The sequence below is a fragment of the Saccoglossus kowalevskii genome, chromosome 16 (assembly GCF_978046115.1).
Source record: "Saccoglossus kowalevskii chromosome 16, keSacKowa6.1, whole genome shotgun sequence".
Lineage (NCBI taxonomy): Eukaryota > Metazoa > Hemichordata > Enteropneusta > Harrimaniidae > Saccoglossus > Saccoglossus kowalevskii.
The window spans coordinates 13,344,926-13,413,133 of NC_140656.1; the positions used below are offsets into that span (position 1 = coordinate 13,344,926).

At 35.8% G+C, this 68,208-nt stretch overlaps 1 protein-coding gene and 1 long non-coding RNA gene across 2 annotated transcripts; one reads left to right on the top strand and one right to left on the bottom strand.

Annotated features, from left to right (window-relative positions):
* Positions 1-207: 207 nt before the first annotated feature.
* On the bottom strand, positions 208-32,061 carry LOC100372793 (neuronal acetylcholine receptor subunit alpha-2-like). Its single transcript, XM_085490876.1, has 6 exons — positions 32,046-32,061; positions 28,962-29,107; positions 10,531-10,575; positions 4,693-4,802; positions 1,680-2,628; positions 208-735 (listed from the first exon to the last, which is right to left on the bottom strand). The coding sequence occupies exons 1-6, from the start codon at positions 32,059-32,061 to the stop codon at positions 583-585; spliced, it is 1,419 nt and encodes a 472-aa protein (XP_085347002.1). The 3' UTR covers positions 208-582.
* A 12,969-nt stretch (positions 32,062-45,030) lies between these two features.
* LOC146733674 (uncharacterized) lies at positions 45,031-48,835 on the top strand. The gene is made up of 2 exons (XR_014926741.1): positions 45,031-45,137; positions 48,382-48,835. It is a non-coding gene; the product is annotated as an uncharacterized LOC146733674 (long non-coding RNA).
* The last annotated feature ends 19,373 nt before the right edge of the window (positions 48,836-68,208 follow it).

Sequence of the window (68,208 nt, forward strand, 5' to 3'; positions counted from 1 at the left end):
TAGTCAACCCAAGGACAGTAGTTTATCTGTGTTTATTAAATAAACAGTACAGGCTAGATCCTAGCACTATGAATATATGAGGCGTGTCCATATGTATGGATATATACCAGGCAGATTCCTCCCTGACAACGGCAAGGCTTTCACTACTATCAATATTTGTAGACCCGTTGTAGTCATCACGTCAGTGACGATATACTTAAAGTTGTAACCTATTTCAGTTTCAAGTCTCGCATGATATCTAACAGCGTGTATACTGACTAAAAGTGATGCAACTACTGCCGGTTATTTTACACCTACTGCAGGCAGCCATCTTGGTTTGGGTTGTTCTAGGGTTGTTAATTATTTCCTCCAATAGCAATGAAGTATTTTCTTTCAGAAGACATATCGACCAAATACCAGTTGATTAAGCAGACTGTTTTCTGTTCATATGTAGTTATGATGACTACAATTGTGTCACTGATATTTGGCAGCAACTTCACTCGAGTTTATTTTTGTCAGTCAAGGTCATTGAAACTAAGATGAATTATCGTCAGACAAGTTGTGGGACAGTGTAGCAACGCTGTTTTACACAGTTTTCTTTCATCACGGCAGCCACTCCTCGTTTTCAACATCGATTTTTGCATTCAGCGGACCTGGTAGCATAATCGCACACGTACCTACGATAGAGCACGTTATGAATATGGTGAGAAAAAGACGATCCAGTACAACTGCCACGTACTGCCAATCTTCACGGGCCTAAAACAAATAAAAATATATTTTTATGTAATAATAAGTTGTAGCAAAAGTTCAGATATAAAATGAAAATTGAAATACTACTAGAAACGAAGAAATGCGTGTTTGAATTTTGGGTAAATAAACAAATTATGTTACACGCATTGTATACGTCACATTGGCCTCATATCCACCATGATACTGCGAGCAACCGTGACGTTTTAAGCAGGGAGAATGGCGTGTCGTGATTAGCTGATATAATCGTCTCATTAGCATGCATTAATATTCATTAACAATAAAAAAATCGTCGTTTTAGTCAAACTGAGGCAAAATGCATTTCAGTATCTAACATGATAGTTCATAAATTGACTGATTCTTTCGTTACTAGCTGTACAAATGTAAAAAGAAATCAAGTTTGATCAGTCGCCGCATGATTTCTCTTTAATGTGATCATAGCAAGTTACAAAGTTGATTCAAGGTGATAATGAAAGACGCACGTTCGTAATTTACTCTATTACTTTTTGCTGGAATTTGCTCGAAATGTTTTTATTATTATTTACTAGTGACAAGTAACGCGCGCGTGCATGTGCTGTCGGTAAAACATCTATAAACGCAAAAAAATCACGCGTAAAACGTTCTCCATTCAAGGAACTAATGGCGAAAAACAGATCGTTGATTGAATCGGTTTTCAATATACCGTATCCCAATTTTTTGTGTTTACATTTCATAATATAATCCAAGATATACTGTTTCATTATCCACTAGAAATTTTCTATACGAACGGAGCTATGTTTTATTTTCTCTTTACGTAGCTCGACGATGCGCCCGCGACTAATCCGTATCATAAAATAATTTCTCGTTTATCAAAGATATACCATTAAGCGATCTAACGCAAATATAACAGAAAATCTAAAAACCTTCATAATACTGTATTAAGCAATTATAAAAATGTGTTTGAAATTCCTTACCTGTAAGGTTTTCTCCTCATTTCGCATGTAATGTGTTATGTATCTAACTTCCTGTAAGAGGGCGTAGTCTCCACCTCCAGGCATTCGTGGCTTTGAGTTCGGTTTAGAATGTCGGACTCCATTGGACGTGCAGCGCACCTCAGACTCGGGTGCCTGTAAATTCATAAGCTTCATTTGCATATCCACGTCCATTGCCATCTCATGCAAGTGGTACGCCCTGCGTATCGTCTTAAAGTTGCACGGCTTTCTTTTGTAGCTCATATTTAACATTTTCGGTAGAAATTGCATGAACAATTTCTTCACCCATGGCCGCATCCTGTGCGTGCTGGCAGAGCGGTGGTGAAGATTCAGTACGGCGACGGTCACAACAATGGACGAGGACACTAATATCGTTGTAAACAGTAAGAATTTGCCGACTAGGGGAGTCGCTGACGACGTTGGGGGCATGATTTCCGCCATCAGTAGTTGAAACACAGTTAACGCGAGCAGCACGGATATACTAAGCGAGATCTTCTCGCCGCTGTCCGGGGGTAGGCAAAACACACACATTATCAGCATTGCCATGACGATGCAAGGAACGATTAAATTCACAACGTAAAAGAGAGACCTCCTGCGGAGAACCATCGTGTATACCACGTGATAATAGGTATCAGTACAACATGGATACTTCATAGAAACGTTCTTGCCAGGCGCGTTTATAATCTCCCATTCTTCGTTCTCCCAGAAATCCTCCTTCACGGCGTGCCCCTCCATGATTTCCAACCTTATTTGACTCCCGCTGTAAGCCCACGTTCCAAACTTCATTAGGCAACGTTGTACATCGAACGGAAAATACTCAATATCTATTGAGCATGGACTTTTGAAAATAGCAGGCGGTACATGATATATTTTGCCAGTGTAGCTCAATATAGCTTTTGCGGCGAAATCGGCGCAATACGTTCCTTCGGCGCTACAAAAAAATGATGTTAAACGTGTCAGTATTACGTATAATGTGAATGGAAAAATCTTTTCGAAAATACCTGTTTTCGTTATATAAAATATTTCGCAATGTTCTTGTCGTAATAACATTTATAGATATAATACTTATTGACTATAGAGAAATTACAGCGAAAATACAGACATCTACAATAGCGTTGTACATTTCGAATACATTGAAATACATATATTGGTGATACACCTATATACGTATAAGACTTATTGGAGCGCCAACAAGTGGACGTCTCAACCAGTGCCTATTGTTTTTATTTTTATTAGGTCCAATTAATAGCCGGGAAATCTTCTAGTAACGCCTTCAAGGCAGATAACTTGTCCCGAGTGTTTCCATTTACCTGCCACCACAAACGGGTGATACTGAGGTCGTAAGTATACATTTTCTTACGTAAGACCAGACCCGCGGGGTTTAATCATGGAGAACTTTCAAAAAACATTCCTCTGGTAGTGAAGCGAGACAAACGTTCCGGATGTAATTGAAAAAGGTCTGGTAATAGAACATGTGCGCCATTCCATGTATATCGATCCTGCCGTGGACAATGCGAAGACAATCATCGAAATTGGGTTCTAGATATCAATTCGTTTGCAAATAGAAATAGTTCTTAACTGTTTCAATATATCAATGATTCATGTGAACAGCTATAAAAATTAACGTCATGTTGCTATTAAGAATATCAATTCGCTGAACAGTCCCCGTATGCCGGTATATTTTCACCGAGGTGATGTCGTTTATTCGGGTGCAATTTGAATATATATTTTTGCTATCACATTCGTGTGCTTCAAGCCTCATTGTCACTGACTGTGTAATTGAATCTTCATCTCACATTGCGTAAACAACCTGGTTCCTGAAAATAAGGCAACGTGCACGTCTAACGGGCTTTTTATGCCTCTTTGTCGGCACACGTATCCTTGCATTCTTATTTCGCCTGTCAAATGCAATTTGAAGGTACGACGTTTTTGAGCAATTGGCAGTGGCGGCACGAATATAGGGAACAGCAGATTTTGCTTCGAGTAATTTCCTTTGAACATGGTTTATCTTTGGGGTTTGAAGGTTGAAGTTTCTGTTTATTTATGTAACTTGGGGAGGAGGGGGGTCTTAGCAAACCACGTTAAAAAGAATTTATCGTCGACCAAACTTGGTACTGATAGAAATAGTGTTCGTTTGGACAGCCTTGTTTTTACCTACGATAATCTCCAAGACGTAAAGGTCGCGTACTAATATGTTTCGTAATTAACCGTGGAGATATACTTATAATATTATGAATTAGCATTACAGAAAACATTGAATAAACAAAGAAACTACCCCCATAGAACACGGTTAGTTCGGATTCACGTATCACGTGTCATTGTGGGATTTGACTCAGGGGGTATAAAGTCCGTATTTGAAATTGGCAACGTGCGGGGCAGCCACATCTTTGTAACCTTTGCGCCGGCTCTCTATTGGTGTCTGGTCAGTTTGTGGCCATGTCACTGATTGGCTTATAACTATGACAGACCGCTAATCTGAATATGGTAAGTTTAAGAGAGTTGCCATAACATGTGACCGCCCCCATTCCTTGTGACGTTGTAATTAATGTATTATTAGTATTAGTAGTATTATTAGCAAAGTAATGCACAACGTTAACCTTCAATGGCGACCGCCGCATTGTGATTTCGACTTTATTTTTCATTTCCTGCTAACCAACATGTTTTCGTTCAATTTAACCGTAATCCTTATTCAAAGTTTCATGCACAATTCCGCCTTCGATAAAATAAAACTACTGATCACCATGCTGTTGACTCTAGTTTAGCTAAGATTATGTGCTAAAAAATTAAATTAATTCCAATATATATATATATATATATATATATATATATATATATATATATATATATATATATATATATATATATATATATATATATATATATATATATATATATATATATATATATATATATATATATATATATATATATATATATATAGACAAATAAAATCTGATGTGAAATGTTTAGTATTGGTATATTGCTCAGTACATACTAGTTATAGAGAACAGTGTCGGGTCGCCATATAGCGTCTTGTGGCACGGGTATTGTTGTAATCCCACTATAGTTTGCAGGGTTCCACTGTAGTCGGTAATCGTGCCATTCCTGTGGGAGATAAAAATGAAGAGATTAATAATAATTTGGTTGATTGAATAGTGTTGTATTAAAAATAAAAATAGCATGTAAACAAATTCTAATTCAAAGCAGATTGACGCGGGACTAATATTAATAATGCCAGACGGATGACGACCTAATAAACTCGTTCACTAATACTATGAGTGGAGATACGACAAACGTAAGTGATCGTAATCTGGACAGTTTCAATTTCGGTACCAAAAATAGAACATTATTCAAAATTGGCAAATACTGCGTACGTTTATTTACATAGGTCGCCACCGCGACCACCTCAGAGGTCAATTTTTAATTCTTGACACTGTTGATTTTATGCTCGTAATTTTAAAGCAGCTTCGACATTTATTTAGAAATCAACATCACTCGTTTAATTTCAATAATTAGAGTATGACGTCAGCGGAAAGTGAACGATTCGCATTCATGTATAAGCTGGTGTACACATCACTATTAGTAAACGGATTATTTTCATGACGTCAACACTACTAAAACGTTTTACTGTCTGGGTCAACCACAGGCGGTTCCAAGGATATACAACTGTACATTTTCTGGTGTTAAATGACCGACTTATTTTTTTTAATTCATGCATATTCGATAGCACGGTATAGAATAGGTACATCCGGGGTATTTTAGCTGGAGTAAAACGTGTAATGTCACGTGACCATTAATGTACATGATTAATTGAATGAGAGATATGTGGTACAAATATTGCATGCCGATTATGAGCGTCTGTGAACCACGACAAGAACACGTGCCTTTCGAATGTCCGACAAACTTCCCCTGGTCATGATGTAGTCGTGACATGCTGAAAGGTACGCCCTCAACAAACAGTTCCGATGATTGACGACAAATGTTAAAGGTCAAACGAAGGATAGCAGTTTATTCATAAGTCGTCGCACTCTAATACACAGTACAATGCTTGTTTGGTTATAGGATTCTGTAACCAACCTACAATTATATGTTTGATCTTTCAACAAGTCTCAGTCCAATCTGATTAAAATCTGATGTAGTGTACGGGCTTTAATTATTTTGGCTATAAACTTATTTTAATTTTATTTGTTATTACTTTTGTTATTAATGCCCTTTTATTTTATTATTTTACTTTGATTTTGATTTTGTGATTTTTTTTAAATTTTAATTTATTTTAGAATGAGAGCGAAGTTGTGAGTTAAGTACAAATATGCAATTTGGCTAGTAACGGTTAGCCTGCTAAGAGGTCGTGACAAACCGACAGTTGAAAGCATCCACAAACATGGAAAGCGTAAAATTAACCCTCCCCCCAAATAATGACAGTTTTTCACATCTTTTTTTTCCTGTATGTCTTGAAACCCTTCAGGTAAGCTCCTATACAAGTTAAAACTAAATGAACTACTTTAGCAGTCTCTGCGAATGCTCTACGAGGTTTCTGCAAAGAGTCGAGACTTGTGACGTCATGCATTTTAGTCACATTGATAAGCTTAGGGTAGTCGAATTAACAGATCAATTGGATTCTCCATCGGAATAAGTATTTCAACAATTAAAGCGAACATGTCCATCAAGATACTATGTAGAGAATTTAGTGCCTACTTGAAAGTAGTGAACCGTCAACTAACAATCTGTAAATCGGATTTTGGGATTTCAAATTACATAAGTTTTCTGGGTGCAATTAGAATTATTTAAAATTATAGTAAATTAGAATTTTTCTGGCTTGTTTTGGCCCACCATTTTACTTATCGCCGCCTATGTTTGAAAACAGCTCCCGTAAGCTCGTCCCTCCCTCCATTAGTCGATTTTGTCTGTAATGTCCATGAAGGATACGGATTGAAAGTAAGTATATTGATGTCTCAAGAAACTTAAACAGTCTCTCAAATTGTATGTTGACCTGATTGGGCTCACATTTTTTCCCGAACAGATTGGAACTAAACTTGACAAGAGATTTAAGTGAAGGTTGCAATCACTACAGGGTATTTTCACGTTTATGTGAACACTTCATTCTGAATCACTTCACGAGTGAATTAAATCAACCTTGAACTAAAGTCTGAAGCGATGCTTATTGCTTTTTTTAAATAAAAGAAAAAACTCTAAGATGGCACCAGTAAGTGTTTCTGGTCTGGGCAGTTCTAATTTGCCGTGATGTAATACGTTCATGGACCAAATATAACATTACTACAAGGGCGAATATAACCTTCAGTTGCACAAATAATTCGATTTCGATTTCAATAATTCAATGCTTTGTAGAAGCCACCTCGAACGTCATTCATACCACACATAGACAAACTCTAATAGCCTACACGGTAATCGATAATTCAGTATAATTCACAGATATAATTATACAACCTATGTACGCGTTGTAACCAAGACTTACGATCTTGTCAAACATTTTGAATACCTCCGAAAACTTTCTACGTCATCAATATGGATATATATATATGCATATAAGCTAACTACTGATGCGTGTAATCGAGTATTTAATTATTTATTTCAACCACGATGTATTTGGTGTGTTCATAATAAAAACGAGATGGGCAGTATAGTAGTGACATTAAAGTAATCGTTGTCTAGTCTGTTTCACGTTTTTGAGATAAAACTTACTGAAAGAGGACACTATAATTTTGTCTGTAAACGTACTTCTACATATACCGTTTTCCCTGAACTTGTTTGTTTAGTGAAACGCACTGTATTACATTATTAAAACTAGTAAAACTACTACTACACACACACCGCGACCCGTCTTCTCAGTGGAGATGCATCTTTGCTCTTTGTTTTGAATTTAAAAGCGTGAAGCGGGAGTTTTATGTTGTAACCGACTTTTAACAGGACTGCAATGTCAAAGGTGAGTATATCTTTTGGTTTTTTTGTCGATAATACGTTTATTTAACTATCGACCTTGCAACTGGTGTTTTTGTTTTTAGTATCAGTGTTGATTCTGTTAGTGAAATTGGCATAGGATAAACGTGACTAGAAGGGCAGAGGTCGTCGCGCGGCGCGTGTTTGAATTCCATGTAAACAAACAATGTATTTTACACGCGTTGTATTCGTCGCTATGAGTCCCATATTGAACAGGACGCGGCGTGACGACTGCCGCCATTTAAGTTAGTTCCATGCGACGAAGTTCACATCGGGTCATTAGACAGATTCACTGAGCAATTATCCGGAATTCTCAAGCGAGTTCATCCAAACGCCGGAAATGCATAATGCGTCAAATCGGTAAACTAAGCGCACCCTCTACCGACGAAAAATTACGTAGATGTGTGAAATCCTTGATGTATAAGTGAACAACATTGTGCGGATGTGTAGTCGTTCGTCTTTTAGAATATAGCCAACCCCTCGGAGACATTGTCTATGTTAATGATTAACTTCAGATAAGAAAAATATCGACGCTGAAAGTATGGAAGTGTATAACTGAAGATGATCAGTACAGTTTGATGAAGAAGGGTCGGTTCGAATCACACGCGCAGGAGTTCATGGGAATACGTTATATTGTCTATGTATTAACTAACATGCGTCAAACTATTAAAAACCGCCATGCTACGTGGCCCCTTTTTAAATGTAGTACCTAATACATTGTGTCATTATTTAGAGCTTCAAAAACAGTTGAACTTCCCCTGTTTTTTCCTTTCCCTTGTTTAACCTTATTTCAGTTACCGACACATTACATGACATTTTTTGCAACTAGCTGTCGGATACAAACAATAATTAGGACCGAAATTTAACCACATTTGAGAGATTACGCGTTCTAAATCAAAAGAATGCGATAACGACCGAATGTTTGAACACTCGCGCGTCTTGGTGATGTCAGTAGCTCGAAACAATTGCACGTAATATTTAGACCTATAAAGTATATGATAAAACCTTTATGAATCGTAAACCTGTATGAATTGTTATCGGACGAGCCGCAAGAATCGTATCCAGCCCATAAAGATAAATCTGTTCACAAAGTATCAGCAATATGTAAATTCAAGTGTCATTAGATTACATTGTTGCTATAGAAACACGGTGCATTCACAGAATAAACAAACAAATGGGGCAATGGCTTTCTTGTTGATAATCTTTCACGTAGATCCAAGGGAATTGTGTTAATTAATTTTAACTGTTTCCGTATTCCATTTGTCTTTTTTATTTTAATTATGTCCAGTTTGCATATTTTATAATATTTGTTTATTTGTTAGCAAGACAGGCACATGCATAAATAGGAATCGCCAAAAAATAATGAACAATGCTGCGGGTATGAAAATAAAATAAATATTAATATTATATCAAACATATACATACTATGAAATATATATCAAGATAAACCATAAACTATTTAATAATTTATTTGTTTGTTCATTTTTTTTTATTTATTTTACTTGAAGCAAGTACAGAAATCTAGAAAAGTGTGTATAATATACAAAATAAACAAAATTATTATTTAATATTACGTGATTTCAAAAGTATGGGAAGTTAAAGTAGAAAAGGTAAACTAGACTCGGACTTATAAACCAGCTTAGCTGTGATGTAACGCGGTTTAAAGAATCAGCAGTTCTAAACATTCCAACATTCAATTCATTAAGGTTGGTAACACTGTGACATCCTAAATGTGGTAAATCGATGTTGTAAGTTTATGTGATGGTTCCCATTTCACATAAATGAAGATCCTATGGGTTAATGTGTCACATATTAACAACTGTTGATTTTTTTGTCATTGTTGTCACATAAATATATATATTTTCATGTATAACAGTTTTTTAATATGATATCATAGAATACTAATCAATAAGGCAAAACATTGAATTTCATAAGGGGAAACAGATATGCATTTTGTTCCACCGCTATACTGATTATGTTGTTCACCGAAGTGAAAGAAATTAAACACATTTCGCAGACTTCCAATAAAAAAATGTATTGTTCGCTAGATGTATCTGACAATACGAAACACGGGTCTGAAAGGAGTGTAATTTACAACTATTTCCGAACACCTTTCGAATCAAATACAATTACTGAAGTGTGAAATGCATGCTTATCGTGTTCATTGCTTACGGATTACAAACAAATAAAGACTATTAACTAGGGATCTGTTATCGGGTGCGCGGTGATAACACCCTGGAACTGATAAGAGGTTATCTTCTCATCACGTCACGCGTAATATCTATTTTTATTCACTACCAAATAGGAATCGGTTCAGTGATACCAGAAACTCATTACCGGAATACACATGGACTGACACGCACGTAATAATATCGATACGTTGTATAGCCGTCCTGACACGTGACTGCTATAGCAGCGGCTCATCAGGAAATACACTTAGTGAATATATTCGTTTTATATTCCATCGGGTAAATCATACTTTACTATAAATATGTGTATTTGATGATCCCATCTGCATCTAATTGAATTCACACCAATTGTAATACTTTGGTTTACGTTTTTGAAAGCGAGTTATTTTGTATAGAAGACAGACTGCATTTATAGCGATTGGTTTTCAGAATGTACCTTCCAAGTCACTAACGTATACTCGTCAATCGATGGGAGTTCCTCGATGTAAAAGTGATGTAACTGATGAGGCGCTGCTTAAATACATAAGGTTTCAGTTGCCATATCGCTTATAACAAGCTTTTTAAAATATATGTAACAGACATACGATTACCAAAATAGACAGACAAACATACAATCTATGTTACAATTCAAATGAAGCTCATTCAGCCTACAGATGTCTACAAATCAATTACATATTGCGTCTACTTACCTGCTTGATCCAAACACTCGTCGTCATTATTTGATTTCTTTCGTCCTGTGTTGAACAAGAATGTCGAGAATTAGTGATATTTACAACAATACCTTTATAACAATACAACAATACCTTATAGCAAAGACAATCGTATGTTCTATACAAAAATAAACAATTAACCAATGCACGCTTTTTTTATTTTTTTCTGCATCAACACTTGATTTTCACTGTTTATGGCTTTCTTAGAATAATAACATATGGTTGAATGAACAGCGTGTAGATAAAAGAAAAGAATATATCAATGTATAATATAGATAACGTTGTTAACCATGGATTCTAAGATAGGCACTTCGACCTCTTAACATATACAAAACAATCTACTATGTTTTCCCCGAATAATCAGCTATATAACACCGATGTTGTATTTACATAATTGAGAGCCGTAAAACAAGGCAGAATTGCTGTTTAACGAGCCATGTGATGTCCCTTTGCTCTATTACAACATATTAGTTAATCCAATAAACGGCTTGGCGAATTTATCTTGATTAACTTTTAATGTACATTGTAATTAAAATAACGTCCAGTTTGGTAATGTAAATGGCAATTTACCGGTCTCCGAGATAAACGGGTCAAGGTGAAACCTATGATTTATGCGTCTGTCCGTGAGTGTATCAGTCTGTGTGGCGGTTACTGTGCAAGTGTTCCTTAAATCATTTAGAGTGAATTATAATAGGTTTGCTAAATGTCACGGCCAAGATACATTAATACTCCTTAGTTGTATGCTTGTGTTTTGCGTAGTCCCCTTGTTCTAATTTATGCCGATGCGCGAGTACATTTGATCACTGAAGAAAACTAAAATCAGTAAGTATTGTCCATCTGGTTTGTAAACTTTACAAAGGACATTAAAATAAAAGCTGGCAAAATCAAAACGCCAGTACAGGGCAGCTTTTTCTTTAAATATGAAAAAAAAGCATTTTGCTACTTTTGGAATTTACTTATACCGTGTTGACTGGGGTAAAGAAATTTAACCTCACTATATATTTTATAACACTTACATCAAGTTTGTTTTTTCGCCACTGCCAATAACAGTCTCGTGGAAACTGTATGCTTGCATGCACATCAAACAGGTTTTTGTTATAAAGATTAATCTCACTCTTATAAAGATTAATCTTTCCCAGATCGGAAATAATTGTCATCCTGGCTGTAATTTATACTAGCCGAGATGATTAGGAAAACGTATATACAGCCTTGACTGTGTATACTCTATTTCAATTTACCCGATACCGTTAATTCTTTATAGATTTACTTGGTACGCACTCGTTTTCAGAATTATGCCGTTTTTTCACAATACAGTGGTTTTTTTTTTAATTGCTTAAATTTTACTTCGAAGTAAAAAATCGTAATATATCATTGTGTAATGATTTATAGACTCATGGGTAGATGTACATTTCAGAGATTGTGATCAATATTATATATTTTCTTCAAAAAGAAATATTAGACAACCGGTTAAATCTTTGATGTTATAGTTATAAATAAACGTGGGACAAGGCGTGGGCATAAGGTTAATTATGGAAATAGTTCATCTCAGTTCATCTATTGGCAATATAACTTCTCGCACACAAAGTTCACATCGTTTGCGAAGACTCAAAGACGTGTGTATGAAACATACGATAAATCAATCTTGTAAAACTGAATGAGTTAATATAGATATAGTAGCAATTGGTTTGATCGTCAATTTCAAATGCGCTTTTTGCAAATTGCATCTGCTATATCAAATCCAATCTCGTTTATTTTTTATGATGGTAATCATCACACGGGTATATGCGGTACAATGATTTATTAAAATATACTGTGTTAATATACTTGCTATCCAAACATTATATTCGCATAATAGTACATATAACATACAAAACACAAGTGAATTACATTTCATAAATTTCTGTATTAACCCATCCATCCGTTGCCTTGGATACGTTTTCTTATGACGTCACTGATAGAATACATAATGATGTGTAATATTTCAATGTATCTACACCATAATGAAATATTGGACTGTTATAGTGATGATTTTATTATAACAGTTTCGTCTTTTTGCCCCAATCTCACATTTTTAATATACAGTTTGAAATTACCATGGCACGTACAGTGGCGGCATTAATAACTCATTTGTTACCCAACCCCGATGACCTTCAACGAGAGGACATACGCATGCGCATTCTGATATTGCGGAATTTTTCCAATGATGATCGTCCACATGGTCGCATAAAGTATAAAGTACATATTCTGTGATAACTGATTGAAACATGAGAGCTGCTCGCTTTTCTATGAACAGTGAAATGTACATGACCCAATTACATGCAATAACATGCTTCATTCATACAAAGTTCAAACTTAGCAGACAATGTTCTCCGACATGAATATAGAATGTTATGTATATTGGATTTTTAGAACGCATGATTAGATTTACTGATAACATGGTCTGAGTGATAGCAGGGCAGGTAATCGAACATCGAGAAGACAGATGCTCAGAGAAATGTTGTCACTGAAAACCATATGTCAGATACATCTCTCTGTCAATACGATGAGTGTTTGAGTAATAGGAATACTGATTAAAAGCACGTTTTTGAAGAAAAATAAGTTATTTTAGCTTTGCATTTAACTTACAGAGTCTCGCGGGGACGCACACTTAAGACAACAGCGAAGTCTTCAGGTAAATTGACAAAACAAGACAATCCCAACACTGCCTTGGTATGATAAATCGACTTTGAAATGATAAACCGATGTATTCGTTTACAACGACACTGCCAAATATACTGCATTCGGGGGTGATTTAATTGAACGCATTTCTATATATAAACGTGTTCACTGGAACGTATGAGTTGGAATCACGTCAACTGGTGCGTATTAATAGTCTAATAAACTCACCAAGTGCATTTATATTTGTTATTAATTAGATTTGTGTAATACAAGTGCATGGACAAGTCATTGATCACTGCCAATATAATACGATATATTGAATATGTGTGTGAATCAGTGAAGCACGCAAGACTGATATTGCTATCTGGGCTCAAATAATAAAAACAAATCAGAAAAATAGGGAACACCATATTTGTCATACTAAGTTGTAAGTAACACTGAAATAGCGTCATAAAGTGGTCGCTGTCGCGTAAAAATGCAGTATGCATGTATGTGTTGGTTATTGCCAATAACGAAATAACTCTAGTACGTCCTGAACTTCAAAGTTGATTGGCGTAAACTCTCCGTCGTTAGCAATTAATTGACACATCGATTGTTGAGGTACTGACGGTCTAATTCATCATTACTTTGTGTTTCACTCGAAATAACACATAATATATATATATATTATTATACACCTGTCACCGTAACGCCATCAGTTACAGCGTGCCGTAATTTTGCGGTATTTTCATCCTACCATATATAAGGAAATGTGAATTCCAAATATGGAATGATTACGTGCATAAGCGTCCTCTAATAATAAAAACAAACATGGCTGCCACCGGAGTTTGACCGAATTCCATACAAAGAAGTTCGCTGATTCTGTTCTAAACTTTGCCAAATTTAGACAGTACGTCATCGCATCGACCTCCACTGCGCGTCGCTAGGTACTTTCGTTGTACTGTCTTCGTGCATACTTTGAGGTATCCTCGTAATAACCTCATAATATATGAACATAAATCTATAACATAACCATGTTCATGGCACAATAATGCTTCTATGGCTTCTCTGATCCGTTGATTGTTGACAGATTTCGTAGATTTGTAACAAGCAGAATCCCATCAGAAAAATGTATAAAATCAGCCAACTTCATATTCTGAGGGTGTACTTTAATTTAACATTTAATATATAATTGCGCATAATCGTCTTCGTCTGCTCCGTGTCTAACCGACCGTATGACATAAGAGATTACTATTACAGTGTTTAACACCATTACGGATGCAAACTACAAAGACGGCATGTCTACTTACATAAGACCTACAGCATTCCTAAAGGTGGCCGTTTTAAATTTTGGATTATATTATTAGATTATTCGTCACATTTTTGTGAGGTGATAAGAAGAATGGACTAGACATGTCTACAATGAAATCAAACATGGCCGCGTGTTTACCAGGGTCATATCAATTATGTCATATCGCAACATATAGGACTCTCTAACCCTTTGCAATTGTATTGGTCTTCACATATCTCCAAAAATCTAAAATAATTTTAATCTGACATTGATTCCACTAATTATGTGAAAGAAAGACTTTCACAAATACAAATTATCAAGATTGTTTTTCATGATGGTAAACACGGGTAATTCATTATTGGTCACTTTTTTTCAATTGAATATATTTCTTTTCCGGAGAATGATATTAGATTAGATAATTAGATTGAAATGGAAATGTCATTTCTGAGAATGTGATGAGTTGTCATTTCTGAGGTGGAGACCAATTACAACTGCTCAACAAGCCGAAACTTTTAAAATATATAAATCAGATTTATACAAACGTACAGGTATTATGTCATTTATCAGACGGGAATCTTGGCGGTCAATGAACGAAAGCAATATATTTTGTTCATTATTTTTCCCGAATATCACTCAATATTTTGTTCGGAAACGTTAATATTTATCAAACTATATTTGCATTAAATACTAATAATTATCCAGACCTTCAAATTATTATGACAATGGTCACGTGTTGTTCAAATTTGCTTCTCTTAGTATTGATCCCCGAAAAGAAGACCATGGTCGTTTGTTGACATGGGTATCATTAGCAGATTCGCCAAACATTATGTTACATGAATGTTAGTTTTAAAAACGTTATTGCCAAAATCACTCACACGTCAATGAACATTTTGCTGAGAAATGTTTGGCATAGCCATGTTAAAAAACACTTTTAAAAAGAAATTATGAATTTTTCGTGACAAGATAATGGAATATTTTAGTTAGCATATTAAGTATATAAATCAGAGGCGTTTGCCTCGGATGTTTTTTTTTAAATTGTTTTCAGAAGTACCTTCTCCGTTCTGCAGTCAATTTAACTTTCTGCAAAAAACAACAACAATTTTTATCTTTAATGTTCTATATTCGGCTTTTGCATTTCAATTAACCTTCAATAAATTAAAGGCACGAACTTATTATGCATCGTAATGACGAGAGCAAAAGCTCAACTAGCTTCCTGAATAAAAATAAAATGTAACAATACAACAATTTTTTCAAAGGGAAGACGCACCATGATGATGTGTTCACATTGTTAGCTAATAATAGTGTTACCATGAGATCAATTATATTTTCAGAATGCTATCGGATTTTCAGATATTATAATCAGATATATAATATAATTATAATTATAATTATAATTATAATATGTAAATGTAGAAATACGATCGCGTGATTTTCATCAAAATTGTACACATGACATAACTAGTAATTTGATATGAAATATTGCTAGTTATTATCATGTATATTTCTATGTATTGACAACTAAAATATCACCAAGGTAAATCAGCAATCCTTTATGCGGGAGTAGTCGTTCGTAAGCATAATAGTAATTGTATTAGCTGTCAAACGTACATCTACTGGACTCAATAATACTTACAGAATTTGACATCGCAAGGCGCCAGTTAGTCGCAGAAGGCGGCATTGAAAGGCTCTATAGTTGTTATTTATGTCAAATAAATAACAGACAACGTCAGATTCTCTTCATACTTATGTGTTTTCTATTTTACACTTTCTAAATATAAATTAGAAATATGGTCACCGCACCACGAAATTGTCGATTTGAGGACAATTTTTACTTTTTTTTATGGTTTATTTTTTCTTAGAATTATATACGAAGCAATCGGAAAGAAGATTGCTATTTATGGATATTCTCTTTGAGTTATTACTTAACCATCACTATACTAGACTAGACTATACTACACAAGCCTAGACTAGACTATACATGACTAGACCACACCACACCCTCACAATACTACACCACATTGCATCAACCTGCAATTCATTAACATCCCCCTAGTTCACAGGATGATGATGATATGTATTATTATGTAAGTCACTCCAGAGTGTAAATAACGCGGATTATCAAGTCTCAACATATTCTCTACGGGACGTATAACATGTAATGTCACAGTAAATACCGTGTCTTCACAAGGCCCATGACTTGGTTGAGCAAATGTACGATGCCGAATGTAATTGCATTTCTCAGTCGCTGTGGTTGTTTGGCCTACTGAAAGTTCAATATTTTAATGAATAATTCGTGGTAACATCGTGAGTCTATATAAATCTTATCAGTAATATTCGCATTATAATTGAACAATGCGATGAAAACGTAAATGCTGGCACTGCAAGATGCCATAAATATGAGCACGAACACAACGGAAGTGTATAACATCATTTGGTGATAGAATATTTGTTGGTAGACGCAAACGGCCGTCGACAGCTTGCTGAGAGTTTCGTGAGACTCGTTTAATGTTCATTGACATTAAATATTTCCCTTATCTATGCAACCATGGTAGTTGGAACGGTATTTCCTAAACGAAGTCTCGCGGCACTTTCTCTCTCGACGAGATGTCCTATGGCCATTTCGTCTTAGGTCTATTGGCGTGTAACAGACTCATATTTTAAACTGTTGAGGGTAGTGGTGATACAATCAGGATATTTATTCGTGGAGACATCAGATACAGTGATAATACAGTGAAGTGTAAACTTGGTTTCCAGGCGATGGCTTTACAGCCACGCCTAGAGACAGACCTCCCGTATAACCTCCGCTCCCGTATACCCTCCGCTATAACCTCAGCTCCCTCTTTCTCATCAGTCCCCCTATTTATAAGTGAAACCACGTGATATCGTGACGTCACTACGACGCCTAGCACAAGTCAACGTGGTTGGTTAGAACTTACTAACATGCCAAATAAGGAGTGCTAGACAGTCATGGTGACGTTTGACACGGCGTGTATAAAAGTGTTAATATGGTTTAGGCTTTAAACAATACATTAGATATTACATATAGGTGTAGGAATGTGAACATTAAAGTAATAAGCATGGGAAAGTTAACACGTATTGACATAGACAATTGAATGCAATTGTCATGTCATACGTGTATGCGGGTACCACATCAGATTGGTGACAGGCGTGCGTGTGGAATCATTTTATTATTCAACTATTCTTGTCATTGAATACGTGTATTTCAGTCAAAATCGGACATTTACGTCATTGATGTAAACAGTCTTGAATTTCTCCCATGATCAACTATAAAATGATCCACAGATAAGCGCTAAGAATGAACGCAACATTACGCTTAAAGTGCCCACACCTATATTGACAAATACGATGCGATGGGAACTCATAGTTATTCTATAATCAACCTGTGTATTATCCCGACTAGAAATATTGTCCATGAATACGACGCAAAACCACTGTATAATAACTACTAATTACTGTCACCATGTCGCAGTTCATGTAGCACTGACATGATAAATGGATTGTGAGGTCTCTGATTGTATGTTCTCTGTAATCATCTTTGGACTTTCACCGTAACTGAATTAATACATATATGAAGATAATCGTGCTTAACAACTAATATTTATTTAAGTGTCCGACTTTCACCTTTGCTGATCTGTGCATGTTATGCTAGTGATCAGAAATGACAAGCCCTGTCTAATTCGATGTCATCGGCTCATGACCTTTACCACACATGGGGACGTCTGCCAATTAAGTTTGAGTGTGTCTCGACGCATTTGTTGTTGACGATCGCGTCTGACATACAGGAAATAATCCTAGATTGGGATATTCTAGTACAAGGTACAATATACAATATTTGCCATTAATTTCAGCTTGAAGGTATATTGTTATATTGTGATTTTGTGCCAAATTAAAGGAAAGTGGTCACCATTTTGAATGAAATTGCTAAATAAACTGAGGTGCAGCCACGCATTATGAATATTCATATCAGTCATATCTATCCGATAAAAGGTTGAAACGTTGTGTTTTTTAACTACAAGTGGAAAATACTTTGAATTTGAACAACTTAAATCCCATCATTATGCCTTATATGTCTTGAGTGTCTGTAAAATGTGTAAGGACACTTAAACGTCAGGCAATCATTTTGAATCAAAATACGCATCAGAAATAACGTGTACGAGTAAACCACAATGCACGAATGTCACCAGATACGAATAACTGAGGGACAGAATACTAAAAAACATTGGGCTCAATAAATAATGGTGACAAATGCATTGCGATATTAAACTAAACGTTAACATAGTAGGTTGTAAAGAAATCGATTAATGAACCTAAGTATGATGTTGGATATTTTACCTAGTATAAGCAGGCTTGGGAATACACGTTAAATCAAGTGGTTATTTAAATTAGGAAAATTAGCATACATGTTGAACGATGACTACACACAATTTATTTTACGACAGAAAGATTGAGTCGCAAAAACAGAATAAATTTCTGTTGGCTCATCGCAACGCTGGGTTTTAGAAAAAATAATCTGTAAGAGTGGAAAGTGTACAGAGATAAAAACAATATGAATAGTTAATGCATAAATACTATAGCTATGTCAATAATAAAACAAGTAATACTTTTAGTGAAAAAAGAATATTTTATCACGGCTATGTAGCTTTATTATACATTATGTCTCGGTGATACGAAATGCATTTCGTAAAGATATACTGGAGGATATACTCAAATGAACATTAACAAAGAATTCCACCCACAGAAATGTACAGAAAACAAAGAGTTTTAAATCCTTGCCCTAATGCGTCTGTGAAATGACAAATCGGGTTAATACAAAACATGGACTAAGTATACTTTGGGTCGACCGTAAATGATTGCTTGCAGTGGGGATAACATATTTTGAGTAGAGACACGACCTTTGTCACAATACAGATACTCGTCTAGCCGATCAAAAATATTTATCAAATCGCAGACTATAATATATCAGTATTTGTAAATGTAAGAAATGAGCACTCCTTAAAAGAATATCACGTCCCGCCGCAAGCTCTTCCATAAAAACAGCTAATTGGGTTGAGAAATACAACATATTAACAATCAACTTTTAAAATGACCCCGCGAATCGAATACATGCGTACCACAGGTTAATCATATTTTAACAATATATATGTATTTAATATGGATAATTGATGTTTTTAATATAATAATATGTTAAAAAAATAGTTCATATTTCATTGAAAAAATAATAGACAATAACATTATATAGACTATATATTAATATGTATGTGAAACATAACGGTACAGGGGTGCTGTGAGGGCATTGTCAGAAACAACTCCTCGATGTCCTGTGGTGTTAGCTACATCTACACTGGCTGTTGTAATTTAAAGTACTAAGCAAGGTCAACACAAGTTTCCCGTAAACAAATTATTTTATAATTTCAACCACCTGTTGATACTGAACACTCAGAAGCCAGGACCACGACTTCACAGCTTGAAGTAACTCTACCCTCTAAATAACACATTGACACTTTTAGGTCAGCTGCTTTAAAATTTACAGCAGAGAATATTAACCAGTAATACACTTCGTCTCTTCCTAATGCAAGAATTTACCAGCTGTAACGTCATCGATGATTGGCTACTCGCGCTGTCAATCATTGGCTAGTTTATTGCTGAAATCATTTTCAAATTAAATAAAAGCATGGAACCTATGGTACATATATATAGTTCAATGTGCTCATCATAATAGTATTCCCACTTGGAACCTTTTCCCTATAAACAGATATTGTGGTTCATATGACACTGTCGATGAAAAAATGAAAACTTTTCTGAATAAAATAACATTTAAATTAACTCCTAACACAATGCATGTGTGGCGCATACCTTATATGTGACACGTTCCACAGATATAAAATATAAAGATATAAATACCAATAGATTAGCGATACTTGTTTTCATCTTCATATTGTAAATAAATGGCAGCACAAAACTAACAAAATATCATTTTTGTTAAATCGACAGGCATTTTTTTTAAATTTTGTCTGCAAGTCTGTATTTACTTTCTGACGCGTGACATACTCAAATATATAATATTTCTTTTTTGTAAGAAGCTTTTGTTATTATCGCTGTTAGTTAAGTATTTTTTTAGCAGTTACATGCTGACTTTCAAGATTTAATTTTAGTAGCATTGCGCCCAGCTGAACACACTTCAAAAAATATTCTTTGAATTTTCCCCTCACCGTAATTAATTGACTCTTATTGTCATCTTAAAGCTGTGTAAATTTAGTGTTTACCTGGGCAGACGTTCTTCTTTGTATTTTGACAAAAAACTCCTAGAAACGTCCATGAAGTTACGACAGCAATTAGTAGGCAAGATTATCGACGCAATCAACTTGTTTGTAATGTAGAAATATGATGTATACCGTTTGTAGAAGCGTCCGACGATACGTAACTAGAACCAAAAAAAGTCTGATGGGAATGGCTAACTATAATTCAGTAAAATCGGCAGATAAATACCCCCAAACCACGGATTGTCAAAGTGGTAGCGTGAGCTTGTGCCAGTTATATTGATATTCAAATGACTAATCTGTGTAACAGTGGCAGAGACGAATCACTCAAGCGTTTGTAGTAAACACCTATTGCGTGTTAGATAACGTCTGATTACACTGGAGATCGACGACTAAGTCTAAGGAGTGGTTAAACTATTCGAAGAGAAACGGAAATTCTATTTTGATTGGTTGAATTGTGGAGTAAATGAAAAAAACGGCGATTTCAAGAAGAGAATTCAAGTGATGATCATGTGAACGCTACATGTCCCACCAACAAAAACTAGGCATGCCATGTGACAATAATGTATCAGTTCTTTCACATTTCATGCTGGTGTACTGATAAAAAGTTTTACTCATTGAATCTCATACTATTGTTCATGGTACGGTTTATCTTATTTTGGAAGATTTAGTGATCTTGACTTTCCCAAGTCCAATTTATATAAAACGTCATACCTGAAAAAGCATTTTTGTAGCAGCCATTCGAAAACATAGTAGCTCAGTTGCAGACATTGTTGATTGATTTTTTTATTTTGGCTTGTTAAACGGAACGCATTGAATGGGAAATTATTAAAACAGACAAGATAAATGATTGATTACGTGACTGTTCTTACAGTAACATACAAATCAATATTGATCTGCCCCCGTCGTGTGTGATTCGTGGAGCCGAGAAAGCGTGATTGATCGTGTTAATGTCTTGCCTGAAATCGTTTGTGAGTGAGATGATTAGTTTTTTATTCCAGTTTGACCCACAACGATGCATTTGGATCCACACTTTAAACGCACATCCGTATCACATCGTCTGAACAAAATATTTTTAGGAATACTATTGTTTTAATTCATTGCACTACCTCGAACAAAATAAATACGAATATCAACATTAACAGTGGTGGTAAATTAACATTGTATTGTTTTGAGTTAATCTATGGAGCCTATACGCACATACTATTGATTTTGGCAGAAAAACTACATTTTAACCTAATTATTTGACATTCTGCGTTCTTTTGACATCAGCATTTTCAAAATGTTATAATTCTTTTCATCACTTATTAAAAACATTTGGGAATTTGTTCAATTTAAATAAGACTCCCACTGACTTAAACTTACTTAATACACACGAAAAAAAAAAACTTGTGTGAGCTATATTATAGTGGAAATAAAACATTACTATTTGCTTAAGAGATTAAAATATGAGCAATTGAAATAGAATATTGTTAACGACCATTCTGTAATCCTCCTACATTATTACCGTAACTGAAATGTTTATAGGTGAACTAGCGAAGCATGTCTATGATTGTGTATCGTCACATTCAATCATAAACACTCGCCACATTGTATTGTTAACGTATGTATGGCATTTTAAACACATTTTGTGGGTTTTTTGCAACTACATTTCGCATCAATACGCGGAAGCGGAATTACAAGTCCAAGAGCACAAAACGAACGACTTATTAAGAGTAAACACGTTAAACCGGAATCATACAATCATACAAATAACTGACATTCTCTAAATTGTTCATTCTATGACATTGATTTGATAATCGAGTGATTATATTCGTTAGATAAATTTTCCTGCTCAAGTTTTTTTTTTACTTAGAGATGATTTACTGTTATTATTGTACTATTATTCGAATTATTTGAAATCGATAACTTTGATAAATAAGTGTCAAAATTTTAAAGAACAACGATTACGTACAAATGTTGAATTTCACTTGTTCGAAACAATAACAGTACAATGAAGACATTTCGTTGTCAACATTGGGAAATTCCTTTTTTCAAAAAATCTGAATGGAAACAACGAAATGTATTCAGTATGCACAATGACAATTTTCGTATTTTTCGTACCAATTACACAACAAGAAAAGGACAAAATCAATATTTATCGTATTCAATTAGAAATGTACTCTTAACGTGGTACACTACTAGTTCTAAACCCTTTAGATTTTGCATGCATTTTGTGTTTCATGCTTGTGAGGTCAACATTGTTTATTTGTGAATACAACCCCTTCTTGGTTAACGCCTAGACTCGGTAATCTTGAAAATATATATTGACTTTTCCCAGGGTAATGTGCTTCAATATATCAACCCAACATATTGTTTTACTTATGAAAGTGAACTTCTAAGGTTGTGGTTTGTGTGCCAGAGAGATTATAGTATGACAGTATCATATCTGCATTTTGTTTCTATTTCTATTTCTAAACTGAAACTTGTCCACCCTTCCTCGTGTAATAATGTGTTTACACTGGCAATAATGTGAGTTTGGATATACCATTGTTGTAACATTGAGGTTTTTTTTGGCAGATATAATATGTTTGTGGTTGAATATAAAAACATTGCTACACAGATGAACTTAGATAACATCAATGTGATTTGAACCTAAGATTTCGTACAGAAACCATTTCATTAATGACGGGTGGTCCTGCAATCACTTTGAGTATAGATCCATATAGTATATAGTACCAATAAACCATTCTCCAAATATCAGTAGTCTAGAAAAAATATACTGACAAAATCGATGGAAGAGGAACATCACAACCCCCTACAAGAGAGTCAGACCAAATGTTCTTTTCTAACTAATTTGATTATGTAGTTTGATGTAGAAAATAAACAACTCCAGATGAATCCCTAAACAGGTATTTGTTTTTTTTGTACTATGTCCATGACAACAGAGATGTTTTAATATCAGCTATAAATACACAGCAGTAGGCAGTTGTTTAAGCCAAAACATCTCTCTGTTGTTGTGAACTGAGATTGAGTTTATTTGTATGTATAAACGGGAGTGATCATCTTGATTAAAATGATAATAAGGTTTAAGGTCCAAAGATTGAATCATCCCATGCCGATGTCCACTCATTCTTGAATGAAAACTGTCTCTTTTGTTTCATAAGGACAACACAGTTGGCACTCTATAACAAACGTTGTCAGTAGAGATATCAAGAGTTTTCATATATCTATCACGATACACCTGTCCTATCCAACATTAACGTATTATCGCGATTACCCCTTACAATGAAGTAGTCGAAATATTTTAATTTTTAGATGATCGTGATTTTAGATCGAGATAGTTAGTCGCCATACATTGACTAATTATACACTGCAAACATATTTACAGATGAAAATGAATATATGAGATGTTTTGTGGTCAGTGATTTGTATTCATGAGTAGATGCTATATCATAAAATAATAACCTAACTCAGTGGTGCAATTGTGCAAAGTTCCATTATTCTTCTCAAACATGACACTATTTGTGCTTCTAAGCTTGATTAATATACGCTACATGTAAGATATGGTAATACCATAATCATGATAATATGCAAATGAATGTTTTGTAATAGCATAACATATATAAATTCACTAAGACCACTAATTCTCCCAGATTTCGTATATATTTAAAAGCTTCATCGTTCTTACGGGCTTACCTACACATATATAATTCACTACAGATAATGCTATATGTGATGATTCATTGTATATTTTATAACGCGCCTCAAATTTAAGTATTGGGGTGCGAGATTTGCACATGGTGATTAAATAACAACTCCTTCAATGACTTTATACGAGGAGCAAGGGATTTATAGACATCGTCAAGTGAGATGGCTAATTTGCGCTGGATCAATACACAGATCACAGAAAGCTTTGAAAGAATTCCCAGGTGGCGAGAGCTCTATTATAGACAACGATTCGGGTTCGTGACCGAAATTGTACGCGACTGTGATGATACACTGCATTACACCACATTACATCAGTCAAGAATTAAGTGTTGTTATAACCACATTTCGGCCAAATAGTCGAGGGGATAGCAATACACTGAAAATCAATTATATATTTAAAATAGTCCTCTGAGTAAATTAAATATTGCGCTGCGTCCACTCACGACAAAAATAGTTCTGGTAACTAAGAAGTAGTGGGAACACTAAGAATAAATAATGATTCAAAACATATTTTAAAAGATCCATTGTATTTGCTCGTACTGGGACTCGCTTTTTTACAACACATATAAATGAATTAATACATTTTGTAAAAAAAAAACGGTTTTGTCGAAATATGTTTGCAATGATAATAAGTTCAATATGTATTAAATCAATATGTGGTTTCTGTTCAGGTGAGTGTTGTGTAATCCGATACAAAACTATAACATAACTTATGTTAAGCAGGAAACTAATTTCGTCATGGCAACTGTAAAACCGTGCGGATATTGATCTTCTGTAAATTGTATTCTACTACACATTGGGGGAAACTATTAACTGTTTTGCGTTATTGAAACGGGACTTGGGGACACGCTTCACCGATTACGAAAATCGCAACTAAAATCAATAGTCCTCGTGTTGAATAGCGAAAACGATATCTGCATTGTATCTGGGCAACAAAAAATAATTACCTCATCATATTTGTAGACACTGTGGCAATGTATAGAAACCAATTCGGCGATGCGTAAGTTTGATCGACTTTCCGTTCCAATAGTTTTTTTGTTTTGATGTAGAGGAGAATAGGAGATTGAATTATTTCGGATCATAGCATCCACAAATATTCTACTATACTGGCATTATATTAGCTGTGTACGTTCTTCAACGTTTTATATTTATATGTCTCAATAATAAGTTATTATACATGAATTTAAGAATAAAAACAACATTCATCCTTTCATAATTCTGGGGAATACTTGATTCCCGAAAAAGGTAAAGATATCATGATACATTATTATGTATATACTTTTTTAGATATATATAAGATTAAAAACAACCATACGTGTTGAGGTAAAATACCTACTTCTATTTAAATTCACTTTCGATATGAAATGTGAACGAACTGTAAAAGGGCGTTAGTCGTCGCGCCGCGTCGTTTTCGATATGCGACTCATAGCGACGTATGCAACGCGTGTAAAATACATTGTTTATTGACATGAAATTCGAACACGCGCTGCGCGACGACCACCGCGCTTTAATATCTGATGAACATGCTAACATATGTATGTATCACTAACTCATAGAGACGTGTTGATTTCTTCTGCGACTTTTAATAACGTGTGATTTTCGTGTACAAAACACAGAAACACCATTTACGTGTAAAAACATGTTGCAGATCATTGCTGGAAATGTGGCATATAATAAACATCGTGACCACCAGTAATTACTCCCGTCATGACACTACTAGTGAGACATAACATCTTGTACCGACTCGATTTACGCTTTAAGGTTTCACTGGACAAAATCGTTGATATGCGATTGTATATGCTTATATACATTTTATGTAAATTCACGGTATACGTTCAGTATACGCAGATATGATAATTTTAAGTGTCAAAGCTACGGGGTTATATTTCATTTGTCCAAGTGAGTAACCATACATACACACATAGATTTTATGACGACGTTTGTCGACGAGATTTTATATGAAGAGTTATTTAACACAATTATTTAGATAGGAAATAACAATTTACCAGTTAAATAGCAACACGGGTTGTGCATTATTAAAGTATGTACACAGTCATTCTTATTTGGAAACCCACATTCTTCAATTTTCGGAAAGCTGGGTAGTGAAATATATATATATATGTATTTACTCTTTCCAATGCAATTATAATTGAAGATATATGTACTTGTCCGAGTATGGTTTCGATTACACTACAGAACAAACAGTTTCTAGGTATGCGTGAAAACGAAACAACCCAATGAAATATATGTTACGAATTTTCTAATTATAAAGGAACAGAGATATCCTGACTAATCGGGAAAAACACACACTGGATTATAAGAATTGTCGCCAGATGCTAACTTGTTATAATTTCCTGAAGCTATTATATTTGTCATTCCTTCCCTAAAAAGACAGTCACTTCGAAGAGTTGTTTCTGACACATATTATCAGGGGAATTATATTTCTCACTGTATGTGAATTGGTTTTGACTATCCGTGGATTCACATTGTCATTATGTGTGGATTGATACATGAATATATTTCAATTCGTTCTGTGACTATTCGTAGATCTGAATTTTGACTATTCGATGATTCGCATTGTTATTATTTGTGGATTTGTACTTGAATATATATTAATTCGTACTATGACTATTCGTAGATCTGTATTGTGACTATTCGATGATTCGCATTGTTATTATTTGTAGATTTGTACTTGAATATATATTAATTCGTACTATGACTATTCGTAGTTCTGTATTTTGACTATTCGATGATTCGCATTGTTATTATTTGTGGATTTGTACTTGAATATATGTTAATTCGTTCTGTGACTATTCGTAGATCTGTATTTTGACTATTCGATGATTCGCATTGTTATTATTTGTGGATTTGTGTTTGAATATATATTAATTCGTACTATGACTATTCGTAGATCTATATTTTGACTATTCGTGGATTCGCATTGTTATTATTTGTGAATTTGTACTTGAATATATATTAATTCGTACTATGACTATTCGTAGATCTGTATTTTGACTATTCGATGATTCGCATTGTTATTATTTGTGGATTTGTACTTGAATATATGTTAATTCGTTCTGTGACTATTCGTAGATCTGTATTTTGACTATTCGATGATTCGCATTGTTATTATTTGTGGATTTGTACTTGAATATATGTTAATTCGTACTGTCACTATTCGTAGATCTGTATTTTGACTATTCGAGGATTCGCATTGTCATTATTCGTGGATTTATACTGGAATATATGTTAATTCGTGTTTTGACTATTCATAGATCTATGTTGTAACTATTCGTACTGCCACTATTCGTGGTTTAGTATTTGAATACACACCATTTTGTACTTGGACTATTTGTGGGGGCGTACTGTCACTAAGAGTCGGAATCACATTATAAATAATACAGACAGGTCGCGATACTCTGGGGCATGTGCGTGTCTTTTTAATACAACATACAACACCCATACACACTGTGTTAAATCATATACCCAAGATACAGAGAACAAATGGGGTTAACCTCAAAGAAAATCAACGTATGTATTGTACGATGTTACCCAAAATAATTCAAATTTATATCTTGAGGAGAAACAACAACGATCATGAAATGCGTTCTACAGTTGCTATAAGCAAATCATGTTTTCTGATGTCAAATTATGCTAATTCTTCAATTTGCTGCCTGTCACTGTTACAAGCACTTTCCTTTTGCTGTAGAAAAATATAACGTACACATACTATGTCTTTAATATGTGTATATAAGAGTGGACAATATTGTTGTAGATACAGGTCATATTGCAATAATTTTGATTTATTATTTTTATCTATTATCATACAATAGCGTTAATACAAACACGTGCTATAATGCTAGACATATTAATCAATTTGTTTTCAGAAATTTGACAAATTGGTAGCCATATGTTCGTCTCAAAAGAATCACTTTATTTTAGCGTGTCATCTAGCCATTTTCTCGAGCATAATGAGTTGCAGTAAATAGTTTTGTGATTTATTATTCGTTTATCCATCATTATTCATTAACCTTTTTCGAATAATATTGTTACAACAAACAAGGCGTAATGATCTACGGATGACATTTGGATCATAAAACCATGTTGTTTTGAATATGTCATTAACTGTATCTTAGACAAGCCTGGGCCTGATCCTATTTTAATTTTATTTGAATAGTAGACATTGCGAGTTAATTTGTGAATTAGTTAGTTATTTGCCCCAAAATTACTTGTGCATTGAAGACAACTATTCACTAATGATCGGATTGTCCGTAAATGATTTCCCCTATAGACTGTTTGGAATAATAATTAACGAGAGGTATCGGGGTAATATGGACATATATTCAGTCCATGACATATAATGTTACTGTGTTTATTTCACTTGAAACAAGGTCACACATAACAAATAATTTATGCTATACAGAACTGTCACATATATTCAAATTTAGATAAATAAATAATAACTGTCTACAAAACGAGGTAATATATTATGTCTTTTAAATTGCAGTACTTACCACGTCCATTAGCTGAACAATGGAAAGACCAAATTTCACACTGAGAATGTCCCGGGGGTCTTTTACTGGCCGCACTAGGGTGTCGTACTCGCTGTTATATAACATATCGCGAACAAGCTGTCTCTCTGCGTTGGACGCATGGGCACCTGTTGAAATAAAAACCAACGCATGCATCAGTATAAAAAGTGGTTTTATTTTAGACAAGCGCAAACTCACGTCAGAATCTGTGCATTACATATACTACCTAATGTGTAGATAGTTAGCGCTAGCGATACACGTTGTGTTTTTATAGACAGTGTTCGGCGAATATTCATAGACTACATGTTTTGCAGCATTAATACTTAAGATTTAGTGTCCTGGTTTATCCGTGGGTACACACGATCGGCTTGATTCGCTTATCAAGGTGTGCACTGGCATTCTTTTCCAAACGAATCCTCTCAAATGTCTCTACGTATAAAAGTTCTTTCCAGTTACTAGAATTACTACTTACTTTCTAGTTATAATTACGAAAATGGTCGCGTATGACAAAGGATAAGTCTCTTAATTATTTGATTATGCGTCGCTGTTCCATTTCTTTGTCACTACTTGATATCAAGCATTGACCACATACCAAAGAACTCATATATGAATTTGAAGCAAATGATCTGCGTTTTTGTAAACCTTCAATAATTGAATACACAATTCTGAAACTGTTGAACATACATGCGTTTAAACTGCATTACATGGACGTGGAAGTAATTAGGATTCTCGCGTTTAAAATAAACTGCATTTCACTCGAGAAAATAGATGAGAAATAACTACGTAAAGTAATTATGAAGGTTTTGCACGTGGCACTTTTTAACTTCCATGGCAGTAAAGTGATACCGCGTGCACAGTTACTGTAAAAATTTACTGTTGATTAAAGGTAGTATTACACTTTTTACATTGATCTAAAGAAGTGATTAAGAGCACTGTGACCCTAGGCAAATAGATTCAAAAAACAGGTACTTTGTAAATGTATATTGGAGGATCATAATACTGCCTGACTCTTCTACATGACAAGTCAAGTCACCTTTTACAAATTACGTCTATTTGTTCTAAAATTAACAACAAATTGTCGAAAATTATTTTGTGGGCGCTAAAACATGTAGCTACATAGTTAAACTCTCGTTCTCGTGATTTGAAAATATTTACATGAATATAGTAGTGGTGTTTAAATTAGTTTATGTAAATGCGTAGTGTATCATGTTGGTGCATTGTTAACTGAACCAAAATTGTCTCAGAAAACAGTCTTAGAATTAATTGTTTCACATACATTATTGGATATATTTATATGTGTGAAAACAGTTTTCAGTGTAGCGACACAGAAATTTATTTATGCAGTTCGGTTTAATGTGAAACTTACTGGCATGACATTTCTGACAAGAAGACACAGCATTGAAAAAATGGCGTCTTGCATTACATAATCTGAAAACAATTATCGACGAATGCAATACAATAACAAGTCATTGTCAATGACACGTCCCTGTTCCGTTCCGTTCATATTTGAGTGACATATACATTCAAAGCAGATCATGACCGAAATCTCAGACCACTGAAACCGAAATGCACCTGCATATGTACAACACATTGTATGATGTGAGTGAAGTGTGGTCTTGATCTGTCCAGGCATGTCCGAGATATGGAGCGAAAACTAAATTCTTTAAAACAAAATGGTCCACCAGTCTGCCATTTTGAACGAGGAAAATTGGTGTGCATCAAGCTTATATTATGGTTAATATATGCACTAAATCTGAACAAAATCCATCCATGCATGACTGAGATCCGGTTCTGGAATTGTGAAAATACGTGGTTTTGATGCATTTTCTGCCTTAAAATGGCCATCATTCAGCTATTGTTAAGCGGATCATGAAACAAATGCACATATCTATTTGTGACATGATGTACCATGTGTGTGTGAAGTTTGAACTTGATCAATCCAGACATGTCTCGGATACGGATCCAGAACTGAATTCTTTAAAACAAAATGGCCGCCAGTCGGCCATTTCTAACTTGATCCGAAAAAAATGACGTGCATCAAGGTCCTATTAGGTTTAATGTATGTACCAAATTTGAACAAAATAACTGAGATTCGGGTCCGGAATGGTGAAAATGTGCGATTTCAATGCATTTTCGGCCTTAAAGCGGCCGCCATTTTGCTATCGTTAATGAGATCATGGAACAAATGCACATACATATTTGTGACATGATTTACCTTGTGTGTGTGAAGTTTGACCTCGATCAATCCAGGCATGTCTCAGATACAGATCCAGAACTGAATTCTTTAAAACAAAATGGCCGCCATTTCAAACCCGATCCCCCCAAAAAATGACGTGCATCAAGGTCCTATTATGTTTAATGTATGTACCAAATTTGAATGGTGAAAATGTGCGATTTTGATGCATTTTCGGCCTTAAAATGGCCGCTATTCGGCTATCATTAATCAGATCATGAAAAAAATGCATGTGCATATGTCCCATATAATGTGTGATGTATGAGTGAAGTTTGAACGTAATCGGTCCATGCATGTTCGAGATACAGGTGATCACGGACGCACGGACGCACACAGGGCAAACCATAAGTCCCCGTTTTCGGACTACGTTCGAACGGGGACTAATTAATCACTGAAATAAGTGACATCTTATTTATACCACTTTTACTGTGCTCGCTGCCTATTCAATATAGCGAAGTAGTGTTAGTAATATAAGCATACTCGGTGAGTGTCTAAATATGGCGTCGTTACAATATCATTGGGAGGACTCTGTGACACGAATGTTTCCCATCGAGTTACTTACTCAATAACCATGCTTAAAAAATAATCAAACAATTTTATGAAAAACGCGTGATATTACAACTTCGAGGTAGTCAATACACTATTCGACGTTGTCAATACGTTAGAGCGTACTTAAATAGTGACATGTTTCATAGTCATCAGACCTCTCTATCATGCTGAATGATTGCAGCTTTTCATATCTTCACTACTATTTATTAAAAAGACATCTATTTGTTCGCACATATCACCTCGCGTTTGTCGCCTTGTTACCAGAGACCAAACTCATTTCCTACCTTCCACACGAGTCATTGTTATAGATCTTATCAAGTATACAGATACGAATCAACACAACTGCGCATCAACCTTGGCGGTGACCTCTATATGTTATGAATCCACCTTGATAAATGCAACTCGAAACCAAGTCATATTTAGTATTTATCCGCAAGCCTGCAGTACACCCATATTATAAAGGTCAATGTCGTTGGCGATAATTTACTGACAATACCAATATATATATATATTGTCATGGTAACAGTTTCTTTCTTTATCTCATCTTCTTTCACAGTGCATTGGAGAACTAATTACATTTTGGGGATGATACAGTTGTCTTTAAGCTTATACGTACTTTGGAACAGCGATTTAGGCTTGTGTACGTAATTATAGTGAATCTACCAGGTTCGCCTTGTAATCAAATGCGGTAACAGATGCCGTAAACATGTCGGTAACATTTCAATTTGACGTGTATTCCCTCTCTTTAATCCTATTATTTGTTGCCTTGGTGACAAACAGTTATGTAACATTTATTGCAAAAATTACTTTTTGATCACGCTGTTATGACCACGCGTAATTGTTTTAATTCAAATATTTAAAATTTACCAATCATGTATAAATTAGTTTTCAAATTATTTGTATATTTAAAGTATGTTGAATACTGAATGAATTCTGGGATAATATGTACGATGACTAAAATTGAGAAATATTATTGCTCAATTGTAATGTATAGATCAAATGCTAACACTCAGCTGATTGTATGTGTGTGCGTTCTCCGAATACAATTCAACCTTTATATTATTTGATGCTTTCCGATTATAACAATCATATATACAAACATTGTCGTCACATCGGCGATCATACGGATAATCTCCACGAATTTTGATGACAAACACATACGTGGATACGTACAATTTTTACTTGTACATCTTTGTATATCTCTTCGCCCTAAATTCTTAAGATTATTACTATCACAATCTGTTCTCACTTAAACAATGACATCAATATGATCGATCAATAACCAGTTGGTTAATTTGATATTTGGTAATCAGAAAATGGTACATTAAATAATGTGAAATAGTGCATACTACATTTTTTATATTTATATTGGAAAAAAAATGTATTAAAGTATTAAACCTTGATTTCGGAACTCAGTACCAAAATGTTGAACACTTGCGCTTCTGTGCGATATAGTCAAACAATTAACAATCTTGAAGACAAAAACCGTTAACATCACAAGGACACATTTGCACCAAAGTACAACTTTCAGTGTCAAAATAATTCAAAAAAGAAAATTATATGGACGTTGGGCAACGATGTGTTTTCGAAAACTATTTAGGGTTAATTATTTGTGAATCAGGATTTTGGTCCATGGTAACATTTTGTCATATATCTAAATGAGTGTTGTACTCAACAATACACAGTTATTGGTGTAATTCCCACCAAGTTAACCAATGTTACTGAATAATTTATATAGAACTTTCGGCGTGGTTTTCATTATAAAAGAAATACCATCGTCGCCACGTATAAGTGTGTACTTTATCGTGAAAATACCACATATAGCACACGATCCTCGTATAACGTGGTTATTAGTTGATGGCATGCATGAATATACAGCTTGTGTAATTATATTAGTAACACGTAAGGGGGATATTAGCACAGCCAACCTTTCTGGACGTTTCTTTGATCATTGCAGTAGATAGAAACAGCTGCAGTGCAAAGTGTCTGTTTTCTTGAGCGAGCAACATTCGTGCTTGTTTTACGAAATTGTTTAAATTAAGCTAAAGATGAAAGAGATTGTTAATTTCCTATTTTACCATTGGTTGCGGCGTTTTCCCTCAACACGCAACATACAATTTCCTTACTGTACGTTTATACAGGCGGTTAACATTGTTTCGAGAAACGCGACATGGTACTGTTGCAGAACGGTATTTATTGGGTTCACATGTGTCATTCACCAGTACGTCAGTATGGGAATTAAATCCATTTATTGTGAGGTGAGAAAAAATAGGCAATAGGAATATCATATGAGTCAAATGTCATTCAATTTGCATTGTCAGATTGCACGTTCTCAGCTTAGTTATTAAACATCCTTTACAGGGAGGGAGTGTTCGGTGATCGAGTATAAGCCATGACTGGGACGTGCAGCTATACGATTTCACTGTCGCCAATTCATATCACACTGAGTGATTTTTCCTGAAGAATTATTTCCCGTGAATGTATGTATATGTATGCGCAAGTATGCAATCTATTATGTTAATACATGCAATGAAAATGTAATAATATAAGTTTTCGCTTTTCCTTATATTGCCGAGTTTTTATTCACGAGACTTTCTCTGTGACCCTGAACGCAGATGTACACCAATACATGCTGTTAGTACGTGTGCGACGTACTTACTTAATCATTAATAACATTTTAACGTTCAATGCTATATGTTATATTGAATGGCTTCTAAGTCAGCACTCAAAATACAAAATGTACATATAAGTAAATACTCTATAAAGTACTGGGGTCATTTACCATAACCCCAACCAGCATCAGCTCATGACCTCTTTGTGAGGAAAGGCCATCGATGTCTCTGATTTGAATGACTCAGGAGTTGCTCGCAGTCTTCAAGAGCTCTGTCACACTATAGTATGTATAACATCACATATCTTATGTATTTATGAACAAATAAACACAAAATAATGTATGCGAGTGTTCATGTATTTGTACACTGATTGTGATTATACTTATTTGGTATGAGTCAGTTACTGTACTGTGCCGACTGTACGAACTGAATGCTTATTTTTAACGTTTATAGACAAGAAAATAACGTGAACGAGTCATGTCATTATTGTGGCCTTCTACGTGTATTATCGAAATGCGCTGTTAAGTTTGATTATAATGCATTACAGTACTAATAATTAAATTCTTGTCACACAGACAGGTCAGTTAGTCGTGGAAACCATATTATTATTACTGTATATGTATTCATTTCAGTATTGTACGGAACAATGTTTTGTCATATTAGCGTATCTCAGGAGTGTGTACAGGCATATACAAATAAATGATTTTATAGACGAGTGATGTGCGCACATTCGAAGCTAGCTGCCACTCTGTGTGTCAATATATTTTATAGCATCATTACTCAGACTGTCTTTGCAGTAACACTCTTTTTATAATCCCCGCGCGGGTCACATTGACGTAAGTAGTGGTATTTCTTGTTTAATCCTCGGGGTATTGAATGTTTCACAATGTAATACAGCCGAGGACATAATAGTGTGTTAGTTGCACGTACGCTGCGAGACTGGAGAGCGTATATGTTATTTACCACTATGTCTCATTTCGGTGTCATTTTTTTAATTGCACTCGCTTCGTACAGAGTGATGTACAAGGCGTCAATCACAGATGATGCAGATACAAACAAAATGAGGCATCTGTGACGCGCGTGAATAACACTGACGGCAAACGTTCAACACGTACGAGGAATGGTCACGATATTCCGTGCTTCGTTGTATGAGATTATACTTATCACAGGAAAACTGAAATCTGACAATTTAGTTCACACACACACGCTGCTCAGATTCGATCTAGATACAGTTGTTGTCAAATATATTTGAAAGATTGTCCCCTATCTATGTCGATAATTACAGAATAAGAACACCACTGAGTCCCGGAATGACCCCAAAGCAGAAAAGATTAAACTATCTGCAAAACCATTTATCTATATCAGCATGGTGCTGTCTGTTTTGTTTTTTATCGATGTGAAAGGTCGCACGACTGCCAAACATTTATGCCGATAAATTATTCTTACATCACAGACTATGTGACTTAGAATATAAAGGTTATCATATGAATGATCAGATGACATACCTTGGAAAACAGGAAAATAGCTTTTGCCTGAAACAAAATTCCAGCTTACTCTTTGCAACGTGGGAGATAATCCCTTGTACACTTAATCCCATTAATACATCTAACTGGCGAGTTTTGCATTAGCTACAAACAGTTTCAATAGTTATCTTTTTATTATGTTTTTTTTTGAATGTTTGAATGGAATATCCACAGTTTTCTAATGTCTAAGAGCAGGTTTATTAATCAAGAGTTATATTTTTTTTAATTTCCACACGAGTTTTATCCTTCTAATTAGTTTCATCCAGGTGTTTGTCGCTGCTGTTGGACGTGATCTTTCTTATCTCCGAGGATATACCGACATACAGGCAATAAATACTCGGTTGCTATGCATGCGATTAAATGTGACGTGGCTTGGACTCTGTTTGCCTCTTCACTGTAAGTGCGTACCTTGTACGTCATTTTGTTTCGTATGTCGTAGGGTAGTTAATATTGTGGCTTAGTGTGGTATGTGTCTGCTTGAAGTGGCAAGAAGCATTGCCGTGGTCATGAGTTTGTCTTGCGTGTTTATATGTTTGTAATATGATTGGCTAATTTGCATAATTGTTAACCGCTCACGAATACCTCAGTTTACACACAGTGAATTAGGTAATGTGTAATGTGATACATCAATATATTTTTGCGGTGTCAAGAATTCATTGGTGAAATGATAAATGATGATTAAATTTAATCAATGGTTTTTAAATGATTCCTTGACTAATCATAATAATAATATGTTGATTTCATAGCATAAAGAAATCAACAATCATTGCACTGGTTTATTACAATAACAGCCATAGTTAATAACTGACTGCATGTATGTATGTAGAGGGATGTGTGTTTCAAATGCTGTTTATTTCTTTAGCCTAATCTATCAAATTTGGATGTTTATATAAATAGTGGATGTTATCAAAATGAATATTCCGTGTCTCAGAATGCAGAAGTTAGGAAATTGTTGTATTGTGACCATTCATGTGCATAGAAACAATATCAAAATGCCATCATGCCCAGTATGCAACCAATGTCTACTACAAGTTCAATGCTATTCATGTAGATTAACTGCAGATTAACGAGAAACGTTGAATGTCAAGCAAATCATATGAGTTAATTCGAGTTTAATTTGGAAAACGAAAATGTGGTAAAGAGAATTTCTCCCTCTGGGTATGTTATTTGAAATTAAATACGCTTTTTGATTATGTCTTCAACCAAGGGTGCAACTTTGTAATTATACATGTCCGTTAACCATACTTCTTTCTCGCTTGTCTGATTGAACTGACAGTTCTCTCGTTATAAGTTTGTCTGATGAATTAAACATCCGCTGTTTATTAATATGTGGTGTAATATGCTTTAGTCGTTTAACTATGGGACAATACAATATCGTGGACCACGATTACTCGGTGTATTAACTAATTTGAATTTAATTCTCAGTCATGTATAACAACTAAATAACATAAAAATGATAGTTTCAGTTTCAGTTTATGTGTACTATATTATGTTCAATTACTGGTTTTTAATAAACTTACCAGACACAAACAGAAAGTGATAACACATTTAACATGCAACTATTATAAGAAAATAATTTGCATATTATCATAAACCATTCATTTCACTGTCAAAACATGCGTGACGGGAACATGTATTCGTTTCGATCTTTCGATACTTAAACGATGAGAAAAGATATAAGCTGAGGTTTCAGAGAGTTCGACCTCCCATTCCCATTTGTCGCACATTTTAACAGACTTGGCGAATATTACATTCATATTTAAAGAAATGTCTGATCAAATGATGCAATCCTGTTCATCGTCGCTAATATGGCCATCGGGTGTTTTTAACAATTGTTTGGGAATGTATTATAGGTATTCGTGGAGCATTATAAGTCATCATTAATTAAAAGATAACGTTCTATACTCGACCTATCTACCAATCTGTCTCTCAAACATGGTCACACTGATGTCAAGATACATTACATACATTTAATATGTACATTTCATTACAGCTAAAAATGTTAATACTAGTAATACTTGTATGAACGTATTAATGAAGTACTAATTTAGATAGTGTTGTACCATAATAATTTATGTAACTCGGTGTATTGTTATTCGAAAAAAATGAAATGAAATAATACATGTTTGGTACTAATTTGCATTTTCAATTAATATTAAAATATACCAACATTTTTGTTTTTGTCTAATCATGGTTAATCTGTAATTTATTCAAACGTTGTTCCTTTTCTTGAATATAGTTGATATTAAATCATATACTAATAAACTTTCATCTTCTATAAGGATGATCGTATGTTTTTTTTCCTTTGAACCTACCACAATTAATGTAGTAATGTTATTCATCTTATACTGTATAATACTCATCGTAAAGTAAAATATTGTCAATGAATGATATATATTTCAAAGCATGGTGTAAATTAAATACACTCTAGTATACTACAAGTTGAGAGAATGCACAAGCTATGCAAGAAAAGGTAAGATTTATGTGATGAGAAGTTACCCCGTTGTGCGTCGTTATAGCTAGACGAAGACATTGAAAACACACTGACATTCAAATCATGCTTATATATCCCAAAAGTCTGTCACAAATCATCGTACATCGTATTGGCATATTGGAAACATTAGCACTACCGAGGGCACCGGTCAGACAATTTATCTTGACAGCTATAATATCTGGAGAAGCAGATCATGAGAGTGATATCGGACTCTATAAATATATACATGACACAAGAAAACAAGCAAAAAAAGTTGGGCACACATAAAACACACACAGCTTTCTAATATTGCTTGTAACACCAATAGCAATGTGTTCACTAGTAGCTAATTAATTATTTTTCAAGTCAGTTTAAAACAAAACAAAAACAGGTTTTTTTTTGTGCGTACATTTAATATATGCAAAACATATATTCAGTATACGAACATTGTTATTGTACGTCATCCATATATTACAATGTCAGCGTAATTACTAACCATACGTACATTCGATAACATTCGTATAAAAGGCGTAGAATACAATGTGTGAATATGTTATATTCATACATTTATGGAAAAGAATCAAGACCGAAACCGAATCCTTCACCAAATCTTTAGATGAAGTACGGCAAGAAACCCGAGGCATATATGGGTTATTTAAAATCTGATTCACTAAAATACTAAAGGGGTGTAAATTTAGATATGGGTGTATTTTTTTAATATTATCTTTATTTCGTCATTTGATGGGGGTTTCAAACAAAAATTCGCCCTAGAGTTTGGTTCTATGATTTGACATTTACTATATAGAAAAAGAATATAGAATATAGTATAGAAAAAAATACGCCGTCAAAAGAACGAGACGCTCTGGTACAGACATTGACCGAGTACCATAACGCGAGTACCATACCAATTTTCGTGTTTGAAATTCCTCGATTGGAGGAAGAATTATTAATTTGCACCAAGTAAACATTGTACAGTGCTAATAATTACGGTCGCGAAATTGTATTCATAGTGAATTATATTATCATTTTCATATCCGAAATATAAGAAAATTGCATTATTCTTTTAATAATTTATAAAAAAAACTTGCAAATTATGTTATTTGGCTACTGTTTAGCTCCTTGGACACATGTATTGAGCTAATATAATGACATTTGTACTGCAATTACATTTTGTTTGAAATATTTTGAAACATCGTCGTCAGATTATCATAACATTATTGGGCTACAATCAGCGTCAGCAAACTATCCCCCCCAGAAAATATTGATGCATGAATGTAATTATTATCTCTATGGTTGATACAATCATTAAAAACTCCATGATTCAATAAACCCCAAAACAAATATAATGATAAAAAGTAATCGGGAAATTAATATCTCCATTAAATGTTTGTTTTCCCATTATGTATTAATCACCACTCGTGACGTCATGCGATGTTCAGCCATCTCTTAAATTTTAACAAGCCACGTGGACAGAATTCCAAACACGGATATAATTGATAATCACTCGAACTGATTTTACCGACGTCAGAGTGTATAACATTGGGTAATATTATTCACGTACTAGATACCATGAATTATGCATGATAATGCAATCAACTCGTATATATTATATGACTCGGGAACGGATACAATTGCTAAGAAACGCCCCAGCCTATTAATTTTTCACCATAAAGTATTAACAGTAGTAGAATCACAGATTCGTGATTGCATGAAAGACAGACGGTTGCCTTGAAGTATCATGTTAGAATGTATTAATGAATTGCGAATACAGTGTGATTGTCGTTTAATGGGAAAATACGTTATTCGCGTGATAATTAGGAAACACAAACACAAATCGTGCTTGGATGAAAAGATATGCTATCTTCTAATTATAAAACGGTAAATATACCAGGTATCCAATAACAAGTAAGATGAAATAAACACCGGCAGTGAAATCACAGTGATTTGTATACATATACACATGATTCTTCAGAAAAAGATGGTCAATTTACTTCTCTAAATCGTTGACCTTTGCAAATAAAATACATATTTCAGTTATGTTGTTCCCTCTATACTTTTTTTAAATAACAGATATTTGGTGAATATCACCAATTATCAATTTATCAATCTACTAACAAATAATCATACAAACAACGCAATAGTTCCTGTTAGTATATCTAGATGTACAGTTCTTCCGATTCCGATAGCTGGTTTGAAAATCGTGTTGAGGTATGTATGTAAACATGCATGAGTAATCATGTATCGGCTAAATGAATACCCTGAATGATCAAATTGGACAAGATATCGGGGAACTTAATGATCAATTACTTGTGTCGGGAAAAATAAATTTAAGCGAGATCGATAACGAACTGGGAAGTGCTATCTAGTGAATTGTATTTTTTAAATTGTGCCAGACAATTTAAAACATTGACAATGGTTTTTAAATGAGGAAGGTTACATACGTTCTTCGTAGTTTGTGTTGTTCTGGAGTAATTGAATGATGGTCATGATAGATGCATATGTATACTTTGATCATTACCATTATATTATCAGCGCTGTGCTTGGACCAGCACCTCTGTAGCAAAACTAGGACACAATGCATTTGGGCATGACGGATCGTCTCGATAAATTATTCTCTTGTATTCAACACTCCGGCGCGTAGCATGCACATACAGTGTTGGTTGGGTCAGCGATTGATTTCAATTGCTCTAATATAATAAAACCATCTGTGTCATCAAGCACAATTCCATGTCCACTATGACCTTAAAAAGTACGTCCATAGTATTAACTATGTTCCCTATTAGGAAAACAAGCCGAAAGGCATACTTGTGATAGTTCAACCCAACCTCCTGAATTGATTTCTGTTTGTGAAAATTTAATGAAAATCTGCCGAAGGGGAAAAATAATACCAGAAAACGTGATTGCTCTCCTGGGTAAGTACCATCAATATGGGTTTGTAATTTGGATGGAGTACGGTTCGATTTTTTTTTTTAAAAAGCACGAAATGTATTTTAGATTCATGCATAATGCTGGTGTTCTATATATTGTTTGGAATTCGCGACTGTTTCATTTTTAACAATCTCCAACGCTCGGCCCGCAGATAAAAATATATATTTAAACATTAAGAATGTATTTCTCCTAATATTATCATTATTGTTCATTTCCCTAATACCTTGTCCATATAAAACAAGGGTTGAAAGCGTAACTTTGATGTACGGCCAACTATGGTTAAAACTACTAAATTGTTAAGGCGTATTATTATACAACTGTCACCGTAATGCCACAAGTTACAGCATGTCGTAATTTTGCGGTGTTTTACGGTGTATTTTCATCCTACCATGTTAGGAAATGCGAATTCCAAATATGGAATGATTATGCGCGTAAGCGTTCTCTAATAATAAAAACAAACATGGCTGCCACCAGAGTTTGACCGGATTCAACACAAAGAAGTTCGCTGATTCTGTTCTAAATATTTTGGATTTCGGCATTCCCATGGTAAACCCTTGGGCAGAAAAGATGTATAATATGCGCGTTGGTCGAGACTTCCGCTGTACTGTCTGAGTGCATACTTTGAGGTATCCTCGTAATAACCTCATAATACACCGAAGAGCAAGCCAGCAATATTTATAGCCGTATTGTATGGTGGTGAGAGAATAATTTAGGACAATATAAATAACGTTATTATTACATATATAACAAAAACAATGTATATATTTTCAGGAAAGTCGGTGTAGTTTGTACGTGATCTGAACCCGTGATGAGTGTTCAACATGATACTGTCTCAAGACATGTTCTATATTGATTTGGAAATATTCCTCCATGAGTTACGGTGGTATTATCACACATGTGTAGCGGGAATAGGGTCTAGATACTTTAATGGGTTCCGATTTGTGAATGGTATCATATTCGAAACGAAGCTGAACCCCTGTAAAAACGAACATTTCAATAATGCTCATTGTATTCATAGAAGCCCGGAAAAGAATAATGTCAGTCATTTGAATTGTTTTAGATACCCGATGAACAATATAACCTAAAACCAATCCCCAGTTAAATATATTGGGGTAAAATTATGATTTCATACTGAAAACTCGAATGTCAACAGTTGTCCAATAAAATTTGGAAGTCATCCCTCCCCTTCCATTTAACCTAGCCAATCAGAGGTTGTATATCATAAATAGTTTATTTGGGTGCATTTTGGTATGTCAATGTTCAATTGTTGTATCCAAATTGTACAAACAAAGATGTCTCAATATGTTCATGATCTTATTTTGAGAAACAAACTGTAAAACTGTACAGAGGTTTTCACGACAATTTCAACATGACGTCACCTTATCAATCCTTTTTTCTATTATACCAAATGTTTTTTTTAACAAAGTATTTCGGGATTGTGCATGATGTCCATAAAATTGTGATCATTATATGTGCCATATTTCATGCACTTTTTTATATTTCCATTTTCAAATCCAAAATGAGTTCTAACCCGAATATATGTTTATAGTGATGAATCCCAAAAGTGATTCATGCTCTTATTTTGATAAGCACATTAAACGAAACAAATGTATTAAATTATTGTTCATCAATAATCGAATCACTATTTTTACTGATCGGAATCAAATGACTTAGTGAATAATTAACAAATTATGATATGCTTTGAGACGTCATTAAAATACAAAGTTATTCATTTCTCTCGTTAGACACTCAACATTTTAATGAATATATGCGTATTCTGTTGCAAAAAACAAACAAAAACATTTGATATAGAATCACATAATACCCACTAAGATAATAAGTTTCTATAATCCAGTACACGTTGGCGTGCCGCATGCTTGCTAATCTTATAAATAAACGTATTCCATAGTGTCTACTAATAAGCTTACAGTAAGCACATCTCAACTGGTGACGTGCGTGGCTTGCCACTATCCCGGTCATTGGCTTTTGCTAGTTTGTAACGTGACTTAAAGTGTTTGTGATCCACGGGGTGAAACGCGACAACTAGTTACGTACTCATTGTCGTGTATGGATAATATAAGCAAACAACTTTTTAAAATATCTATTAGCATACTATATGAAAAAAATCATTTAAATAATCATTTACGAACATGAAAAATATATGAAAAAGTATTTTAATAATCAGTGGTAATTTATGCAACAACTGTTTTAAATAACCAATAACGAATTCAATAATAAATTAGCAAGTTGAGAATGTTAACTCTTGTCTCTATTATATCCACTAAATTATAATATTTCCAAATAAGTTCTCCAAGTAAATTTCTCTTCTCCCAATTTTATCCACAACAAAACGCGGCAACCACGATGCTGTAGAAAATACTAACAACGCCGAATCTCGGACTTTCACCAGACTCTCTACAAAGCCAATAAACGTTAATTATTCACATACACATTCAAGCAAAATTCCATGAATTAATTACGCATTTTGTGTTTAGTATCTTTTTAGCACCTTTTAATATTGTGCTGTTTTTGAATTTAACATTGAATACGACGATTTGAAATCACGCTTGACAATGAGAATTATTTAATTATAGCAATTATTAGAAATTAGTTGTAAGATTCTTTTACTGGCGAACAGCTCAGTTCGAGTAGCAAGATGACATGCACCGCACTCGTTCTCATCGGCTTTCAACAAACAAATGATAACCCATAGAGTAATACTATACACTTGTTCGAAAATAATACGTTCACTCTCTCGACAAACACGATCTTTGATGAAATGTTGTCATTGTTTCAATGTTTTCATTCATTATCTTTGAAACTAAAAGTATACACTGTGATTGTTTTATTGAACGTAACAGCCATCACTTTAGACCATTCATTTTGCTCGGTGTACGTTTAGCAACAACGGGCGCATGCGCAAAAGTGAAAAAAAATTACAAAACTTAAGATAAATAACATCAGATAATCTCTGGCTGCTAGACTACAATGTACGCCATAGTGCAGCTCTAGATTTGTGCCTCGTATATGACTACATAATACTGTCAACCAATCAGTTTTCTCGTTTCATAAATACAAAAGTACATATAAGCGTTGAAGGACATTCACGTAAGCAAACGAGACTAACCGATAATGGACAAATATAGCGTCAATAACGTGGCGCTACAGCTGACGCTGTGGTGGTGACAAATGAATGAGGATTGCAAAACAATGTATTTTATTAAATAAAAAGCATCTGATGTTGACGGCTGAATTGAAACACGCGACATGAAGTGAATAGAATGTACTCACTCTGTTGCCGGCTAACACGTCAGCAAGGGTATATTTTTATCACAATAACAAATCGTGAATTATTTTTGGGGGTTTAATTTCAGAAATTAATAGCAAGGCAGTTTATTAATTGTGCGCGGGGAAAACGGTGTCACGATTCTAGACTGTGTTGTTTTCTTCAAAGGCGAACCGCCAAGAAAATGATTTAGCTCAATAATATTGATTAAGTTGTTGTTTTTTAAAGTTACTGGTTTATGCACCGATATACTGTTCTGACATTGATAAAAGTGCATGCGACCTACGATAAGTTCACGTGTTGGTGTATGTATGAGCGGTAGGTTCGGTTCTGGGTTCTGAGTCTAGTAACAGTCAGGGTCGTGACCTATTTTTATCAGTTTTATGCGATTATCGACCACATCTCGTCCCACATTGAAATGTATATAAACGTTCCTTTCAGTGTCCACACCGGGCTGTCTACGTAAGGACTGGGGCATGACAGTAAGCCATACCGATATTTTAAGTTTCCTCACTACTCACTTAGAAAGGGTATCAATGCGTGGAATCATACAGGTACCTTTTTGAGTTCATTTGATTACATTTTAAACACTGTTATTGAATATGTTACCAGAATATTAATGAAAACCTTTCAGTATTGCAGTGATGGACTATTACATTAAACATAGACAGCTGTGCTAGCGTTTACTCGTATTACCTTTAGCAAATGTAATCGAATCTGCTTAATTTTTAGAACTGTCAACAACTGTGACGATACTGCGTACAGTTGGATTGAACAACTTTAAAAACAAACCTCTATCTAATTTGTTCAATGTTGAGTATTTACATTGTCATATATACTGGCTAACGTGTAAATATCCAGACAGTATCACTTATAATCGTAAATAAACCCGGTAAATACTATAACTATAACGTGTAAAATTTGAACTTACACTCGAGAACAACGAGAAAAGACATTATTAATTGTTAAGGTATATCATAGGATTATTGATTATCGCTGTAAACTCAGGATAATGTCGACACGCGAACATATCTCTGCCAGTAAATGATTAACATAAAATGTTTATCTATTCGTTTGTATCCCAGGTTTAAACCACGTGTTCCTATTTAACAATTGAAATACCCTTGATTAACGCAGTATGTTCATTTCCGAAACTGTTTCAGTTTCCTCTGATAATGTATTTAAACTGAATAGAAATTCAATTTAGTGTAAGTACATACATAGACAGTCCCACGAAATCAAATTGCAAAAAAATGGCATTCGTGTCCAATTGCATTAATCACGTACGTAATCCCTGCATCGCGTTTATTGTATCGCGATCGATGACACCGTGGTAAACTAAATTGTTTTGTCAGTCGGTGTGTTCCTGCGAAATAATTGAAAACCAATATATACAGAACTTGTCGCCATTGCAAACAACATGTCGCTCTTAGTATGTATGTCGCCTCCGCTGCCAATGCAATGTATTTTCGATTAAATTTTAGAAATCTGCAATAGGAGTAACAATTTGTTTATATGAAAGCATTTAAAAAAACTGTTAATCGATACAGCTAGGAAAGTAACATCAGTTGCACATAATTTCACTAAACTACAGCATAGAGATTGGTGAAAGTGAATGTACGAAATATAATGCACAACGATGCGTTATTAAGAGGAATGTCTATTGAAGTTGTTGGCATAGCAACAACGTGTAACTCTACGTGGTGCGCGCAAATTCTCTCAGGTATGCCCTAATACAAATACAAATTTTAATATCAGTGTGATCATTGTGGCAGAGTAGTTTGTTGTTGATGCTGTGCTTGTGTCAATAGATCTGAAATGGCACTGGAAATATCCGGTGCATTACGCTGAAAACAAAGTCAATATTGCTATTTCATTCAAGCAAGTGTATGTTATAAAGTAAATGATACGGAGCATGGGTTCTTTTAGAAAGTTGTCACCATTAATTTCAATACTAGGATAATCTGCCTCGAATGTAAACGCAGGTTGGGTAAGTGACATTAAGTCGTGACTGACGAGAGACTGTTTGTGGTTGTAAATCATTTTTAAAATAGCTGCTTTGTAAATAGATCGAAGTGAAATTATATTTGTCATTTTTCACTTATTTGTTGTTGGTTAAATTTTAACAAAGCTTAAGTTTTGCATTACGTAATACTGTTTGCCTTTGGGTGCTCTAGACATACCATGCCACAGACTCAATGGGGAGGCAACGATAATGGAACAACTATTCATTGCGTAATGAATGTGACATCGGGTGATCGCTGGGTAATGCCCGCATGTGTTCAACCGCGTAATATGTATGTACGATTACATTGAAATTCAAAATTGCGAACGCAACACTGAGTAGACGGTTTCTATGGTTTCTAAGAACAGGTTCTTGTTATAAACATGTTCATGTTTTGTAAGACGTCAATCATCCGAACATGGCAGTCTTTGGCAAATGGATACGACCCGCAGCATGTGTGTCGGTAATAACGACGGAATGGGTTCGTTAATGAATCGTTTGTACTCGCGGGTATGCTTCGAAGAACCGGACGAATGTTCAATCCTTGTCGTCAGTTGCCGCAGAGTTTACTGCCGGCATAACTCGCTACAAATCCATATATGAAGATTTGACACTCGAAATTTAAAGAAACTTTCTAATTGAGGCGAATATTCTTTTCGTTATAAATACAGAGGATCGACATATATGGATATACATAATATTTGTTACGGAAAAAATGTTGCCAGAATGATACGATGTATTACTCTGAATATTGTACTCAACTTATTTGTCTCGCATTGCTTTATTTTCGTAGTGAAAGTCAAGGTTGTTCATACGAAACGTTAACAGGGAGTTGTCATTTTCTGAGATCACACTATGGGATCACGTGTCACTATAGGGTCGCCATCGTCAATTGTGACATATTTCTGTGAGGGGGTAAAAGCTAGTTTTGTCGGATAGAATGGGTTTTCGCGTCTAAAGTGAATTTTGTTTTTGTTGCCTCGGATAAAGGGATTGTATCTCAAAAAGTTCTGTTTGTTTATTTACCTATACTAATATACCTACATGTGTATTTCTCATCTTACTATTATATTCAGTTTTATCCCTGGCAGCCCCGGTAGACGTCACCACACATATATATGAAGATACTCTGTTCAGCCTCGATTATTGTACATTATATCCCCATAAATAACGTTTAAAAGAACAACGACAAAAATAACTTGCCGTCCACCCCCAACAGAATAAACTTTCCACCTTTATTGGAACAGCGCATCAAATCCACAGACAGACATGCAACAGTTGATACATTTATTGATTTCACTGTACACGGCTAAATAGCACTGGTTCGCGTCGGTTATTTCTAGTATATTGCAGTGGTGCTTACTGGATACTGGTAAATATTTGTTCCAGATTAGTGGCTATAGTTGACGCAAACAAACCCCTCCCCAACAAATTAGATAAGTACGATGCGACACAGGAGTTCAAGGGTTAAATTCACATAACGTTATAGATGAACATTTCCAAACACACGGCTTGGGTCACCCAATTAAAAAAATGAACTTGACTGCAAAAGTATCCCCATGTAGTTCAAATAAACCCGTTCAAATAAATACCTTCCTAATTAAGATGTATTTGACAGTGGCATGCAATCTAATTGTAAACATTGTATTTATTAAGCACCTTATTATCTTTATTAGATTTATCTTTCAAAAATACACCCCTCGGATAAATGTCACCCTAACCGTAATCTGAGTGAATAGTAGATGAATAATTAAATGTGTATATAATCAAATTTAATTTTCATTAAATTCCAGACATCGGGCATGTTGTTATCGCCATGGATTTATAGATGCAGATATCTACTTCCATGGTATCACCAACGTACTTTGTGTGTCGGCACTTTGAACGGATTTTCAAGCCGTGGCTCACTCACGGATTCACATTTATTGAGCTGTGTATTTTATCACACATTGTGCGCCATTGATCGACTACACCACGAACCAATCGACAATCTATAACCATTTTTGTGTGTGCATCTAACCTAATTGGTTTATTTTAACAACCAACGGATGAGAGCAATTCGGTTTATATGTATAAGATACATCGCGTATAAATCCAGGAAGCAACCGACGAGAAGAAAATGACGTCTAATGGCATTTCCGGCTGGCACGGCCATGGGCCCCGTGGGTAGAAGCTAAAATATGTCCTTGGGCGCTTTGTCGCTTTCTTCGCAAAATTGGGTTATTAAATAAAAACGAGTTAACGACACAGGCGTATATGCCTGATAGGCGTATATATCGCGGGTGTGTGTGGGTTTGGTGGGAATGTGTGCGGCGTGTATGTGTTTAAGAGATGGGCGGGATTGATGGGTTTTGCGGGTGCGATTCAATGCATATATACTGGAGGAGAGTGTGATTTGAGGAGCTCGTGTAGGTGTATAATGGGCGAATGGGATTGATGAAGGTTGGTGGGTTTGTAAGAGGTATGTGGGTTTGCTGAGTTAGTCGTTAGTATATGTCAATGGGAAGTAATACACATAGTCTGGCCAATCGGGCTCCCATAGAAAGTGTGTCAGAAAGTAGATCTACAATTGCAAGATGCAACTCACATACATCATATATAACAACACTCAACTATATTGCCAGGTTCTCTGGAATATCTCAATACTCGACAAAATTGCGAGTGGTCAAATGTTAAAAAGATAGGCTATTAGTATATTACGTGGAATGAGTATGTCATGAATTAGTTTACGCGTATCAGTTGACCGACTTAATTAGTTGATTATTAGCGAATTGCTGTGTTATGTCTGTCATCGTTTAGGCCTATTTGAAGTTTTGGACGGAACTTGGCTCAGTGATTTGGAACTAATTACGAGATAACCGTCGCTATTTTGACTACTCATTCTGACAGTTGGTATTCGTAGTTATTAATGTAGTGAACGATTAATCAAAAGATATGACGTATTCAGTGCTTAGTGTGATTGGCTTTATGATTGAAGGTTACGCCCTGGAGTCTTTTTACTGTTTTGTAATTGGTTAGAGTTTTGAAAATGAATAAAGAGAGTTTGAGTTGGTCTTGGGGAGTACAGCAGAACAGACGCAGTCCTGGAGAGACTTGGGGCGAGCCTTGACGCAGTCTAAAAGAGTCTTGGGTCAGCCTTGCGATAGTCTTGGGGATTTTTCCCCAGGGCGCTGTGTCTGATAGAGTGCTCGATTGACCGACTAAGACGAGAGCTGAAACGTATTTCGTTGTGTGCGTCTTATTTGACTGTAAAGTATAAGTGACTTTCCCGATCCCGCACCTCAAGGGGACGAGATATAGAGACGAGACGAGATTTCCCCCTGACACGTGTGGAGAACCCCGTGGATAAGATTTTTCCCCTGATAAGTATATATAACGGAACGCTGAACATGACAAAATATGTCCATAAAGTTTCGGGTGAAATGGTCATAACACAAGCATATGCTTAGTTTCAGGTAACATGAAAGAACACGTGATAATACATATACAGATGGGATTTTGTAATCGAAATGAAAAAAATGCGACAAATGCTGTAAAGGTCAAGTACATAATATGACTATTGTGTGGAACGATGTATGTATAAGCGTATATTATAAGCCTTTACCACAAATGAATTACTTGATGAAATTAAGTTTCTTGAACAGCGTTATTAAATGTAAATCCAATATGGGGTTACATTATCCATATTTGGACTGTGCCAGTGACGCAATGCGCAGTAGTCATGTTTGCGCACATCCAAAAAAAGTCACGTGCTTCTCAACATGCAATCCTTGGTAATCTGAGTGATGTGTCCTGCCCGTAACCCTGGCAGTACACACTGCAACGCACGAGTCGTCGACGCTAATTAACGGCGGCCTCAGACAAGAAAAATTGAATAACACATACCTGTGAACCTATCGACCGAGGATGTCGATAACGCGAAAATCAGAATAAATCCCATAATATGTTGATTTGGATCTGTCATGATGAACATTCTGCTCGCTCGCGTCAGTTGTAAAAAAACATATGACAATCACACGTAATCGCTGTGCCGATTCAAACGCAATTTTCGCGAGAAAAATAAAACGTTGACCTCTGAGGCGAAAAATGGAAAACTGAAAATTGGTGCGACAAAAAATGTTTCCGCTTTCACCCGACTGTCAATACCAATCACACAGTATTTCAAAAATTAATATAGCTCCAAGAAACGTGGAATAATAATAATAATTATAATACTTATATCTGATATTCCCATAAAGTTTGAAATCATACAGTTCCGAAGTTTGACGTAAACATATCCACCCGGTTTACCAATGCAGTTGTATTCACAGAGTAACGGGTATTGGGTAATTCCTCGGCCATCGGCGATACCCAGTTGAAGTCTTTGCTCAGAATCTGAATCACGAATATTTCCTCTCAGCGCTGAACTTCAATTTGATTAACTTAGAAACACCGCGTGGTGCGTGCGTACAATCGTCGACATTGAACGATGAAACCCATAATAACAGTGTCACAGGCGGTGCCGTGCAAACCACAGGGGAGCATCGTGTGCGCATTCCAGAATGAGTATTATACCTTTCCTTATAACAGATTGAAGCTATTTTCCACGTGCTTTTAGAGATTCATTTCAGTATGTAAATGTTGTTCCCCTTAATAGAATTGTTTCCAAGTTATCGGGTTATGAGAACGATATACACTATGCACATCTGCTGCGAGTAGTGTTGTAAATGTGACGGTTTTTCTCCGTATACACAAATGTATACGCTTCACAGTCGGGTGACACCATTGTATACGCGGGGGTGTTTCCGAATTCTTTTGTATGCGCAGTCTGGTCATTCAAATAACCGAATGACGACTCATGGTTACTGAATATTTGTATACACGTGAAATTGATTCGTTTTTAATGGATTTTATCAAAAGCGAAACAGAAAAAAGGGGAGTAATATTATTGTCACGAATCCCGGCTGCGGATATTTTGCGTGATGGGTTTCCACGGCAACCGGGCAGAAGAAGTTAAAATAGATATTCAAATTTTACGTATCTTATATTAAGTATGTTTAATACAGTTGCAGATGACACTGGGAGCGCTGCATTGACACAAAGACGGTTTAACAAACAGACTCGATGTCCTTTCACGTCGTTTTCCACATTTTTGAAGACATTGCATCACGATAATATTCGCCCTTGTTGGTGAAGTAATCATAGCGTGAGAACATAGTCTATTGCAAAACTCGATGTAATTACAGTTTTCGGGTGCATCACAGCGGATGAACAATCAGGAGATCGACTTCATATCAAACCCGGGGTTGCATTAATTACACTAAATATAATATCAAAAACAAACATAGCAACAAACATGGTACAACCATAAATATAAAAAATATCCTGATATCAAATCAGTATGACTTATATTAATAATTTTGTGAGTGGAGAGAGTTCAACGTCGGGTGTTATTACTTCACGCTATGACAATTTAATGGCAGCAGATTCACTCACTTTCCCTATAACAATCGTTTAACTGTAATGTTTCCTGACATTACAGATATATAAAACACTTTTTAGTCCTGGTTGCTCAGCTAAGTATGCCAAGATGTTGTTTGTGTATGTGTTCAATGACCCCGTGCGATTCGTGCGAAATTCAGTAGCCGGTCATATGCATGCGACAATCGCATTTTTATCTTGCAGAAATTTGTTCATATCAATTTACATAATTTGCATATTTAGAATATGTCCCTCGATAACAGATAATTAGGCCAATACATTTATTATATTGGAAGGACGCCCTCACATCAGGGCAATAATTTCCTGTACCACGTCTGGCCAATTGCAAGCGCGCCCTGCTTCAATAAAAAAGAAAAGAAAAAATGCGTCATGTAATTACACCTATAAGGTATATGATAAAACCTTTATGAACTGGATACGGCTTTTGCAGCCCTGAGTCGTACGGCTTACGCGGCCTCGCAAGCTTGGGCGCTTCTGCCGCACGACCTCGGGCCGCAAAAGCTGTATCAAGTCCATAAAGAATAATCCCGTCAGACTCGGAACAAATCGTGTTCTTTTCATGTCTATCGATCTCATTTTGAGCGTCAAGATATGATTGGTCCTTGCACAAATCGCGTATGGCAATAAAAAAAACACTTTTAAGCGTATTCTACTTCTATCCCAACGGTCCGAATATAAATATGCTATGAATAAATCCAATTGGAAAGCTATTTCAAGCGCATGTTATTCAGAACATGCTGTGGTAAAATTTCCCAATGTAGGCAGGGGAATAATATGTTTTAAAAATTATTTGCCAAACCTTGTTTTTTTATATTTGTATGGGGAGCTGCATGCGTATAAAGGTGGGTGGGGTTTCTGGGTAACCTATTTAGCGTAGGTCGTGCTAAATTACAAATTTTATTGCACTAATAACACAGGAACTGATCGCAAGATATGTACCTACTATTGGAACATTATAATTGTGTAATTTAAAGATTCACTACAGATGGGAGTGTATATTTGTCGATTGGTACGGCTTGTTGGTGGATCAAAATAAATTATGATGTATTATCAACTAACAATGTTTCTTTAGCAGCACATTATAATGTTCGTTCGATAAAAAAATGAAAACAAACTCCAATGTTTCAGCTATACGAGGATAAGTTTTGAACGATTAAGTAGGAACATATTGTTTTAAAGCGCCATAGTCATCACGTAGCTAGCCGTAAGTCACCACGTAGCGAGCCATAAGTCACCACGTAGCGAGCCATAAGTCACCACGTAGCGAGCCATAAGTCACCCCGTAGCGAGCCATAATTCATCACTCACGTAGCGAGCCATAAGTCGTCACTCACGTAGCGAGCCGTAAGTCACCACGTAGCGAGCTATAAGTCACCAAGCAGCGAGCCATAAGTCGTCACTCACGTAGCGAGTCATAAGTCGTCACTCACGTAGCGAGCCATAAGTCGTCACTCACGTAGCGAGCCCTAAGTCGTCACTCACGTAGCGAGCCATAAGTCACCAATTAGCGAGCCAGAAGTCGTCACTCACGTAGCGAGCCATAAGTCACCAATTAGCGAGCCATAAGTCGTCACTCACGTAGCGAGCCATAATGTCACCCCGTAGCGAGCCATATGTAGTCACTCACGTAGCGAGCCATAAGTCGTCACTCACGTAGCGAGCCATAAGTCACCAATTAGCAAGCTATAAGTCACCACGTAGCGAGCAATCAGTCACCACGTAGCGAGCCATAAGTCGTCACTCACGTAGCGAGCCATAAGTCACCAATTAGCGAGCCATAAGTCGTCACTCACGTAGCGAGCCATACGTCGTCACTCACGTAGCGAGCCATAAGTCGTCACTCACGTAGCGAGCCATAAGTCGTCACTCACGTAGCGAGCCATAAGTCACCAATTAGCGAGTCATAAGTCGTCACTCACGTAGCGAGCCATAAGTCGTCACTCACGTAGCGAGCCATAAGTCGTCACTCACGTAGCGAGCCATAATGTCACCACGTAGCGAGCCATAAGTCGTCACTCACGTAGCGAGCCATAAGTCGTCACTCACATAGCGAGCCATAAGTCACCAATTAGCGAGCCATAAGTCACCACGTAGCGAGCCATAAGTCGCAACGTAGCAAGCCATAAGTGGCGATGTAGCGAGCTATAAGTCACCACGTAGCGAGCCATAAGTCACCACGTAGCGAGCCATAAGTCGTCACTCACGCAGCGAGCCATAAGTCGTCACTCACGTAGCGAGCCATAAGTCACCAATTAGCGAGCCATATATCATCACTCACGTAGCGAGCCATACGTCGTCACTCACATAGCGAGCCATAAGTCATCACTCACGTAGCGAGCCATAAGTCGTCACTCACGTAGCGAGCCATAAGTCACCAATTAGCGAGTCATAAGTCGTCACTCACGTAGCGAGCCATAAGTCGTCACTCACGTAGCGAGCCATAAGTCGTCACTCACGTAGCGAGCCATAATGTCACCACATAGCAAGCCATAAGTCGTCACTCACGTAGCGAGCCATAAGTCGTCACTCACGTAGCGAGCCATAAGTCACCAATTAGCGAGCCATAAGTCACCACGTAGCGAGCCATAAGTCGCAACGTAGCAAGCCATAAGTGGCGATGTAGCGAGCCATAAGTCATCACGTAGCAAGCCATAAGTCACTACGTAGCGAGCCATAATTCATCACTCAATTAGCGAGCCATGAGTCGTCACTCACGTAGCGAGTCATAATTTCCCACGTAGCGAGCCATAAGTCACCACGTAGCGAGCCATAAGTCACCACGTAGCAAGCCATAAGTCACCACGTAGCAGGCCATAAGTCGTCACTCACGTAGCAAGCCATAAGTCATCACGTAGCGAGCCATAATTCCACACGTAGCGAGCCATAAGTCACCACGTAGCGAGCCATAAGTCACCACGTATCAAGCCATAAGTCACCACGTAGCAGGCCATAAGTCGTCACTCACGTAGCGAGCCATAAGTCATCACGTAGCGAGCCATAATTCCCCACGTAGCGTGCCATAAGTCACCACGTATCAAGCCATAAGTCATCACGTAGCGAGCCATAAGTCATCACGTAGCGAGCCATAAGTCATCACGTAGCGAGCCATAATTCCCCACGTAGCGTGCCATAAGTCACCACGTAGCAAGCCATAAGTGGCGATGTAGCGAGCCATAAGTCATCATGTAGCGAGCCATAAGTCGTCACGTAGCGAGCCATAATTCCCCACGTAGCGTGCCATAAGTCACCACGTATCGAGCCATAAGTCATCACGTAGCGAGCCATAAGTCATCATGTAGCAAGCCATAAGTCATCACGTAGCGAGCCATAAGTCGTCACTCACGTAGCAAGCCATAAGTCACCAATAAGCGAGCCATAAGTCGTCACTCACGTAGTGAGCCATAAGTCACCACGTAGCAAGCCATATGTAGACACTCACGTAGCGAGCCATAAGTCGTCACTCACGTAGCGAGCCATAAGTCACCAATTAGCGAGCTATAAGTCACCACGTAGCGAGCAATCAGTCACCACGTAGCGAGCCATAAGTCGTCACTCACGCAGTGAGCCATAAGTCGTCACTCACGTAGCGAGCCATAAGTCACCAATTAGCGAGCCATAAGTCGTCACTCATGTAGCGAGCCATACGTCGTCACTCACGTAGCGAGCTATAAGTCATCACTCACGTAGCGAGCCATAAGTCATCACTCACGTAGCGAGCCATAAGTCACCAATTAGCGAGCCATAAGTCGTCACTCACGTAGCGAGCCATAAGTCGTCACTCACGTAGCGAGCCATAATGTCACGACGTAGCGAGCCATAAGTCGTCACTCACGTAGCGAGCCATAAGTCGTCACTCACGTAGCGAGCCATAAGTCACCAATTAACGAGCCATAAGTCGCAACGTAGCAAGCCATAAGTGGCGATGTAGCGAGCCATAAGTCGTCACGTAGCGAGCCATAAGTCGTCACGTAGTAAGCCATAAGTCACTACGTAGCGAGCCATAATTCATCACTCACGTAGCGAGCCATGAGTCGTCACTCACATAGTGAGTCATAATTTCCCACGTAGCAAGCCATAAGTCACCACGTAGCGAGCCATAAGTCACCACGTAGCGAGCCATAAGTCGTCACTCACGTAGCGAGCCATAAGTCATCACGTAGCGAGCCATAATTCCCCACGTAGCGTGCCATAAGTCACCACGTATCGAGCCATAAGTCATCACGTAGCGAGCCATAAGTCATCACGTAGCAAGCCATAAGTCATCATGTAGCGAGCCATAATTCCCCACGTAGCGTGCCATAAGTCACCACGTAGCAAGCCATAAGTGGCGATGTAGCGAGCCATAAGTCATCATGTAGCGAGCCATAAGTCGTCACTCAGCAAGCCATAAGTCGCCACGTAGCGAGCCATTAGTTGCTATGTAGCGAGTCATAAGTCACAACGTAGCAAGCCATAAGTCACCACGTAGCGAGCCATAAGTCGTCACGTAGAAAGATATAAGTCGTCACGTAGAAAGATATAAGTCGTCACGTAGCAAGCCATAAGTCGCAATGTAGCGAGCAATAAGTCGCGATGTAGCGAGCCATAGTTGTCACTTAGCGCACCATAAGTCACCATGTATCTCGCCATATGTCGCAATGTAGAGTGCCAGTCATCATGCAGCAAGCCATGGCGCACCACGTAGCGCGCCATAGTCGTCACGTAGTGCGCCATAGTCACCATGTAGCGAGCCATAAGTCGCAATGTAGAGCGCCAGTCATCATGCAGCAAGCCATGGCGCACCACGTAGCGCGCCATAGTCGTCACGTAGTGCGCCATAGTCACCATGTAGCGAGCCATAAGTCGCAATGTAGAGCGCCAGTCATCATGCAGCGAGTCGTGATGCACCGCGTAGTGCGCCATAGTCACCACGTAGCGCGCCATAGTCACCATGTAGCGAGATATAAGTCACCGCGTGGCGAGCCATAGTCGTCACGCAGCGAGCCATAGTCACCACGTAGCGAGCCATAAGTCGTCACTCACGTAGCGAGCCATATTCGTCACGCAGCGCGCCATAGTCGTCAGGCAGGGCGACAAAAGTCTTCTTCTTTGCCTTTGAATCTGACCGGGCGCATGTAATCGTAATAAATTTGTCATACAATCAGTACTATGATATTCTTAGTTATACCCAAAACACATACTGTATATACAAACCAGTTTTGCGTATTAAATGCGACATGGCGTATTCTGTCCACAGAACTATTTGTGTAAATGGCAGGTGTCTAAGTGATCACAAAGAAGTATTCACAATTGTATCAATTGTCAACCCTTTTTGTACATTTCATATATACGTCCAAAGGGGTGCATCTTCTATATAATTTGAATAAGCGAGGGTTATATAACTAGCCAAATGACACAAGACTAATTTTAGTTATAATTCGAACGAGAACCTTCAAACAGAAAACATCTCGAATGCTCGCAATGAACTCTGTAATAAGGGCATGTTTTTTTATTTTTAGCTTCATGGTGTAAGTAACCATATACTATATAAAGTTTATGAAATAACGAAGTAAAACACTGTAAAACATTGACTGGAACGTTGTTATTACATTTACATCCGAACAAAATCACTAACCATGGGCATGTGCGATTTCCGTAAAAACTGAAATTCCTCTCGTGTCTCATCAGTCAGCAACACCATCAGCTGCTTCTCAAACATTTAGCAATAGTTCCTATATCAAATTTAGAGAGCTATGGTTAGCTTATAATTTGTATCCATGTTCTGTCACAAAACATTAACTGGACAGGGGACAAATTTATGCTTGATAATTACTTGATACTCGTGAGTTGTTTATTACAACAACAAATAACTTAACTCGTGATAAAAACCATACTCAACTATTGCGACAGGGGCTGGAAGAAATGGAATAATTATTATAACTCCCTGTTCAGTCATCGTGTATTGCGATATTGTATTTGACAGACCAATGACAGAAATTATTAAGCATAAATACCAATGGCTGACGAAAAAAAACAAAAAAACAAAAACAAAAAAACTGCCAACATAGTTAGTATAATTTTTGTAAACACAAAGAGAATCCGATTCGCTAATTTACGTGTGAGTATTTCTAGAGACATGGCGGTTTATTTTGAATACATTAGTTGTTGAGACGAAAGCACGTTTAAGTTTCGCATTGTCAGTTAATGTGACCCGTCAAATACCATAAATTCAATAATTGTTTCCATAAGAAACGCAAATACATGTACTTCCAAGCGAATAGAGGGCGATTTTCAAAAAAGCACTGCGCTGCTTACTGTTTGGGAGTTCGTGCCTGGATGATTGCGCAGTACTAATGAACGCCGTGTTTAATAATCCGGTAATCATTGACTGCCATAGACTCGGTCCTATTATGTAGCTTTAAAGTTGAATAATCTGCCTTGAAAACAATTGAGAGAACTACACCTTTCCCATCAATCGCCCTCATAGCCCCGTCCACATAGAAATGCGCGGGATATATGGGTCTCATATAAACAAAGATGGCGACTTTGACTGTTGCGCAGGTCAACGAGTACAAACGGAAATGTTCCAGGCTTTAATTAGGTATATTGTTAGGTGATTGGAGGTATCGAAATGGTAATTAGTACAAGTTGCGCCCAGGTCAAACCTCATACTTGTGATTTCCATTGGAAGAGCGCAATGGATTATGGGAAAAATCAATGTTTATCAACACAAATGTCGCACAATGACCCAAACTTTTTAAAGATTAGAAAACAAAATTCCACTGGCGTTTTTGATACATCAGTTTTTATCGCACAACTTGAAGATGACTGTGGTATGACCTCGATTCAGTCGATTCCTGTCATTGTAATCAACAACCCGTGCGTCATTAAACAATTTAACCAATTAGTGAACCACTCGCCACGCAGCTGGCAATTAAATTAAGCACGTGGTGGTTATGGTCACGACATGAATTCTGGAACGTAAACACCGTCTCCCGAAATTTGGCATGACAGCGAGGTAATTTAAAATGAGTTATTGGTATTTCAGGCAATTATATCTGACTCGACTTTGCACGTTGGCATATGATCGGTTGACAATCTCTCCGAATTCACGTGGCGTGAACTAGGTTGAAGCTAACGGTTTTAGAAATTGTACAGCAATTGAAAATTAATTTACTGAAATGTAGGATTGGTTGAAGCATGCAAGAATTTGGTTCTTTCCGGTTGATTTTTTGTCCGAATTAAATAGATCAGTTGGATGGATTAACTAATTGAGAATATTCCCATGGTGATTAAATTCTTCCAAGAATAAATCTAGGAATGTGCAGTATCGATACAAGATTTGGGAGGATCGAATATCGCACGTGATGCGTTACATGTGTATTTCCAGAATTCCGCGATCTGACCGTTGTTGGGTGTGATCTGAGTAAACGATGATAGTGAGAGAATGGGGGTGGGGGGTAGGTGGTGGGGTGGGGGTGGGGGGGTAGCTTCTCGAGTTTTCCTGTATAGGTACTTGATACGTATATGATAAGATCAATGCAGTTTAATGTAATAGCAGGTCTGAGGCTTTTATGCAATGACAAAGTTGAAGCAGTAATTGTAGAGGTTCGGTGAGGGCAGTTAACATTAAATACATATATACGAGACTCATTATAAATATTACATGAACAGGTCGTCTAATTATAGATTATTAATCTACAGTGTACAAGTTATACATGTTTTACATGGAAGTACAGCACATTCATCCACGGTGTCAATGGATGTATTTGTGTACACATCTATGGTTATACGAATTCCATCATTTGCCAGATAGAGTGTATGACAACCAATGCATATGTGATAATGATGAGATGAAACCTGTTCAAGGTATTGTAATACAGCGGAATGCTTATGACAAGGATGTGCCCGACGCCGTCCTAATTTTGAAATTCGATTCCATTAGCAGCAAGGTCTAATTGATAATAATTTTGATATTATAATAAAGACAAATGAATGATTTTCGGATGAAATCGTTTTCAAGAAATTATTGGAAAATACCGATAATACTCAATTACAAACATTATAGGAATGCTTCCTACGGGGAATACAGCAGACGAGTTGCTCGCCGGGCTGTGAGATGAATAATACGCAGTGACATGCAAAACGTAGCGGACATATTTTAAAATCATTCCAACAACTTTAATGATCTTTTACCTTAATTGCATTTCATTGAAACTAATCATAATTGGCATGAAGTTTAACAATATTTTAAGATATTTTTTTCCAACAGACAATAAATAAACTATCTGTTATTTTTGATCAAAATCACTCATTGAATTTCAAAGAAAAAAGCGGCTGTTGTATAATCTGAATTTGATCAAAGGGCAATGAGTAATTTTTTCGTAACATTGCTTTTAAAATAATCTGATGCACCTAATTATTAAGCACATGGTAATATGTCACATTGCATATGGCTTCACGTATATGTATTCCAACCTCACGCAAATACATGTAGCTGGAACAGAGTTTGTGTTCGAACAATGACTAATCTTCCAGCTGTCTGCACGTACATGGTATGTGCATCCTTACATATTGCCCATTTATTTGGCATCACCAAGGACAATTTTGCTTAGTGCTACACAGATAATAAGCTATGATAATAACCTAGTAATAGCTTGGCTGGTTATGGTCTTTCTAAATCAATCATTTTTTTTTTGTTTTAATCATTTCTACTTGATAGGCCTTGAATCAAGCATTATCTGTTTAAATATTGGAACAGTCAATCGCCCAGGTAAAGACTTTGTGCGTGTGTCCAATCTCAGTAAATGCAGACTCCACTATGCACAACACCGTCAACCATTCGAATGCGTTTTTTTTTTTTTTTGAGGAAGAGTTTAGAGTTCTGTCACTCGACTACACAACTATGCTCAAAATGTTTTGGCAACTGGAAAAGTCATGTGAGTTCAAGAAAAATGTCTGAACAGTTAGCAGTCAAGCCTGACCTAGACATCCTGTCCATCAGTAAAGCTCAATTTATTATCAGATAGAGTGTCCCCCGAAATCAGTCTTAGAAATAGTGATAACTGCAGCAGTCCCTGCTGAATCATCGTTCACTACTCTTTCCATAAGCTCCAAAGCATCGTTTTTACACAAACAAGGCTCCCAAATAGATGATACACTGAAGTAAGTCCACCATAACTGTACAGCGAACAACCAGCAATGAATTAGAATGCCCATGAAATATGTAACTACGTATATGAATTAACACAGCTGTCTCCTCGGCCTTCAATGTACTGCCGGATCATACTCAGTCCTCCTTTTGTTGAGTTGCACTGCAAGGCCCTCACCAATCGTTGTGTGGCATGATACCCGTAACAGCATTACCTTCCATCTGCGTCCACCAAGCAATGTTATAGCAAGTTGATTGCTCCAGTATTGTCCGAGGACTATCATGGGATCCACCCATATCATGAGCTGAACGTGACCCTGGTACAGAAAATATATAAGACTATATTCAGTACTTTGGCCACCAGTCTTATGTACAAATGTGAAAATGTAAAGTAATTCTATTGAACACTAGAAAGTATATTTAACAAATGAAAATAAAAATAATTATCATCAATATAGATAATAATTATTTCTCAACTCCCCCTACTTAAAAATGCATGTTGTAAAAAGTGTGCAAGGTTCCTTTGTATTTATTTGTTTGTTGTTGGTTTTCAATAACTGTATAAACTTAGTACGGTCCGGGTGATTAAAATAGTATGGTGGAATATATTTCTCTCTTGGATCCAAATACTGTGGACAATAAAGTAGGAAATGAAACTAGTCTTCAACAAGATTCTTACAGAATTTACATAATCTATATATTCTAGGTACATTTTCTCTTCTTCCTGTCTAAATATAAAAATTGTGGGCTGAAATTCGTAAGTTACGTAACTCCCTTCGTAAATAGCTTTTGACTACATTGGGTATATATTCTTCAAAACCAAATATTGTTTTAAAAGATCTGTACATTCAAGTTTTGAACTTTCATTTAGCTCAGTGAACCATTCTGGATATCAAATAGTAGATAAAATATAAATGGCTTACTAGTATTAGGGTCTGACATACAAGACAGTTGGCAGCTTTATTTAATACAAAATCGCTACCTGTTCCGAATCTGAATTTGATCCAGAAAACAAAATGAAATGAGGTTGAGGATGAGGTTTTTGAACTTTGTTCTAACGGGCACTAATTAATTCACTAATATTGGAAGCATAGCTCAAACACCATAAAACATATTCAACAATGAATGTGTATCTCATCAATTATGCAAACATGTATGAAACAATTATCTCAAACATAACCTGAAATGGTAACACATTATGATGTTCACAAAAAATGTTAACACCACATCAACGACAACAAGACATACATCTTCTGTTAAAACAACATCGACAACAAGATATAGGTCTTCTGCTTTCATAATCATGTTGCCTTGTGGGAAGAATGAATGATTATGGAATTCTTAGGATCAGAGTTTTCTAATAGTTCCCAACAGCAATAAATTATACACATCTTTTTACTCTCATCTTCACTGTACACAATTTTGAGATACAAAACCTGTTAACCACATTGCATTAGTGAATTGTTCACGAAAAAAAAAACCACCGACCCTTTGACCTTGTGTGATAAGTTGATGTGACTATACATTTTTATTGAGTTTTGTGAAAAATCTAAAATAAAATTTAACCACATTGTAGTCAAAGAAATCAGATGATCTGTTTCAATGGTAGCCAACATTATGTTGCAACAACAAAAAAAGACAGCAGCTGTAGTGGTGTTCAATACCTCAATGTATACCCAACAGATTATCTGTATCAGCTTGGTTTTGTTATTGGCAGAACACGTCCCACAGTAAAATCAATACGAAACATTGCAAAATATAATTGCTTCAATATTTTTTTTTTATCTTTCATAAATATGAAGAATATTACAACTCTGTGTATATACAAGTCTAATCATACAATTTTTAAAAAACATACAAAATGTATAACAAAGTATCATAAATAAATTACTCTAAATTAATGGCTATATATATCTGCAAAGTGGTTAGTTTGCTAAATACGAGTGTGAAATGAAAAAACTTACAGAGAGAAAAATCAGCCTGATAAAGTAATATGTTTGAAAATTATGCTTTAAATTTATTGAAAACATTTTTGTTTGGATGACAGAAAATGCAAGAACAAAAACTGAAAACCGAGTAAAAGATGAAACTAGAGATGCAGTGAGTTTTCTCCTCATATTTGTATAAAAACCATTATGCTAATTTATTGTGTTTATTGTTATGGTAACTTAACTAATGTTTATTCCATTACTCTACAATGATCTGAGAAAGACCCCAATGTAATAATTTTGGTGTTATGTTACACTGCATAAAAAAGAAAAACAGTAATTCACAAATTTCTAGAATTAATCCTAAAGAAGAGGGAAACTGAGGCACCAAACAACAAAAAATCAGCAAGTGCATTGTACAATGTTCTTTTGAATACTTAAATCAAATAATTGTTGATAAAACAGAAAAGTTTCCATTAACTACAATCCATAGCGACTAAAACTATTTTAATAACCAATTTTCTGCCTTTACATGTCTCTGCGAGTCATAGTAATCTGTAGTAATGATTTGGCAAATGCACTCTTGGTAAAAATATGTGAATAATGGTCATGGCATAGCACAGCAGATTTTGACCCCCGTTTTAACGAATAAAATAAAGTAAACACCTTTATATAGCTCATAATGGAGGGTGTTGACCTGTGCTGTGTGCAATAGTATAAATATATGTCAACCTGTTTTCATTTTCATTTGAAAATAATTGTCAAGATGACCTGATTTAGGTGACTAATTGAATATTATGAATAAACAGGAAGTAGGAATGTGTGGTTGTTTAAGCAAAAGAACATCATACAATAAAATTCTGCAGTTGGTTATCTCACTTCTCTGGGGACTTTGGATTAACAGATGTACAAAAAAATATAAAATAAATGCAACAATGATGAGCTTAATGCTTTATATACAATTGTTATGAAAAAACACACAGATCTAATATTTGTTATTGAAATTAATCTCGTGGATTCTAGATAAATGTAGAATAGTAGTACTCAATAGGTTACCTAGTTCTTATGCATAGAAAAAATGCATAGAAATTAATATGCGTAAAATATGTAAAGAAGATTTAAATATGCAAATTAACATAATGCAAATAAAGCAAACCTGTAAGTAGAGCTAAAATCATGATAACACTTTCTATCTTTGCATATTAATTAACGATGTGATATCTCGAACAAATTGGAAACAGTTGTCATGCTACATATATTTACACATTGTATACCTTGCATATTGAACACGTCAACCATGATGTTTGAATCAATTGAATGTTATCATGTTTCCCCACCAAAACTATGGTGCTACATTTTGTACATTTTTATGTATTATCGCTTATTTTCTTGTTAATTTCCGTCCACATGGACATAATTTCACATTCCCTACAGGTCTTGGTCAAAATTTTCAAAAAATATGGAATAAATTATGCAAGTTTATTTTTGTGAATTGTGATGAAAGTTGACATTGGTGTTGAAACGGTTAAAACAAAGATACTAATTTACTCACAACCTTTTAAAACGTTTGTGCCAGAATCTTTATCGAATGTAGTAATCAAAGAAAGCTTAGAAAGAACTCCCATGTGCTGAGAGTATTGGAGACACATTAAATATAATTCGAAATTACTTAGCTGAAAACTAATTATGCAAATCAGAAAATTAATATGACCAGATTTGAGTGTAAAACTAATGAGGTCTGCGCAATGTAACAGAAAATCTATGTCTCCAAGTTTAATTGAAATGTGATTAGAACCAAAAAATTATGAATTATTATGCTTATTAGGGAATTAATATGAACAGATTTTTACCCCAAACTAATTAGGTTTGTACATTGTCCTAGAGCATCTTTGTACTAAGTTTCATTGAAATGGAATAATTAGTACCGTGAAAACTCCAAAATCTCGACCCCTCTAAAAATTCGGCCGCCTATTTATTTGCCGGGGTTCGGTGTTTTATTTACCTCCAAATTTTCGACTCCACTAAGAATTGCCGACTCATTCTTATTCGAAAATTGCGACCAGTTTTAGTTTTCCCCCAAACGAAAAAAAAACCGATGTGAGCGTTCAAACGGGACCTTCCTCGAAGGCATGAATCCGGGTTTCTGATTGACTGAGAGATTTTTATTTTATTGGTAACGAAAATATATTCTAAATAAACGAAGTTTCAAATAAAAACGAACACAAAAATCTCGGCATGCTGTGTTTCTGAATTGTTGATTATTACTGTACTCAGTAGTGATTATAATAATGTACACAAAATAAATTTGTTGAATGGTTATGAAATACAAATAAAAGTCAACTTAGTTTCATCGTAAGCGAATGATTCCGGTCTCGTATAAACGTTTGATGCTGTAGGATATCCGCCATGTTCTCTTAGGTCAAATAGGTCAAATCGCTAATTAACCAATCAAAAAGCTGGATGATGCCAACGTGTTCAAATTACCATAGCTTATTTAAATATGTTAATGTTATTGAACGCAATGCGGAAGAGATTGGTGTTGTAGTACGATATTTTGGCTTGGATTTTGATGCGAAAACGGCATGATTTTTTTTAAATAAAAAAATTAGTTGTTTTTAAAAAATAAACTGGTCATCTGAAGAATAATTTAACATTGTTCACAGTGATAACAGCTCATTCTCGAAAGGAAGCTTACCCGCTCACGCTAGTCACGATAAAAATCATACACGTGTACTCTTGAATAGACAGACGTCAATGACCACGGTAAAACTTACTCTATTTTAGCCGGCAGGATTGATTGAAATGTCCAAAAAATTACGCCAAAATACACCTTAAAAGTCCCATTTTATTTTCTTAAATCCCATTTTATTTTTTAATCCAAGGGCGAATTTACGGCAGAATTTGGTCCCTCAAATAAGGGACACGTGAGCTTTGATTCTAACCGGATACATTGCACTGGGTCGGGGAGATAGTTTGCTAAACTTCCATGTATCTTTTGTCCAATGGGTACCTGTACTTCGAACATTTGCAAGTTTTCCTAGGTAGTGCGAGACAGCTTTGTCTTTTGACCTATTAGTTTTGTGCTGACCTCTTCTCCGCGTCTTGATGTTTTGTTTTGCTTGTCATAATACTCACTGATTGATGACTTTGTTTAGATTTTGAGTTACAACTCGGCCACGACCTTTGCTTTTACCGTGAAACATGAGGAAGTTTACGTCAATTGACGGACATTGCATTTTTTAAAAACTAATGAAGCACACTGTCTATCATCTCCATTTTTTCATTTGCTGATTTCTATTCTGAAAAATTCGACCGTCCGAAAATGCACCTTAATTTTGACTCTAAAAACACGTCACATTTCTAACACCAATTATTTAAAACCGGTCGAAATTTTGGAGTTTTTACGGTGCTTTAGATATCAGTGTGAAAGCTTAAAATTGGTTAATTATGCAAATTAGGTAATTAATATGTACAGATTTTAACCCACAATTATTCAGGTCTGTCTATTGTCCTACAGCATCCATGTACATTCATTGATATGTGATGTATAGTACCTGAGATATCAGTGTGAAAGTTGGTTAATTATGCAAATTAGGTGATTAATATGCACAAATATTTACCGGAAACTAATTGGGTCTGCATAATTCTAGATTCATTGAAATGTGATGATTAGTACTTTAGATATCAGTAGAAAAGCTGAAAATTAATTATGCAAATTAGGTAATTAATATGCACAATTATTTACCCTAAAACTAATCAGGTCTCTGCATAGTACTAAAGGATCTATGTACCAAGTTTCATTGAAATGCGATGATTAGTACTTGAGATACCCGTGGAAAAGCTGAAAATTAACTAATTATGCAAATTAGGTGATTAATATGCACAAATATTTATCGAAAACAATCAATCTCTGCATAGTCCTTGAGTATGTAAGTACCAAGTTTCATTGAAATGTAATGCTAACTACTTATATCAAATGCTGAAAATTAATTAATTATGCAAATTAGGTAATTAATATGTACTGATATTACCATAAAAACTATCAGGTCTGTGCAGTGTCGTATGACATCTATGTACCAAGTTTCATTGAAATGTGATGATTAGTACTTGAGATATCAGTGGAAAAACCGAAAATTGACTAATCATTATGCAAATTAGGTAATTAGTATCCACGGATTATTACCAAAAACTAATCAAAACCTAGCATTAGTTCAGAGCATCTATGTACCAAGTTTCATCAAAATCCAATGAGTGGTTGTTTAGATATCAGTGGTACAGTCATGGAACCACTAAAAAATAGCTAATTATCATGCAAATTAGGTAATTAATATGCACGGATTTTTACCAAAAATTAATCAAATCTGCGCATATGTTCAGAGCATCTATGTACCAAGTTTCATCAAAATCCAATGAGTGGTTCTTTAGATATCAGTGGAACAGTCATAGAACAGCTAAAAAATAGCTAATTATCATGCAAATTAGGTAATTAACGAGCATGGATTTTTACCAAAACCTAATCAAATCTGCGCATTGGCCCAGAGCATCTATGCACCAAGTTTCATCAAAAACCGATGTATGGTTCTTGAGATAGCAGTGGAACAGTCGGACACACATACACACACACACACACACATACACACATACACACATACACACATACACACATACACACATACACACATACAGACACACTAACTGCAAAGACTCCCATTTTGTGCTTCGCACATGGGAGTCAAAAACAACAGATCAATCTTCAGCTTAATGTAAGGTAGACAATAAGATCTTATTCTGAATATATGAATACTAACTAAACAGTATGTAAATTAATAGTGTAAATATGCAAATTAATAGTGTAAATATGCAAATTAATAGTGTAAATATGCAAATTAATAGTGTGAATATGCAAATTAAAAGGATTACTAGCTATAACAAAATTTGCAAGTATTTTTTGTAAAAGTAAATTTGTAAAAATTTTAAGTATTCAAATAATTTTAATTAATAAGTTTTGTTCAGGCAGTAGACTTCCTTAGGATTTACAACAAATCACTCAAAGTTAAAAACAAATGACTCAAAATCCACAA

Excerpts from the sequence above, each read along its gene's own strand:
- LOC100372793 (XM_085490876.1), bottom strand. Across the intron at positions 2,629-4,692 it reads GACACTGTTCTCTATAACTA|CGCCGAAGGAACGTATTGCG; the intron begins GTATGTACTGAG and ends ATTTTTTTGTAG. Across the intron at positions 736-1,679 it reads ATGAGGAGAAAACCTTACAG|GCCCGTGAAGATTGGCAGTA; the intron begins GTAAGGAATTTC and ends TATTTGTTTTAG.